The sequence below is a fragment of the Cornus florida genome, unplaced genomic scaffold (genome assembly GCF_030987335.1).
Source record: "Cornus florida cultivar Cherokee Brave unplaced genomic scaffold, ASM3098733v1 CherokeeBrave_3.0.0_Hap2_Chr05, whole genome shotgun sequence".
In the NCBI taxonomy this organism is placed as follows: Eukaryota; Viridiplantae; Streptophyta; class Magnoliopsida; order Cornales; family Cornaceae; genus Cornus; species Cornus florida.
The window spans coordinates 41,462,966-41,535,054 of NW_026775575.1; the positions used below are offsets into that span (position 1 = coordinate 41,462,966).

Consider the following 72,089-nt stretch of genomic DNA (forward strand, 5'->3'; position numbering starts at 1 on the left):
TCAGCCCGGCCCAAGCCGCCCAACCCGAAGCCGGGTTTGGGCCGGTCTGGGTTGGGCAGCCCCAAGTTGCACCCCTAATCTCAACAACACTTTGCTTTCTATGAATTTCAGTTTACATTCCAAGCAATGTATTTCAATTATGTTTAATTTAAGTCCAACGACGCTCAAATGTTTTACTTTCCAACAACTGTGTTTACAATTCAAGTTAAGTACTTTCAATTTCTTTCCTACTAGCTCTAGAACTTTTCCTAAGTCCTTTTTCAAGGCAAAAAGAACCTTTGAAGTGGTCAATTAGGCTTCTTCAACAATCGCCTGATATCACAATTTCCAACTGGAATACTGTTTGGATCCTCTTTGGAATGACAACAGTTCCTGGCAAGCCCGCATGACCGCACCTTCCTGTACCTCTGGAAGGGACCCTTTTTGTAAGGCCAAACAGTTCATAATTGAATAATTTTTATTCCTTGAAGGAAGATGGATCTCTATCAGATTTTTACTTCCATGATACTGTTTATGTGACACTGGGATCGACTCGCAGACATGGAAAATTTAGGTCGCCTTAAAGGCAATATGGTGCACAAGACCTCGAGTAAGCATGGAATATCAATTGATTGGCCATTGGAAATTAATAGAACTGTATAGTATTTAAGTAGAAAGATTCTGTTTGGTGAGAGTGATGATTTGTCTACAATGATGTTCACAGGTGGTGCTTATGCACACATGTTCAGAACTATTCCTGCCATTCATTATTGGAAAACTGAGATAATTCTAGCCTGCCATCAAGACCATTGACATTTTTATTATTTTTGATAAGTAACATTTCATTAAAGGCTCCCAAGAGAATACACAAACTGCCAAAGAGGCCAGCTATATCTTCAGATTATCAGCAAAATCCACAATCCCACATAAGTAAAATTTCACCCATTGACCAAAAGAATAAAGCATGTAAAATATCGTTATAGAGACAAAATTGGAATTTCCTTCCCATCAAAGGATCTCCTATTCCGCTCTTTTCCCCAACAAGGGGGAGTGGCCCCCACTCCCCTCCAAACATCTCTAGCTCTGCTGACCACTATACACCCTCGTGAAGCCTCGACCATATCTGGTATCATCATTCTGCCCATCTTGCCTGTTTGCTACTTAAAACCCTTAACATTCTACTTTGGATTGTGAGGAGATACTGCCAGGCTAGACCCTTGGTATTGATGCTGTGCCCATTTACCTACTTAATTTGTGGTTGAGTTATGTGAAAGTTATTGACACCTTTTATAAGTCACAAGCTGTGAATTTGGTCTATAATTAATGCGCAACACTTGAAAGGAACAAGAGATGGTTGAATTAGCAATTAAGACTGCTGTTGATACTTCTTAAAAAATGCAATTGGATTATTGGTATTGTTGAGTTGTATGAGACAATTGAATAAACAATTAAGAATAATGATATATTTACTTATAAAAAAAAAAAAAGAATAATGATATATTTGGTAATTAAATTAAACTAGTGATTGGTGTGGAATAGGAACTGAATGAGAAATTAAGAGGGTTCTATTGTTACAATTTGGATAACAGACATTGGTTTAATCACGCGAATTGTAAGATTTGGACTAATATACAAGACATTTAATAAATGAAGTATGAAAGATATGTTTAACTTGTAGGACACTTGGTTTTGGCATTGAATGAACCATGTAAGTATTAAGCGGATGGTTGTGAAGAGGAATTATTGAATTCAATCATCATATAGTAAATACTCATCTATTGGAGTTCTTAATTTGCATTAAGCTGTGTGTAATCCCCTTATGTTTCAAATCTATTATGTTTATAAATTTATGTACAAATCAATTATGTTTAATCATGAAGAGTAATGAGTGACGAGGAAATGACTTGTTACTTGTTCTTTTGAGATGTTAATCACGAAAGAATGTTGGTTTAGTACTTATTGATTATTATGGATGGTGTTCAATACCCTTGTATGTTATTGAAGGGTTGTGTTATTTTCAGTTGACAAATGAGCTTTGTGAAGTTGATTAACGTAATCTATGATTATGGAGACAGAATCGAGTTTTAATTTCAGTTTTGAATACTATTTATTGCATTATTATCCTGTCTGGGATACAGTATAATCTGAATTTATAGTATTGGAATATGAATTGTGGTTCCAGTTCATGTCGAATCTGGATAAAGGGCAGACACTAAAGAAATTGATGTGAGAGACAATTAGGCCTGCAAGGGGGGCACTAACCACATTTTGTGTCCCAGTTCAGTTTGCTCTTCATTCATGCAAATCTATCAATATTCAATCTAATTTCTTGGTAAAACTAAATATGATGTGAACATCAAGCTAAAACTCTGTTGTATGCTAAATATGATCATCGATTTGATTTACTGGAACAATGATTTTAATTTGTGCTTATACTTCCATACACAGATTCGGAGCTGATCTGCTATAGCCTGTCGGTTGTCTGGGCAGTGAGAAGGGCAAGGTTTTCTGCATTTCCTCAAAATTTGTTCTCGTTGTTTGTTATACGTAGCTGGTAGTGAAACCCTGTACTTTGGGTACGATCATCCCCCAATATTTTCGAGCTCTGTTCACTAGAAGTTCTTGCTTATTTCTAAGTTTCATTTTTTATTAGTTATTATTTGTTCTATAAATTCAGCTGCCTTGGAAAGCCTTAATTATTTATTGAGAAGCAGATTTGCTTGTTTCCTGAAATGTTGTTAATATTTTAGACATTTTTTCTTTTTTTCTTTTTTTATACTGCATGAATTTTCACTTACTTATCAAAAAAAAAAAAAAAAAAAAAATATTTTCACTTGCATTGCATTTCCAGTTAACAAAGTGGTAAAAACACTGTTCTTTAGGATAAAAAGATGTTGCTATCTTACATTTTTCCTTGTTGAGGCTGCTTGGCTGTCTTCTGGTAATAAAAAAATTCTTATTTTTACATGGCAGTTGTATTTTTATCGAGAGTTTGTACACTCTCAAGAATGCCCTAAGCTTTTAAATTTTTTCCTCTTGAAACTGGAGTGAGTGCCTATTTTAGGAGGTCCCCAAATGTTTTGTTGCTTGCCCTAGTTGTAGGGATCTCCAAAATATGCTTTTCCTTATATCGTTAAATATTATTTGAAAGCCACTGAAGGCGGTGGCCTACTTTCTCTTCTTCCAAAGTAGAAGGTCGAGGGTTTAATAGGGGCAAGGGTAAGTGGGTATGTGGGTGCCTCTCTTGTCAAGGTAAAATAATAATAATATATATATATATATATATATATATATATATATATATATATATATATATATATTGTTTGGAAGCCTATGGTAAACAAATGCTTGAGGTTTCTTTTCTTGTTAGTGATATTTTGGTGTAACTGGCAAATTGTGTGCATTGAGAGTTGTAGCCTGCTGATAAAATGGGGTTCTGGTATGCTGGCTTGCCTTTTACATCTCTCTAGCCTATGACCCTTTTTCTTGTTATAGTGTCAGATAATTTTTATTTTTAATTTTTAATTTTAATTTTATCTTCTGGGATTCCTAGCTCAAGATCTCTCTTACTAACCGGACTGAAAGAATTAGTAGACATGTTCCGTCCGAAATTGGAATGGGTTCGAGTATGAACTTGTAATCCTATAATCTGATGATCGAGTTGATTCCATGGTTATGATGCAGGACTTGGATCTTCATTGTTGGCCTTCTTCAGGGCTAAGTAATTTGTGGCATTCGGTATGGTGATTAACATGGTATTTTGTGCCATCCTGATTCAGTGATATACTAGCGTTTACACTTGTTCAAGGCAAACGGGTTCTAGGTTTTACCAAATTAAGTATTATTTTCTGGTATTTTGTAAGAATTAAAAAAAGAAAAAGTTACTTATTGTAATATATCAACATTTGCATATTTTCGCTAATGATTCTAACCAGAATCATTTTTTTTTGGTTTACAATAAGAAATTGTATTTTCATTAGTGAAAATTTTCAAATGTTTTCTTTCTATCGTCAACATATATTCAGCCGTTTTGTAGTGTTACCAAACACGATTTTCAAGGTTGGACTCTTACCTCTTTAATTCACTGATATATTAGTGAGTTCGAAATGGTCGTGCAGAAAAATCAATAGTTTGTAAGTTATTAACTCAATATAAAAGAGCCGAAAACATATGTAACACATCAAATAGACACCTAATGAAATGCACCAATGCTTCATATCACAGACAAAATGCACTCACTGAATTTCGAGTATAAGATAGTTTACTCCCCAATTTTCATTTTCTTCTTTGATTTCCCATCTTAAATTATCTAACATGCATCCTACTTGTGGTCTCCTTTTGGTCCAAAACGTGTTTTCAAGTTTGAACTTGGGAACCTTTAGCTTTGATACCATGCTAACAATCAACCGTTGCTTATCAGGGATAAAAAAAAAAAACATAGCATTGTTTTCAATCAACAGACATAAAATTTGCTAAGAAGACATGGAGCCAGAAAGAGTTTGAAGAAACCTTCCATGATTAATTGGCCATTGCATGAGCCAAACCTTATATGCAGGGCTGGCCCTGGGCCTAGGCGACCCGTGCGGTCACCTAGGGCCTCCAATTTGAGTCCAAAATTTTGTATTTCTAGGGCCTCTCAAAATTTTGGGCCACATTCATCTAGGGCATTAGAAAATATCGGGCCTATCAGGGATGGCCCTGCTTACATGTTTCATTAGTATCATACTAAACCCGTGCTTACATGTTTCATTAGTATCATACTAAACCCGTCATCCTGTTGAAAAATAAACTTGATTTTAGTATTTTGTATTTCCAAGTATTTGGTATGCATATAAGCATGTAACCATAATTGTGGTAGTTAATTTTCTTAAGTGGAAGTTAGTTTGATTGTTGAAGTTATGTAAACCAAGAGACACGAGAGTTACATAACCATGACGCTAAGTAGATATAGCTTTCGAATCTAAATCACATTCTTTAACTAGTTCTATCTGCTAACCCTTGATGATAGCCTCACGACTAGCTTTCTCCTGTTTTAGCGGGAGAACTTAGTTCAACACTCTTTAGGTCCATGCCGTAGTACACGACACCAGGTTATGAGTTGTGGCGCAAGTGACATTTCAGATTTTGGCATAAGTGACATTTCAGATTACACCTTATCCTTTAGTCTATGTGATTGCTTGGTCAGGTATTCTTCAAAATGTTCTTTTACTGTAACTGCATAATCTTTGTCTCAATGTGTCGTTATAGTTCTGGAATACACCAAGAGTTTCTCTATAAATTTATTTCCTACTTCGAAACAACATATTTAAAGATTCTCAAGATACACTTGTGAGGGAGAGTGCCCCATTTTCTCTTCCCTATAGTATTATATAAATCCCTTTTATATATCTATATATTATATCTAAGTATATTCCTGCAATAGTCCTACGGAACCTGCTTTTAATTTTGTGGATTTCAATATTCGCGGATATATGTAATCCTCATTGTTACGAATAAATCTATCTTTACATACATATACTGGTTGGATTCTTATTTGATAATTCGAATAGTAATGCCTAAAAAGTCAAAGTCTTACCAAACTTCGTTTTTTTCGCCTTTTGCCTCTGATCATGACAAACTTTTAAGTCCTCCTTAAGATCTACATCATACTGCAGTCGATGTATACTGTACTGATAGTGGATGTGAATCAATAATAAAAGAATATTAATAATAAATAAATATATTTTATTTTAATTATTAAATCATAAATGATAATCAAATCACCATCTCTGATTTGATAAGTAAGTATTCACCACACCATATATTTATTTATTATTGGTACACATCAACAGTGAAAATAGTATAGATCCTCTTTAATGAGGACTTAAGTATTATTTTTTTCAAAATGATGACAATGTCCATCTATTCACTTTGCAAATCTATTTGCCTAGTAAGACCGTCCGGTTAGTAATGTCCGTTACAAAAATATTGATACTTTGATCCCTAACAGATGAGCCAAGTGAACATTGGGATCAAGATGGGGACAAGAAGTAACGAATTGTATGTTTGAGAGAGAATTTTCCTGTTGGAGATGGGCACCAAATGAAATAATTAAGTCATCTATTATGCAGGATCGTTGACATAAGGGTGAGCATAGTAGGTGGAAAGGTCCAACAGGTACCAGTGATGAATTGGAAAGGCAAAATTGGCTTATTTGGAAGGGAGTCAATGACAGTGGAACAAGCTAGGGCCGTGCTTGGCACTAATTGTCAAACCAAAAAGTGAGTTTTCCTTCTATTACCCACTTTATGAAGATAGTATCGGTTAAAATATTTTCACTCTGATAGATTATCTTTTCTTTGGTAACTTGATGCTAGGGGAAAAATCACCTCCAGTAAAATAGTACAACAATTTGTTCCATTTTTGTGATTCAACAGTACTTATCATGGTGGGTAAAAAATTATATTTGCTTTATATAGAATTTTTGTATATATATATATATATATATATATATATATATATATAAATTCTATATAAAGTATATATAATTTTTTACCCACCATGATAAGTATTGTTGATTCACAAAAATGGAACAAATTGTTGCAATATTTTCCCCGAGCATCAAGTTACCAAAGAAAAGATAATCTATCAGAGTGAAAATATTTTAACCGATACTATCTTCATAAAGTGGGTAATAGAAGGAAAACTCACTTTTTGGTTTGACAATTGGTGCTAAGCACGGCCCTAGCTTGTTCCAGTCATTGACTATATATATATATATATATATATATATATATGCATGTATGTATGTATACACTGTTCAAATATACTCTTCTTTCCTCCCTTATTTCTTCTTCACTCCCTCCATTTCAACAACCCATTTGAAATAAAATTGAAATCCCGCCACCCAGCTACCCTTCTTCTCTCCCAAAATATCAATTAACCCAGTTTAGAATTTGATTTATTTCCAAATAAATTTTGATTTCTTTCCAAATAGAAGTAGGAAGCAGGCTTTATTTCGAAATAGAATAAACGATTCTATTTCCAAATTGAATGTTAGATCAGACGTCTCCAAATCGAAGCAAGAGGTACGATTTCTTTATTTCTGCCATTCTTATGGAAATAAGAGGATTTCCTTGAAAACAAAATCTGAAAATTATACGATTTCTTTGTTTCTGCCATTCTTATAGAATTAAGAGGATTTCCTTGAAAATAAAATCTGAAAATTATAGTGGTATCTTAAATTATCCAAATCGAAACAAGAGGTACAATTTCTTTGTTTATGCTATTCTTATGGAAATAAGAGGATTTCCTAAAAAATAAAATCTGAAAATTATAGTTATATCCCAAATTATCCTCATTTACTGTGTCAGAACAATTTCCCAACATTTTTGTAACATATATCCCAACATATTTGTAAAGTGGTGCATTACAACATTCCCCTAAGGTACATCCCAACATTTTCGTACAAACATCCCAACTTATTTGTAAAGTGCATTCCAACATTTTCTTAAAGTGAATCCCAACATTTTCTAGAGGTGCATCCCAACATTTTAATTGCTGGTGTACCATTTAAAATGGTATTATTTCCTTCTTCTTCTTCTTCACCTTAGACCGCCGTTCTTCACTTCTTCTTCTTCACCTTACCGCCGTTCTGGTGCATCCCAACATTTTCCTACGGTGAATCCCAACATTTTCCTAAGATGCATCCCAACTTTTCCGAACTTTTCCAACCTAGCCTCAAACCTTCTTCCCTTCTTCTTCATTTTCCCTTCCCTTCTCCTTCATCTTCGTTTATTCGAAATTCAAACCCTAACCCTCAGACCTTCCTTCTTCCCTTCTTCTTTGCCTCAGACCTTCCTTCCTTCTTCTTCTTCGCCTCATAACTTCAATCTTCACTTCTTCTTCTTCGCCTCAGACCACCGTTGGTACTATTTCCTTCGTAGCTTTTAGAGAGAGAAAGGGAGATAGCCATGCGTAGCTTTTAGAGAGAGAAAGATCCAACTCAACCTCTCGCGAACCAGTAATTCGTCCTTAATGGTATTTTAGAAATAATATTTAAAGTTTATATATATATGAAATATAATATTTAAAGGGGTGGTAAAAAATTAGTTACCCAATTTTTTAATTGATATGGTACATTCTCAGCCACTTATTTCAAATGGTGGAAATGGTTGCACTATGCAACTGGAGGTGATCCTGGTCTGCCCTTTGGCAGTGATTGTGATGGGAAATTGACTTGCTAAAGCATGATAATCCTCATTGTCAACTTTAGCTAACGTAGCATCTTATAATATTGTTGAATATGATGGCGATGATATTTTTTGGCTTGCTTTTGATGAATCGCATAATGATTTCGTAAGTTTAAACTTTGACAATTATAAATTGTTAAAGTAATTTAAAATGATGCAACTCATAACAAAAAGTCAAATGTAGGAATGGCTAGTTGAACCATCTTATTGGCTAAACTTAAGAAAGAAAAAGATGTACTTCAAAGCAAAGTAAAAACTTTTTAACTTAAAGCTTCAAAGTCTTAGGAAGACGAACGAAGAGTTAAAAATTAGATTAGAAAAAGTAGAACTGATCCAAAGAACAAGAAAAAATGCAATTTGAAAACTATGTTTGAAGGCTAAGACTAATATTTTAAATTAAATTAGGATAGCCTCAAGAAATGTAGTGAGTTTAAATAGTTAGATACCCTTAAAAATAGTCCAACATGTCAGTGCTAAGAAAAAAATGTCATATTAAGTTAAATACACTATGCATATAAATGACCTAAAGAAGAAGAAATAAAGCTTAAAACATTCTCACCATTCGATAAAAAAAGAGAGCTTAAAACATTATCTTTAAGGAAAATATGTTAAAGTGTCTTTCAATTTCATCATAGTGTTTGCTTTGAGGCGGAGCTATGGAGGAGCGCGTGAAGATCGAATTCGAGCCAAGGTGGAGATTGTTCAATTTTGTGGCTCGAATTTAGTGTGCAAATAGTGTTATGGGAGAAGTGAACTGGTTCTATTTATTTGGAGTGTTCTTGAACCAATTGGATGTGAAAGTCAGAAGACTGCTATTTTAGAGTTAAAAACTGATATGGTAACTCCTTGTAGGCAAGTTAGGGAATACTTCTTCAGTAAGGAATTAGGTTTGAAGACTCTATAAATAGAGATGTGTGAGAAGTTTAACGAGAGAGAGAGAGAGTGTGTGTGTGTAACGACCCTCACCCAACCTAGACACAATATTGTCCATTTTAGCTCCCTTGAACCAGAGACTTCCCAGGAGGTCACTCGTCCTAGTACTACTCCAGGTTAAGCATGCTTAACTCCAAAGTTTTGATAAGTTCACATCCATTACGGCTTTAAAATGCGTTGAGTCATAAAAGTGTGATAAACCCACATATAGGACTTTATTATTATTATTATTATTATTATTTTTGATAATTGAACCTACATATAGGACTTCACTCTTCCACTCCTACACGATGTGGGAATTATGAGCACACGTAGCTCGCACTAAAGCCTTGCCTGTCACCATTTGTAACCATCCTCGCCCTATCTAGACACAATATTGTCCACTTTTGGTTCCCCTGAATCAGAGACTTCCCAGGAGGTCACCCATCCTAGTACTACTCCAGGTTAAGTATGTTTAATTCCAGAGTTCTGATAGGTTCATGACCATCACGGCTTTAAAACGCGTTATGTCATAAAAGGGTGATGAACCTATATATAACACTTCATTCTTCCACACCCAAGCGATGTGGGTATTGTGAGCACACGTAGCTCGTACCAGAGCCTTGCCTCCCATAGGCCTGTTCCCACCCACCGAGCCTCACAGAGAGGAAAAAGAAAAGATGTAAGAGGTTTAAGGGTAAGTGTTATGAGGTAAGGGGAGAGTATATATAATTCACATGTGTATAGATGTAGCCTCATAATAGATGATGAATGAGTCAGTGGGGTTTTCAAATCTGGTTGTATATTCTCTTCCTTAATTCATAATAGTGAAATCTCTCTCTCCAATGACGTAGCCTAAAGTTGGGTGAACCATATAAAATATTGTATTGTGCGTAGATGTGTATAATTGTTATCTCCATATATGCTTGTTGATTTAATTATATGATTATGATGCTTCTGCTATGTGTGATAAGGATTTAACTCTTAACAACAGCCGACCATTGAGTGGATTGGATGGAGTTAATTTTCCCCAACAACCTGTATCAGAGTCGATGGTGGGTCAGAGCATGGGGTTGGTCTTGAAGATCAGTAACAAAAGATTAGTGTGAAGTTTAGTGCACCCTTTAATGCAACGTAAAAACATTATGCAAAAAAAAAAGAAAAAAAAAGAAGAGTTTTAGAGCAGAGGATAATCGCGAGGTGCTATGGAGATTCAATAAGAGTTGATGATGACACAAAGAAGATAGATGGTGTGAAGACATAATCCATGATGAACAAGTTTTGGAACAAACCAAAGAGTGGGTGCTAGTTCTCAAGATGGGGCAAGTATTGTGACGTCTCAGATTTTTTTTTTTTTTTTTCCGATATATTCGGGTATATTTATTTTTATATTGTTTGTGCATGGGGATGCGTGTCACAGTGTTCTGGGAGTTGTTTTGGATGTTTCTTTTGGTTTAGAACCCTTAGAAACACATTTGGGTTTATTTCGGTTATTTTTGATTTTTGTGCCTAGGAGGCGCCGGGTGGGTCCCGCGACAGATTTTCGTGTTCGAGAAATTTCTCGATGTCACTGTTTATTTCATTTATGTTTTGGATGTTCGTTCTACACTGCGTTGCATGATTTACGGGTGCTCGGGACTTGAACAGACTGTTTTAAATGTTCACAGTTTGACTCCTTGGTATAGAAAGGGAACTTATCTCATTTTTTTGCCACAAAACCCATTTCAATCTCTCTCTCTCTCAGCCGTGTCTTACTCTCTCTCCCACCATTTTCTTTTCTTTTCACTTTACTATTCCTTTTACATGCTTCGGCATGTGATTTGATCTAGCTCGGGTAGGATTCGGATGATACCATGAAAGAAAGTTCGACGAGCATGACGAGAGCTACAAGCCTATGGTCTTGGATTTCGATTTGGAATGTTTTGAGGATTTTAGAGGTGCCATAGGAGGATCATTTGCTCTCCTTCATATCCTCTTTCATCATACGGAGTCGGTTTCGCAAAGGAGGCATTTTGGTTTCGGTGGAATTAGTATTTTTATCATAATTTGAGGTAGGGGTGTCTAATTCGGGGAGTCTTTAGTTGTTTATGAGTTCTTATGTCTTAATTAATTGATATATCATGGTATTGATACTATGTCGTAGTAGTTTGATTAATTACGGAAGGCCTTATGTCATTATTTCATCTAAGTGATGTTTAGATGTGTGAGATTACATGCCATTATATGGAGAAAGTGTTAACATGCTTTGTAGAATAAAGATTGTGCCATTAACATGCTTAAGTGATAGTAGGGATGATTTTCTAGCATGCTTTAATCATAGAATTTGAGTTAAGTTTATGTATCTTATGATTAAATGTGTCTTTTGATTATGGGAATGCTTGATGTTTGATTAAGTGACTATGTGAAGTAAAATGTCGAATTTTGAATTGTAGAAGTATGTTTGTGTAAGATGGTTATGATGATATTTGATGGTATATTCGTTTAATGATGCTAGCTAGGAGTTTAGTCATTTTAAGTTGGATGTTGAGCATTCAAGGAAGTGTTCATTGCTCATGCATTGGGTAGGAAATGTGCGGATGAATAAGTGATGTGAGGAGGATGAGATTCAAGTTAAGGAAAATTTGTGATAGATGGAAGACAAACGGTAATCTAGTTTCCAAGATTTCGGTAGCTAGGCCCCAAAATGGTGATGAGTGGTGGTCTTACGCTAGGAATAGATAGCCGGTGTTCCAAATGGTGGACAAGCGGTGGATTTGTGCCATTTGGAGTTTGTGGACTTTGGTACAGATATGTGTAAGAGATTTGGATTGGTTGAGAAGGTGAAAATGTGCTTAGGAGGAGCTCATGGGGTTGGTTAGGGAGGAGTCATGGCATTGTGCATAAATCATGAGAATTGATTGCATTAATGGTATTGTGATGGATTTGCGTGTATGAATGTGGTTAAGTTGTGAAATTATTGCTAATGCCTTGTGATGATGACTTCGTTATTTTTCATGTAAAAACATGATCCCCTGATCACCTTTCTTTATGCATTTACCCACGTGACTTTAGGAGCCATGCCTTAGGCATTATCTACTGAGCGGTGGTGCTCACCGCTTTACTTTAAAACATTTTCAGGTTTTGGAAGTAATGGAGAGGATGATACGTACTTACAAGCAGTGGCGTAGCCAAAAATTTTCTTCTGTGGGGGCAATCTTTAATAGCAATAATATATGTGTATATATATATATATATATATATATATATATATATAAAATTTAAACTAAAACAATATATGTAAAAATTAAAACATTAATTCATAATATTTCTATTCAGTACATTCACAACGATTTTTCAGATTATTCATTGCTGTTCAAAATTGAGTTCGTTCAATTAAATGTACTAAAAAAAATCATATTTAATGAATCAAGAATAAGATATGAAAAAGAAAATAATACAGTTACCTAACTATTCTAATATATCACGTATGTGAAAAAAATAAAAACACAAACTAAAATTTAAAAGAACAAGAAGCCCTAAAATAATTTTGATAGTAATAACTAATAATTTTTCTAATTAAAATTATAATATCAAATAATAATAAATTTAGATGTTAAAAAAATATATCAAATTACCTGTCTGCTGCACTGTAGTATGATTGACTGAGTCTCTGTCTACTGGTAAATGGTTGCTCCGCTTGCTTTGTTTGGATTTTGGAAAATGTTGAAGATGAAGATGTGATGGAAATAATCCATTTGTTTATGGTAAAGTCAAAAAGTGTGGTAGAATATCTTGATGATTTTTTTTTTTTGGAAAGTGGTAAAGAATATAATATTTTGGGACACTGGAAAAAAATATCATATTTTTTGGGAAAGTATAAATTGATAGATATATTATATATATATTTACAATTATGTTACGATTATTTTCCTTCCCTGAATGTGCTTTTGGTTATATATATATATTATATATTATGCGTGCATTGTCAAATTTTAGAGGGGGCAACAATACAAATATAAAAATCTTTCCATATAAAATTTTAAAAAATTAAAAGTTCAGTGGGGCAGTTGCCCCCAATTTGTCCCTCTGTGGCTACGCCACTGCTTACGAGCTTAGACGCAGTTAGGGAGTTATATTGGCATCTTTGTAATTTATATATATATTTTTTGTAAAGCTTTGGCACAACCTTGTAGCATTTTGTAATCGTTTCAAAGGAAATGTAAACGTACTATTTTGATGATGTAACCTATCAACTTGTGAGTAATTTTGAGCACTAACGACTATGGATGTTTCAAATGGTTTTCAAGAATTCATGTGATTGTATCATTATAAAATTTTCATTCAAATTGGGTATTTTTATCAAATTGTTCAACGATTTCATGCATATGTTGATTTGGTCATTTTATACCAGTTTGGGGACCGGTTTAAAGTCATTTACGTGATTAGATTTGAGCCTAGTGGGATGCTAAGGACTTAAAGTACACAAAATGAGTAAAGTGTTAAATTCTGGGGAGTTTCGGTCGACGTGTAAGCTTTTATACGTCAACCGGTATCTCATTATTTTGGGCAGTGTGCAATTCATTGTTGGGGCTAAACCAGTAGACGTATATGTTCCACACGTCGACCGAAAGCTGGGAGCTGGGACTGTATGCCTATTTTCCAAAATTGTCCAATTTCTTAACTATTGTATGTCCCCAGTGGGTATCATGAGCTGTACAATAATGTTTAATCACACTTGATTAAAGGAAATGACCGTACCCGGTTAATGATTCGGACCCCTGGGTTCGAGTCGTTATAAGTTTGGTATCAGAGATTTATGGTAAAAAACCTAAAGACAACGGGTATGGTTGACATAAGTGGGAATCTGAACTTAGATTGATGACATTACATGCTTAAGTGTTTATTGTAGTTTGAGTTTGAAAGCATGATAATTGTTATGTGCTTATGATGACACAACATTAAAGGCTGGACGTAATAATTTTATTTCCTATACGATCTAGGAAAAATAGAATACTCCATTCATCAGACTACTGAGATTCAAGATAGTCTAACCCCCTGATCCAATCTTTTCTTCCTTTTCTCAAACCAATTAAACAAAAAGGAGGGAAGAAAAGAAGTAAAGCCAATACGAGAGGGGCCTCTCAGCGTCATCGAGTATCCATGTGCACAAAACAATTAAGAATTTAAAATAAATAAATAAATGAAGTACATATCTAGATAGTTGGTTTTCCATCGCTTGTAATTTTTTAAATGCCTTTTTGTTGGGTTTGTGGTTCAAAATTTTGTGAATAAATTAATTTCCTTTTCCATTTTGGAATGCTTAAATTTGTGAAGGAAATTGTGTCCCATTAAGTTTATATTTTAGAGTTGAGATTGATATGGTAACTCATTGTATGCAAGTTGAGGAATACTTGTCCAATAAGGAATTGGGTTTTGAAGACTCTATAAATAGAGATGGGTGTGAGGAGTTTAGAGAGAGAGAAGAGAGAAAAGATGTAAGGGGTTTACGGGTGAGTGTTGTGAGGTGAGGAGAGGGAAGAGTATATGTAATTCCCAAGTGTATATATGTAGCCTCATAAGAGATGATGAGTGAATGAGTGGGGTTTTGACATATGGTTGTATATTTCCTATCTTGATTCATAATAGTGAAATCTGTCTCTCTCATGGACATAACCCTAGAGTTGGGTGAACCATGTAAAATATTGTGTTGTGCGTTGATGTGTAGATTGTTATCTTTATATATGCTTGTGTTGATATGATGTGATGATGCTTTCATTGGGTGTGATGAAGGAGGAATTTAATTCTCAACAACAACCGACCGTTGAGTAGGTTGGAGGGAGTTAATTTTTTCCCAACACTTTTTGTCCTCATTGCTCAACGCCTTAAAGAGTGACATAGATGGAATGTTGCATAATGTACTTAGAAATCGCATGAAATAAGACCCAAGATCATTTGTGTCAGGGCCACGTGCCTCCCCATGAGGCCCCTTGCTTTTTTTAGCATGGTGCGGGACATAACAATTTGCTAACAACAATTGGAGCTACTCTATACACATCCTGCAAAGAGCACTTAAGGTGTCATTTCAGTGCCTAGAGATGAAAATTATAGACCCTGAACAACTAAAAACTTCAAAACTTATTTTTGCACCCAAAACTTTGCTTCAGGATGTAGATGCAAATGATTCAAAACACGGTAGAGAATCTAAAACCTAACTTCTCAAAAAATCACAAGTTCCAAGTGTCCCAGCAGAATCCTTATCCACTATTGAACCTATCTCTGAGTTATTATCTGTTGTTTGACTCTGATCAGAAGGTTCCTCTAAAATCTGATCTTCATCCAGAAACATATTCATTAGATTCAGAATAAACAACATGCACCCAGATTCAGTTTTAAATTCTGCCCTCAAATCTTTAACTATTCTTATACGAGTGATGGAATCAAATTTCCCACTGTGCTTTTGCAAGGCCACAATAACGGCTACTCTTCTAACTTTATGATACTTACAGTTTGACAATTCTTTTAGAAAATATTGTGCAACATTGTAGAGCCAAGAGTCATTTGTCAAAAGTAAATCCATCAGACACTGAACAAGTCTGTAAGACAGAATAATCGGGACATAAGATACAAGCAGCCTTGGTAGGAGAAGAAGCAGAACATCAAATGATAAGTGCTTATGATTATGGGACGACAGAAGAAGAACTTATTCAACAATAACTTCACAAAAGGATCGAAGGTTTTGTAAACTCTAATTAATTTGTGTTAGACTTTAATCACAAATAATTATAAATCCCTAGATCTTAGAACTTCAATTAATTTCACATCCTTATAACGCATAAATATATACAGTTAGATATACATACCTCGATTCATGATATCAAACCTTGTTGAGATTAAATTCACCGTCTAGATCCTTTAACCACAAACTAATCTGCAACTCTGATCAACAAGCAAAGGTAGAAACTATTTTATCTCTAGTAGCCTTTTGCACACATAAAACTTTTACGTGTTGTATCATTAATCGTACATAATTGATAGAGCATATGCACTTTTATAAAGGCAGAGAGAGGACCGGTTTTTCTTTTAGTAACATAATTCTACTTTCCATCAAAGTAAGGAATAAGAAAGGAAAACACTTCTCCAATAAGTAATTACCAAAAAGGTAATTATAAGTTGACCAAAAATAAATAATATTAATTGATATCTATTTACTTAGCCACCAAGTAATATGTCACATGTCCAAATCATGTGGGTCACAATTAAATAAATAATCTTACATTCCCCCATTTGGCACATATGATAATTTCTGTAGTAGTTTAGTAAAATAGTCATTAGTGTGCACCATAAATCAGATTAAGGTATTAAGTTGATCATTATAAATACAATGGTAAACAAACTACCAATGTGAGTCATGGCGGTTGTATGTCACTAAATGACATAATCCTTCCATTTACCACAACACTAGTAACCCATTTAACATAGTCTATAAGTGAGAAGCATCAATAAAGGTCTAGCAATAATGTCTATTCTAAGACTATTCATGTTTTCATCATTTAAAGTAATACATGCATGTACATACATAAATTAACAGGAAATATCAGAAACACATTTTTAATGAGCTCAAAATGTCAAATATATATAAGCATTGTTAAGCAATCCACAACAAAAATAATAATTAACTTTGATTACATTCAAGACCCATTCTTTCAACATGCCTTATGAATGTCTTGAGTGGTAATCGTTTTGTTAATGGATCTGCAACCATAAGTTGTGTGCTTATATTTTCAAAAGAAACTCATTGTTTCTGAACTACTTCTTTAACGGTAAAATATTTCAGTTCCATATGCTTAACGCAATTGTAATACTTATCGCTTTTAGTAAAGAAGACAGCTGCGATGTTATCATAATAAATTTTCAGCGGTCTGGAAATTGAATCCATAACACCAAATCCCGAAATAAAGTTTCGCAACCACAAACCATGATTTGTAGCCTCAAAGCATGCTACAAATTTAGCCACCATAGTAGATGAAGCAATACTAGACTGTTTTGCGCTTTTCTATGATATTACCCCTCAAATAACCAAATGGATCTTATACTATCCACACATCCAGCAAAATCTGAGTCTGAGTAACCAATAACCTCTAAATCACCAGTCCTTCTAAATGTGAGAATATAATTCTTTGTTCCTTGCAAGTATCTTATGACTTTCTTTGTAGCTTTCCAGTGATACATTCCTAGATTGCTTTGGTATCTACCTAGCATTCCAACTGCAAAACCAATATTTGGACGAGTGCAAACCTGTGCATATATCAAACTTCCCATTGTAGATGCATAAGGAATATTTTGCATTTCTTTATGTTCTAATTCATTCTTTGGGCATTGCATCAAGCTAAATTTATCCCCTTTCTGTATTGGAACAATACTAGCTGAACAATGTTCCATACCAAATCTCTCTAGAATTCTCTTAATATATGTTTTCTGAGACAATCCTAACAATCCACGTGACCGATCACGGAATATTTCTATTCTTATCACGTAGGATACCTCACCCATATTTTTCATCTCAAAATTCTTAGAGAGATAATTTTTAGTTTCATGCAATAAACCAAGATCACTACTAGGAAGTAAAATATCATCAACATATAGAATCATAAATATAAACTTATTCCCACTAACCTTCTGGTATATACACCGATCAACAGTATTTTCATTAAAACCAAAAGAAGTAATAGTATCATTAAACTTAATATACCATTGTTGGGAAGCTTGTTTAAGTCCATATATTGACTTCTTAAGTTTATAGACCATGCGTTCTTTACCCTCTAATGTGAAGCCTTCAGGTTGATCCATATAGACTTCTTCTTCTAAACTCCCATTTAGGAAAGCTGTTTTCACATCCATTTAATGCAACTCTAAATCATAATGAGCTACAAACGCCATGATAATTCTAAGGGAATCCTTCTTAGATACAGAAGAGAAGGCTTCTTTATAATCAATGCCTCCTATCTGAATGAAGCCCTTGGCTACAAGTCTGGCTTTATATCGTTCAATATTGCCATAAGAGTCGCGTTTGGTCTTAAAGACCCATTTACACCCGACTTGTTTAAATCCTTCAGGCAATTCAACAAGTTCCCAAACTTTATTTTGTTCCATTGACTTCAACTCCTCATTCATGGCATTAATCCAATTAGAATTATTACTATTAATGGCTTGTGATTATGTAACCGGATCCTTACCTATCCCTATATCAAAATTAGATTCATGTAGATATACCACATAATCATTCAGAATAGTAGGTCTCTTTTCTCTTTGAGACCGTCTTAATGTTATTCCTTGTAGTTCTTTTATAACTTCATTGGTGATAATTTCATTATGGAGTTGTTGATCATTTAATTGTTCTTCGTTGTTATGCAGTTCAACAACTGGAGAAACAATTATTTCTTTAGAAGTTGTGGGTAAATGGATTTGTACCCTAACTTCTTGAATGATCACATTCTCATTTCTATCACTCCTACTGATTTCACCATCCTCAATAAATTTGGCATTACCGGTTTCAACAATTCTTGTACTATGTGTAGGACAATAAAACCTGTACCCTTTGGATTTTTCTAGGTAACCAATAAAGTATAATACCCCTAATTTCAATAGGATAGTCCTGGTATTTATTTTATTGGTTAAATTGCATTTGCTTATTTCTTTGGTGTGGTTTAATTGTTTTAAATTATTTTAGTGCATTTAATTATTTACTTGCTTTAATTCAATTATTTAATTAGTTTAATTGTTTTGGTACTTGAATTTAATTGATGGGTTAATTGTTTCTATTTGGTGTAATTACTTATTTGAATTCTTTCACTGAGTTAAATTAAATTAATTGCTTATGATTATGTCATTTGTTTGACTTACCTTAATTGGTTAACTAGGTTATTAAGTTATTCACGGCGTAGTTATTTTATTTATCTGAATTTAGGGTTTTATGTTTCTAGTTTAGCCGACACTGTTATAAACCTAGGTTATTCAATAGGCCAAGTTATTTATGGATTAGGGTTAATGTTTAAGTTTATAAATACATACACGTACTGGGGTTTAGGGTTTTAAACAAACATAAGGTTACATCTGTAACACAAGGGGCTGCTAAGAAATAGAGCGTGAACTTGGGGAATTGGCAGAGCAGTTCAAGGGAGGATACAGAAACTGTGGAATTAGAGTTTCAAAGTCTGAAACTTAAGGCAAGTTCTGTTTTGCTCTATCTCTTTAATCTGTGTTCTGTGCGTGTTTAGGTAGACTCCAGGAATTAAACTAAGGCTTAATTATAACCTTTATACATGTTTAATCAATGTTTTAATTCATGGAATAAACCTGTTCTTGGTTGTTTTAAAAAGATTGTAATAAAAACTGTAACTTTGTAACCTTGCTCCATTGGGTAACAATTTGTTTTTCAATTCAAGTCTTGATTAAATATCATTGTATATCCTTGTTTTATAATCAATCTGGAATTGGAATAGACCTTAAAAACATGTAATAAAAGTACCACAGAGAACTGGTACTCACAGGAATCGGAGAAGACGAAGTTTAAACGGACAGAAGGCTGCTAAGGGAGGAAGAACTGGCTTCCAAAACCTTTAGAGCTGGCTCCCAAAGAGGAGGAGCCGGCTTTTGGTGCACTAGAGCAGGCTTTAGAAAGTCTAGAGCCGGCTCTAGATGGGAAGAGCACGCTCAACTTTTTTCTAGAGCCTGCTTTCTCTTTAATTGCCCAGACTTTTGATTTTAAGGTCCGTTTGGGCTGAAAATTGGTTTTCTAAAGTTAATTAAAAGCTACTGGAGGGTGTAAATCATTGCCAAAGACTTATAAAAATGTTGGGAAGCATGGTTACATGTAGGTATTGAGGATGGAATTAACCTTAGTTTAAACAAAGAACCGTAGGAGGATGATTGAAGAATTAATTTTCTTTTGTCTATTATTTTTGAAATTTTGATTTCTCTGTATAATCTTAAACTGCTAATTATATTTTTATTATGATTTAAGCATATAGTAGTATAACTAGATGTAAATATGGATGGAATTAATTGATGATTTAAACTGGATATAAATTGCATCAGTTATGGCACTGTTTGGAGAAATAAATTGCATACTTTTGTTTTGTAATTTAACGGATTGGAATTGGAATTTTTGTTTAATATTGTTTTAATTATATTTAGACAGTTTTATAAGCATAGTAAATTCTTGGAATTATCTATGTGTGGTTGGACGTAAATTGATATAACAGTTCGGTTAATTTTATCAATTAGTGGATTTGATGCATGATGTAAATGCTGTGTTTAATAATTAGCAAATTTAATGGTTGGAATATAATTTCTAGGTCTGGACTAAATGCCGAAGTTTTATATTTATGGATGAATTTGGTTTGTGCATATTTTGGGAGTTGGGCTGATGACTATCTAGTACTGTTTTATCAACTCTGTTAACCGGAGGATGGTATGTACCGGTATGGGACGGTGATATACTAGGTTTGGACTAGTTCAGACACTAGGCCTACCTAAATTTGGATTAAGGTATGGATTAATCATAAAGGTTAAGTCCATCACCTATATGTGTCATGTCAGTTGTGAATTGAATGACCTACTATGGTTTCATGATGGATTTGTTATACATATATCAGACCACTACACAGATGGATGGTATACTGTATTAGGAGGAGTACGGACTTTATATATATATATTATATGGTGCCGTGGTATGAGCTTGAGTCTCATGACCATGGTTAGGGCGCGTATATCACCTAGGATGGATAACTGGACATAGGTGTTGTTCCCTAGTAGGTCTAGGTACTCATGCCTACCTTAGGGTGCGATTATAGTCCTCCTAGGATGAATCTGCGTATCGGATTACTGTTTGGATTGTAGTAGATCAGGACTTGCATGTGGGCCTGACCCACTTCTTTATTTTTCAGGTGTTCGTTAGTTCCAGGGCTAAAGCTTGGACGTGCAGAGCAGATACATATATTCATTCGTCCGACTATGTAGGAATCTTCTTTATGTTAGCTTTAGACTTTATTTCTATTATTTCAGTTTCGGTTTGAGAATCTTTAATAAGGGGTCCAATGGATGGATTCCCAAGTTGTAAACCTATGGAGTTTGGATTTAACAGATTTCAATAATTATATTATTTTAAGGATTTTCAATTAGCATTCTTTTAGCTTATTATTATTATTATTATTATTATTATTTATTTCATCTTGTATTCTGTGTTCAATTACATATTAATTGTTTGATATCCCTCGGGTTTGGGCCTGGGCCTGATCAACCCATGTCTCGGATCCGAGGGGTATCGCAGTTGGTATCAGAGAACTCCAGGTTCAAGTGTCTCTTGGATTCTATCGTATAAGACTTCTGCGTAGCGTTCTCTATTATTTAGAGCTTAAGTATTAAGATTCATTATATTCTTTACGGTTCGATTTAGTCGTGCTGATGTCTGTCTTTCTGTGTTGACAGAATGGCTAACGCAAGAACCAGACGGAACAATCGGCAATGAAGGGAAGCGGCCCACTAACCTTCTGCTATATACACCGATCAACATATAGACTTCTTCTTCAACATCAACATATAGAATCATAAATATAAACTTATTCCTACTAACCTTCTGGTATATACACCGATCAACAGTATTTTCATTAAAACCAAAAGAAGTAATAATATCATTAAACTTAATATATCATTGTCGGGAAGCTTTTTTAAGTCCATATATTGACTTCTTAAGTTTATAGACCATGCGTTCTTTACCCTCTAATGTGAAGCCTTCAGGTTGATCTATATAGACTTCTTCTTCTAAACTCCCATTTAGGAAAGCTGTTTTCACATCCATTTGATGTAACTCTAAATCATAATGAGCTACAAACGCCATGATAATTCTAAAGGAATCCTTCTTAGATACAGAAGAGAAGGCTTCTTTATAATCAATGCCTCCTATCTGAATGAAGCCCTTGGCTATAAGTCTGGCTTTATATCATTCAATATTGACATAAGAGTCGCGTTTAGTCTTAAAGACCCATTTACACTCGACTTGTTTAAATCCTTCAGGCAATTCAACAAGTTCCCAAACTTTATTTTGTTCCATTGAATTTAACTCCTCATTCATGGCATTAATCCAATTAGAATTATTACTATTAATGGCATGTGATTATGTAACCGGATCCTTACATATCCCTATATCAAAATCAGATTCATGTAGATATACCACATAATCATTTGGAATAGTAGGTCTCTTTTCTCTTTGAGACCGTCTTAATGTTATTCCTTGTGGTTCTTTTATAACTTCATTGGTGATAATTTCATTATGGAGTTGTTGATCATTTAATTGTTCTTCGTTGTTATGCAGTTCAACAACTGGAGAAACAATTATTTCTTTAGAAGTTGTGGGTAAATGGATTTGTACCCTAACTTCTTGAATGATCACATTCTCATTTCTATCACTCCTACTGATTTCACCATCCTCAATGAATTTGGCATTACTTGTTTTAACAATTCTTGTACTATGTGTAGGACAGTAAAACCTGTACCCTTTGGATTTTTCTGGGTAACCAATAAAGTACCCACTAACTGTTCTAAAATCCAATTTCTTTTCATGTGGATTATAAATCCTAGCTTTCGTTGGGTAACCCCAAACATGCAGGTGTCTTAAACTAGGTTTCCTTCCTATCCACAGTTCAAATGGAGTTTTTGAAACTGCCTTACTAGGAACCCTATTTAATACATACATAGTAGTTCTAATAGCATACATCCACAATGATATGAGTAACGAGGAATTACTTAACATACTCTTAACCATTTTCATAAGAGTACGATTATGCCTTTTAACTACACCATTCTGCTGTGGCGTGCCTGGCATAGTGTATTGAGCACAAATGCCACACTTTTTAAGGAGTTTAGCAAACGGTCCAGGGCATTGACTCGTTTCATCATACTTTTCATAATATTCACCACCTCTATCCGCCTTACTATTTTTACTTTTTTTTCTAGTTGCCTTTCAACCTCATTTATGTATACTTCAAGAGTATTCACTGTTTGAGATTTTTCTTGCAACAAAGAGATATATCCATAACGTGAAAAATCATCTATAAAGGTGATAAAGTATTTTTCTCCACCAAAAGATGGAACATCAAAAGGTCCACAAATATCTGTATGAATAATTTCAAGAAGATCTATACTTCTTGTGGCTCCTTTCTTTGTGTGTTTGGTTTGTTTATCTTTAATACAATCCACACACATAATAAAATCAATAAAATCTAGATTTCAAAGAATTCCATCTTTTACTAATCTTTTTAACCTTTCACTGGATATATGACCCATTCTTTTATGCCACAAGAAAGATGAATTTTCATTAATTGAGCTACGTTTGGTTCCAACATTATGATGCAAGGTCAAAAGTGTTTCAGAAAATAAATCATCAAGCTTTATCTTGTATAAACCATTAACAAGAATACCAGAACCAACAAATTGGGATTTTTTGAACAAACTGAAACATCTATTACCAAATTTAAATGAAAAACCATCAACATCAAGTTTGGACATAGAAATCAAATTACGGGAAATTGAAGGAACATAAAGAGTTTTAAACAAATCTAAATGAAATCCACTGTCTAAAACTAAACGAAATATCCCAATGGCTTCAACTAAAATTTTCTCCTTATTCCCTGTGAACAAGAAATCATCATTTGGATTTGTGGTTTGGGTTGAAAGGAATCCCTGCATCGTATTAGAAATATGAACATTAGAGCCTGAATCAACTCACCAAGTATTAGAAGGAATTTCAATTAAGTTTGATTCAAAACATATAAAAGCCAAAGGCTTACCATTCTTTTCGAACCATTCTTTACGTTTCATGCAATCTTTCTGAAAGTGTCCAGATTTGTTACAAAAATGACACTTATCATTCTTGCATTCTTTCTTTTGAGTAGCTTGATCAGAATCATTTATTCGGGGTGTTGCTCGCTTAATGCCTTTTTCAAACATTTTTCCTAAATTTCTTTCTAGCTTTTTGAGTCATGAGATGAACATTATGATTATCCTGTTGCTTAAGCCTTCCTTCCTCCTGAACTAACATACTGGCCAATTCATTCACATTCCACTTGTCCTTAATAGTGTTATAGTGAATTTGAAATGGCCCATATTGAGTTGGTAAGGAATTGAGAATAAATTGAATGAGAAAAGTCTCATCCACATTCATCCCTAAAGTTTTTAATTTCATAACAAGATTAGTCATGTCACGAACATGCTCATGCATACTACGAGTACCATCAAAACGCATAGTAGTGAGTTCAACCATTAATTTCCTTGCAAGAGACTTATCTGTAGTACGGAAATGTTCTTCAATATTTTTCAAATATTCCTTAGCACTATCAGTTTGGGGAAGAGTTGTTTTGATATTGTTTGAAATAGTCATTCGCATAAACATAATACTCAATCTATTCGATTTCTCCCAAACTTTATGGAGAGTCTTTTCTTCCTCACTACTTTCACCAGTAATAGCAGTAGGTTTCTCAATTTAAAATGCTAAATTAAGATCTAACACACCTAAGTTGAACTGAACTTGCTTATTCCATTCTGAGAAGTTAGTCCCATTGAGAATTGGAACAGATGAAACATGTGAATTCACTGAAACAGGAAGAGATACTGCAATAAAATAATCATAATAAGGTAAATGCTCATAACATTAATACTTTGAGATAACAACACATATAAAAATAAATAAATACATTGTACAGCTATGGTACCACTTTGGGTAGTAAGCACAAAATACAAAAAATGATGCTTAGATGTATTTATTTATATATAGCTTCATTGGTGATGCACTACTAATTAAATAGACAAGTTACCTTTGGATGTCCTACATCTATCCAATTAAAAATTACATACAACCCCTTAATGTTTATTTAATCACTTGAAAATTAATTCCCTTTGTGGAATTATTTCTAATAATTGAATAAACCCAATATTCATGAATTTTACAAAAAATTATAAGCATCATTATTCATGAAATATTGCAATTATGTCTACCACTAAAATTAATATCCATTAATCATTATGGTTAGGCCACTTTGGTAGCTACCAACTTTTCTATAATATGAATATTAAATTATCTAGTGATAAATTCAACATTAAATTACCCACCATATTATACACACATAATTTACAAAGTCAATTAATTAAACTGCTAGTGGGTGTCCTAAAATTTCATAAATACACTGTAGTGTATATTAATAAGCATATATTCAATTAAGTACAAAACAAAAAAGACATCATTACCTTTTGAGAACCTCGATTTGCGTAGCGGAATCATAATAAAAAATTCCATTCAATATACTGATGCACCAAATAACAATCTTTTTTTATTTTTACTTGTCTCGTCAATGTATACTGACGCACCAAAATTAACATCTCTTTTAGCTTGTTTTGTCTCATTATGCTTTTATATATATAAGTTATATATATATAAATATATAACTATCAACAAACACCCATATTTGTTTTTCTAACTTTTTAAGTTCATCAAAGTCCAGAAAAAAAAAATCATCAAAGTCATCACAATATATATCAACAGACTTAACTAACGTTATACACACATAAGTTCGGAATTCGAGGCATAAATTTAACATAAGTCAACATAACTGATCAATGCAAACAGATCTGTAAATCCTCATAAGAAAAAAAAAACTATTGTACATGAATTAGAAAAAAATTGATCTGGCATACGGATCTCTATTAAAGCTCTACGAATATAATAAATTAAAATTATATAATTATATAATTTTAATTTAAACTTAAACATATTATTTATGCAATTATAATGGAAAAATAATGAGTTCCAAAACTACAGGCTCTGATGCCACATGTAAAAACTCTAATTAATTTGTGTTAGACTTTAATCACAAAAAATCATAAATCCCTAAATCTTAGAACTTCAATTAATTTCACATCCTTATAACGCATAAATATATATAGTTAGATATACATACTTCGATTCATGATATCAAACTTTGTTGAGATTAAATCCACCGTCTAGATCCTTTAACAACGAACTAATTTGTAACTCTGATCAACAGGAAAAGATGGAAACTAGTTTCTCTCTCTTGGCCTTTTGCACACATAAAACTTTTACGTGTTGTAATATTAATCGTACATAATTGATGGAGTACATGCACTTTTATAATGGCAGAGAGAGGACCAGTTTTCCTTTTAGTAACATAATTCTACTTTCCATCAAAATAAGGAATAAGAAAGAAAAACACTTCTCCAATAAGTAATTATCAAAAAGGAAATTATAAGTTGACCAAAAATAAATAATATTAATTGATATCTATTTATTTAGCCACTGAGTAATATGTCACATGTCCAAATCATGTGGGCCACATTTAAATAAATAATCTTACAGGTTTTTCTCAATATCTTCTTTAGATGAGCTATATTTTCGATTCTTTTTGCGCTTAATGGAATTTAAACTTGTAGCTGATTCAACATCTTGTAAAATAATATTGGGCAAGAGAATATTTACTAAAACAGGCCAGACACTATGAACTTGAGGCTTTCAGAAGGTGGACTCCTGAAAAATTTACCAAAAATACAAGATTAAAATTGTTTCTTTGTCCATAGAAATTTTTGTTACAGAAAGATTAATCTTAAAATCACCTTTAAGCAATTAGCAAGGGAGGACAGACGGCAGCTGCAAAAATTGCGCTACGGCTATATGAATATGGAAGAAGCTTTCCAAATATTTTGCTGTCAATATAAATTTTTTCTTGCATTTTAAGAGCTAGAAGCAATGTATAGGGATTTCTGATGTTAGTGGCTCCGTTAAACCAGTCCTGAAGCCCTGGAGCTTCAAGAACTTGATTCAACAAAGCTTCAGTAGTCAACTTCAGAACAATAAGAACTGTCACTCCTTTACAAGGGCAGAGATGCAAAGGAATCTAACAACATGCATTGCTTACATTCACATCAATTACATACAAGTAAGAATAATAGAAGGAAATGTAACTATAAGAAGAATAAAGTGGCAAAGATTGAAAACCAGTTAGTCAATTTAGTGTGAGATATTAATTTATTTTTGGAAATTATCATAGAAAAAATAAGTCCAAGTCAAGTTGTAATTCGAATTACTTGTTGTGTAAGTTATCAAATTCGACAGGGACTACAGAACTGGGAAGTTGTTTGAAGCTACCATAATTGAAGATCAGAAAAAAGTAAGAACAACACTTTAGGAAGGATTCTAAATAGAGTTGGACATTCTACACTTTCCATTTTATTCAGAACTTACCCTAGAATGAATCTAGGCTGAAGGAACCAAAATTTCAAGTCTGCCAACCTTGAGCCGGTTCAGCCCCTCTGAACCGGTTCAAGATACTCAAGTTTGGCTTCGAAAAGTCTCTGCCAAACTTGAATCAGTTTAGCTTCTTTGAACCGGTTCAAGAAGTCTTGTTTACTGTACAACTTCAGTTTCTTTATTCTGAATTGTTTCCCAGTTGGTCTTGAATTATACCAAATCCTATGCAGGATTTTTTTCTTTATTTTCAGAAGGATTAGGTCATTCTATTCTCTATAAAAACCATGTCATACACATTGGTTTATTTACGGCTTTTACATTATTATTCAGATGCTATTCAAAGCCTTAGGAAGATTATTTTTGAAGAAAATCAGAGTTGGTTTTTCTGACATCATTCTAGAACACATACACATAAACACATAGTGAGTTTAAAGTTGTGGTGTTCATATCCTGATCGTGATCATACAGTCGTATTAACATCGATCAGACGAAACATATCTTCTTCTACATCATTCAGACGATAGAAGAACAGAAGTAAACGTAATCACACTTTGAAAGGGTTGGAGCACTCGTGGAGTGTTGTTTGATCTACTTGCTATTTTTCTACGAATATTGAGTGTAAGCCTGAGGTCAAGTTGTTGTTGGACGGGGAGTCGCAAAGCCAGATGATCGTCAGCAGTTGGTGTTGGGTAGAGCGATAGGGTGTGAGCCAGAGTCAAAGTTTGGTATACTTTATTTTAAGCATAGTGGATTGGTTTACTTTAGACTGCACAGTCCACGAGGTTTTTCCCATAACAGTTGACGTATTTTATTAATTGGGGTTTCCTCGTTAAAATCCTAATGTCATTTGTAACTGTATACTTTGCTTTATTTTATGTGCATGTGATTAAATGTTTAATTGCTAAAATAAGTAAAGTTGGTAACGACACTGATTTGTTTTACAAAATCTAAAACTTTCCTTAATATATTCTGCTGCGTATGACTCACATTTAGTTACTTCAACAACCAAGTAGGAACACTGGAGCACATAAAGCCCCATAGAGAGAGGAAATCCCTAAGCAACGGGCGTCGCCCGGGGGTGGGGGGGGGTCCACCTACAAAATCTGAATAACAGTGTTTAAAAGTAAACAATTTAAATAATTAGGATGGAAGGGTGACTACTGTATGATAATATAATAGATAAAGTGCATGACGCACAAGGAAACAATATGTGTTTAAGAAGGGACCTTCATAACTACGATGCATCAAAAAGGATTACTCTTTTGACTTGCCAACTTAACAAATTAATGTATGTATGGTGTATAACAACAACAACAAAAAATAAGTTTTTTTCCCAACTACTTGGGGGTCGATCGACTACATGAATCCTATGATTCCATTATACTCTATCTAGGGTTAAAGCCTCAATCAAATTTCAAACCACATGGTCATAAAAAATATCCTTCTTTACTAATTCTACCCATGTTAACTTTGGTCATCCTCTTTCCCTATCATTACCCTCAATATGGACCATATCACTTTTCTTAACAAGCACAGTTTAAGGTCTTCTTTGCATATGTTTAAACCATCTTAACCAATTTTCTCTCATCTTATCTCCAATTTGTGCTACTCTAACCATCTCCTGAATATGATCATTTCTAATTCTGTCATTTCTAGTCTTACCGCAGATCCATCTCAAGATTCGCATTTATGCCACAATGTATGTATAATACATTTGAGAATGTTTTTATTTATGCCAAACCCATACAATATTTCCAGTTCTTTGGATGAATGGTGTACCAGGAAGTTAGTGTGCCCAATGATAATCAGCATAACATTTAAAATGCTTAATGAGCAAAGGAAGGGGGATCCTTCGTACAAGACTATTATAAACTATGTTATGTAGACAGATGGAAATGGACACTAACACAAACTTTTTTAATTAATAGACACCAAAGAAGAAAGTCACACAATGCGAACACATTAATTAATGTCATACAAATAAATGCATCAACAAACTTTGGAACCCAAAGCAAACATATTGTCACAGGCTTAGAGATTTGGCGCAATGGCACGGCCCTTGCGGCACCAAGGCGTTGCTTCTACTAGCGCAAGCAACCTGGTCAATCACCATGACCTGCCCTCCCGAGGATACATGTTAACTGTCTTCCTTAGCCTCATCAGGGGAACAACTCTAGCTCCTGACCAGTTAGTGCAGGGATAGCCAACTCCCTTCTTCATAGTTAAGTCCAAGAATAGTGACAAGCTTCACGAACTGAACTGAGTCGACCGGCTTGCACTCTGAAGAGGTACCATCTCGTGGTCCTGCACGCTCTTTGTGATACGCCTCGAATCTGAGACACGGGTTGATCTGGCCCAAGCCTAAACCCGAGGAAAATATCAAACAATTTCAGTATTTTAAAGCGGACACAGAATATTAAATGAAATAAGAAATATAATAAAGCTAACAGAAATATCCGATATTAAATCCTCAAAACGATAATGAATAAATTGAATCCAAATCTCCAAAACCTCTAAGAGTCAACTTGGGAATCCATCTAGTGGACCCTTAAATAAAATCCCAACTGAACTGAAATAACTGAAAGTAAATTAAACTAAAACAACGAGAGAAGTCCTACGTAAGTAGATGAAAAGAGACTGTCCTCGATAAGCACGATCGAGCTCTAAGGCTGGAACCGTCCTGTACCTGAAAAGAATAAAAGAGTGGGTCAGGCCCACGAACAAGTTCTAATATAACTGCAATCCATACAGTGACCCAGTACACAGATACACCCTAGATACCTCATAATATCTATTTAGTCCATACATATATATAGCCACACTAAGGGACATTCATTGGACTATAATAGGGGTCTCAACTTGAATAGAAGGCAACATGCGAAAACGCACCCAAAGGTGAGCATGAGTACCTAGACCTAACAGGGTACACCTCAACCTACTATATCCAGCTACGCATCCACTGCATATACGCATCCTAACCAATAAGCCTGAGACTCAAGCTTATCTCGTGGTACCATAATCATATATCTAAAGTCCGTTCGAAACAAGAGTATGCCATTCAATTATTCGTTGAGGAGACATACAAAACGCAGTCCAGATAGTCACTCAACTTATTCAGCTGATATGACCTAACTACAACCAACTACTCCAGGAAGTCATTCAACTTAGCCAGTTGATCTGACTTAAACATAAATAGGATTCAATATTTTACAATCCATTCCTTTAATCCGGTAGGTTAGGTCTTAGCGTTTTGAGCTAAACCATCCGTAGTATGCCACCGTCCCATACCGGTGCATACAATCCTCCATGTCAATGTAAATTACAACACATAAATAGAAGTTTAGTAATTTACAATCCAAACCATAATCCAAATAATTGCAGGAAGATATTTAATATTCTAGCAATTGTGACGACCCTGGTTTTTAGGCCAGCGTGTCCTGTGATGAACCGTAAGGATGATCCGATAACGGATCCGAATGCGGAAGCAAAAACAGAAAACAAGACTCTAAGAAGTCAAAGTGACCTTCTATGAGGTCGTGGAACTCAACAAGAACTGATGCGAAAACAAAAGATCAAAAATATAACAAATAAGCCCCCAGGGGCAAAATAGTAATTTCTAAAAATTGTAGATTCGGGTGCCACTGAGCACACCGCTGGGAGGACAATGAAAAGCTAATCAAGATGGACTCAAGAATCGCATGATTCGGAGTCCGGACGAAGGAGTAACGGCTTGACGAAGAAAAACGAGCACTTAAGGCAAAAGGGTAAACTGGTAATTATCAAGGAAGAACTAGGTACAACCGAGCACACCGTTGGAAAGACAGCGAAAAATTAGTCAAGTTAAAAAAAAAATTCACTTGAATCGGAGTCCGGACGAAGGAGAAAAGCCCAAAAGAAGTGTTAACGTCGCGGCCGCCCGACGAGGGGCCATGACAGCCCCATGCGCACGCCCATGTGCGCGCCCATGCATGCCGCGCGCGCACTGGGTGCACCATGGCTGGTAACAGCAGCCCATAAAACTGCTGTGGGGTTATTTTTCAAAAAAATCCAGAACAGAGGTTGAATTTGGAGGCCTAGATGAATTTTTTTACAAAAACACAAAGAAGAAACCCCCCTCAAAATTGAGTTTTCTACATGATTTGTGAGAGAATTAAAAAAAAAAAATGCAATGTAAAATGTCCAAAATGCCTTCCCAAGAAATTTGGTCCAGAGGGTCGAAAAAGCTGCTAAATAGAAAACTGAAAGCTGAACTTTGCGATCGATTTCCAGCACCAAGATGACATTTTCTGGAAAAACACGAAAAAGAAACCCCCCCCCCCCCCCCCCCAAAATCACGTTTTCTATTCAACCATGTTGAAAGAAGGAAATAAAACTACCGTGAAAAGTCTATAATGCCCCTAGATCAGAATATGCAAAAAAAGTGCGAAATGAATTCACAAGAGGCTCAAAACACAAACGATAAGGTTTTGCCTGGAAACGACCATGCACGCAAACGTAACTTACCTATTTGGATGTGTTACAATGGTCCATGACTTAAAAATACCACCGATACAAAATCCGACCCCCCAACGGGCAAAAAGGCAAAAATAGAACTTGGAATGAAAACTCGGAATCCAAAAATACAAAACGGGATCAAATGACCGTTTGGCCCTTGGCCACACTTCAAACATGATTTAGAAGACCCTATGAAAGAATGAAAACGGAATTCCCACACCCGATGCAACCATGGTGAAGTAATGACTTGAGATTTTTCATGATTTTCACAATATTTCATGAAGTTAAAAAGTACATAGAATACAATATAATGGTCATTGGCCTCCGGCCTCATCTCATACATATCAAATACATTGAAAGGAGTGTACTTAAGTACACATTACATACATGGGATCAAATATACATATTTTGACATATAAGTCTACAAAATGACATTTCATGCTAACATTTGCATGAAATGGAAACTTGAGAGCTACACGACATCCAAGGAATGCTAGGCGTCACGAACCAAGTATTCGTACCTGAAATATGCCCCAGTATTGTAGGGGTGAGTAACATAAAACTACTCGTAGTAGATGAGTATGCATCGACCTAGCATTTTACAAATTTATCACCTTAAGGTGAAACATGTTAAAGGGGCTCATGCCACCTAACGTCTATATCCAAATGAGACTCGGGGAGCATCCTAAGCTACCTTAGAGTGTAACAAGAATCATGATATACATACGTGTATGAAACGAATCATGGTTGTGATAATCTAAGAACACGACAAGAAGAATGCTTGAGCATAGATTAACATGAATTGCATTTTCAATACAATTGAACTAGGTCTAGAGTAGTCCATATAACATGACAAAAGCATATTTGAATACAAGTTAACAAGAATCACATTATCCATGCACTTCAACAACAAAAGAGCATGTTATACAATGCAATAAGGTATAAGTTCTCAAAGCCATCAACTTAGAATTTAAAGCACAAAATAACAGTGGTGGTTCATGCCACCTAACATCTAAGTTCTAAATGAATCAATAGGATCAATCCTAAGCTATGTTAGAACGTCAAAACATAATTTTCAATATCGATGTAATTTAACCAACATTGGGACTTCCAATACAACGCGTAAAGCACAATTTCGCAAAGTTAACATTATGTAACTTAAAATGGAACGACAAATAAGGAACAACAAGTTACAACATCATCTAGTTATCAACTTGAAAATGAAATCCGAAGTCAAACAAAGTGGATACTCGGACATCACGCCGGATCAGACCGACAACATAGTTACTTTAGGGTTACTAGCCCATGGGTAACCTCCCTATGTGCGCACTAGACTATATAGAGGGACTATCCCCCGTACTAGAATCACGTCCTAGCCATAGTCAAACAACGACATCCCCAAGTTTCCAAAATTAACAAGTTGTGCAACAACACATATATCAACAGGAATATGAAAGATAATCAACTATCTACTAAGCACAACTAAATTTGGAAACCTATACAATACATGCTCTAAATCCACAACTAATATGATATGATGAATGTCGAATCTTCAGTGTGCGATTCGTTACACGCTATGCATGAAAGATGTTAAACACGAAGTGTGCAAATCATTACACAAGGCAACAATATATTAAATAAGAAAAACATATTATCATGAATACAAACATAGCAACTATGTTATCCAATGTTCAAAACATAACCAAATGAATATACAACAAGTCTAAGTCCATGATTTGAATATAGAAACCACTTCTAAAACACAACTAAATCCATGGCTCAATTCAATAGAATTTAATTAAATAAAAATAATTAAATTCCCTAGATTCTAATTCAATTCCAAATAACCTCAAATTAATACATATTAAAGAACATGGCATGGTCATCACCTCTATCCATTCTAAAACCAATTAGGTTATTGGAACAACAAAGTATAACTCTAATTAAATCATGCTAATTTAGTTATCAAGGTTCTAAAGCAATTTCAAATGGTCCACAATTAATATATACCAGTAAACAAGTCATGGCCAATACAAATATCAAGTTAAAATCTTAATTAAGCTAATGGGACCACAAAATAGATTTTAATTAATTCTTTTAATTAAAATCTCTAAATTTTCAAACTGAACCAAATGCTCTCAATTTAACATATCTTAGAGAACATGCCGATGACTAATGTAATATCACATTACAAGCTTATTTGATGCAAGTTACACCTATGTAAATTAAACTTTAACTAAAGTTAAATATAAAATAAAGGTTGCAATTCTCATGTAATTAATCCCAATTTAATATATATGAACAACTACACCAAAGCTTAATTTTCTAGCATGGCACAATTCAATTCCAAGTTGTATATCACCATGAGGATTAAATCTTAAACAAGGAAATTAATTAAATGAAAGGTTTCAAAACCTAACCGAATATTATAAATCAAATATATGTGAAGCTATATGGCATGTAAATCAAGAATATCAAGTCGGAATTCAAATGGAGTGAATAGTGCACTCGGGGCAAATTAATTAATCAAATTAATTAATAATTACTAATTTTCAAAACACCTCCAATTACTTTAAAATTCAACTATGTTGAAGAGCATGCTAAGGCCTAATATAATATGCTAACACATATTAATTTCAAGCTAGTTAAGGCCATGCGAATTAATCTTTCACCTAAGATAAATATTAAATAAAATCTTTAATACTTATTCAAATGTTCCAATTTTAATACACGACAATGAGTATATTAAGGGGCAATATAAAATCATGCTACATGTTTAAACCAAGTCATGAGCAACCAGAAAAATTAGATCCCATACAAGAAAAATAAATAATAAAATCTCTAGATTTTATATTTAATCATGCAAACAAGTAGTATAAGCATCACAAGCATGCTATATAACAAGAATTTAAACCTAGAACATCTCCTACCTCAATTTGAGATGAAAATCCCAAAGGCCCACCAAAATAAAAGTGCTCCGAATTCGATGATTCCGAGAGGTTTTGTCAGGGACAACACCGTGAACAAGAATCCGCAAGAAGCCCCATGAAAATCTCAACTTGACTCCAAACCCGAACTCTAAAAATCGTCGAAAATGGATTCTAATAAGGGCAAAAGGTAGAGCACGTCGAGGGAAGCAATAAATGCTAAGGCCGAAGGATTTCTACCAAGGAAAAGTGGACCAAAGGAGGACAGAGAAAGTGGCAGCCATGGCTGCTAGGAAATCTGGCCCAGAGAGGTGGGGAAGATGACCAAAATCTAATTTTTCACTTTAGGCCATCCTATTTATAGTAAGTCTCAAAAACTGCCCGAAAGGGCCCCGCCGGGTCCGGAATAGTGGATTTTGAGCAGACGAGCTCAATCGGTAAAACTCCATGAACGAAAAAGATTCAAAATGAGAAAATATGAATAACGGAAGAAACAACGTCAAAAACTGAGTCCCAAGCAGAAAGTTATGCCCCGAACAAGTTCAGCGGCAACTGGGTTCAGAAACTTTGAAAGTGGAGAAAAACGACCAGAACGGAATTCTAAGAGTCCACGACTCGACGAAATGTGAAAATGAATCCCGTATGAGAAATCAGGCTCCAGACGAGGTATTTTGCAATAACTTTCGTTAATTGTACAATGACCCCTACAAAAAGGGTTAACTGCGAAACTGTCCCCGAATGAAAATATCTTCCAAAAGATATTTTCTTAGATACCCCTGAAATAAAATATCTTCAAAAGATATTTACGAAAAATACCTGAAGAAATGAAAAAGATTCTGAAGAATTGTGCATCTATGGCCCTGTGGACACCGGGAGCAACCAGAGTACATTCTTGTAAAAGTAAAGATACGTATTTCGAGAAAACCACTCAAGATGAAGGCACGTGAAGTCAAAAACCAACTTTAAGCATGAGAAGTGAGGTTGTGCCAAAAACTGACAAACGGAGATAAGACGAAATAGGGAAAATGACAGAATAGGGAAAAGACAAAATAACGCATAGTGTCCGAAAAACGAAAAATGCGAAAAAGACTCGGTCCTCAAAGGAAGTTGTCAATTCACATGAAAGAGTCTCAGAAACCAATTCCGAGCACTAGAGATGACACTAAGCGACACAAAACAGAGCTCAGAAAAGAAAATTAAACGAAAAAAAATTCATTCCTAAAATTTCAAGAAAAAGGAAAGGAAGGCAAATGTCTAGGTCGTTACAGCAATTAAAATCCAAACAATAAACCATGTAATTGCAGAAAAATATTAGTATTCCGACAATTAGCATCCAGAGTATGCATAGATCAAAACTAATAAATAAATGACCCTTTCATGCATTTAAAATAAGTCTTATAATCATTCTATATCCCATTCAATTGTTAAAGTTAAATTAAGCAATTAAGTTTCTTTCTTCCGTTAATAACATGCACAGTTGTATATTTTTCTACTGTTCCATCCTTTAGCATAGAGACATAAACTATACAATAAGAGGCTTTAATAACACTTGAAATTGGAATTAAGAATCCCAGTATACCCACAACACAGTTCAGACAGAATTAAAATTATCCAAACGTCGCCTACGAAAGTCAAGAAAACATCAGTGAGAGAAAGCCTGCACTTAAACTTGTAGAGCAGGCTCCAAAACTAAAAGAGCAGGCTCCAAGATTTCTTGGAGCCGCCTCTAGATGGGTAGAGCCGGCTCTACCTCTCCTAGAGCCGGCTCTACAATTGGGGGGCGCCGGCTCCCTCTTCCATGGAGCCGGCTCTCTTCCTCTCTGAGAGCCGTCTGCCCGTCTGAAGCTTCTGCGGCCTTCTGCTTCGTCTTTGGCCGCATCCAACTTATCTGATTGTTTTAAAAACTGATCCTAGAAGTCCTAAGTATGTCCAGTAGCGTCCAAGTTCATTATTCAGACCAAATTGCATTACTAAACTCCTTTAACACTTACCGACTATAACATGCTTATGAAAACAAGTACTGTAACGAAACTTTCAGAAACCATCACAGAACTAATTCAAGGCAAAGATATGATTAATTTGACATATAAAAACGTGCGTGATTTGGTTATTGATCCATTAAAACTCTAGAGCATACCTAGGTGCACAGAACACAGGCCAAGGAGAAGGAGAAAGAAAAGAACTTGCCTGTGATTTTAGTTATGAAATCTTGGCGTCTCGTCCACTGTTCCGGCAACACCGAACTACTGTCAAGCCTCCTAGTGCTTTGGGATAATCCACCATAACCCCACCTTGGTCCTCTCTGTTCTTCTCCTTGATAGCCCTTACAGTGCCTCCGTTCTCAACCCTCTGTTTTATTAACTAGCACTCTATTTTTCCAAAACCCTAAACCAACGTGATCACTATATTTATAGGCGTAAAACACTAAACCCTAATCCTTGTTTAATTAGAGCCAGAGCCCTAATATAAAAATTCCAGTTGGCCCATAGAGCAGTCTAAGTTCTAGTATACGTTGACTACATAAATGTGAATTGTAATCTAACACTATATTCATAACATAAATATACTAACCTAACTTTTACATTACAAAAATTATATTAAAACAGTGGCTTACAAATAAAATAAAAATAATACAATTAACAAGTAAAGAAAATAGCACACAATAAATAAGCAATGTCAATAATTCAAATAATCCACATAAAACAAGTAAATCCAATTAATTCAAATATCATTTAATAAAAAGGTAAATAATCAATTAAACAAACAAAATTAACAAATAAACAAATAAAAATGCAATAAAAAAAATTAAAATGCTGAGACTATCCTTTTAAAATTAGGGGTAATACATTCTTCCCCCCTAACAAAAGGAATTCCGTCCTCGGAAGTCGCTCTTACTTTCATCCAATATTTCAGGAAACTGCGAGCGAATGACATCATTCTGTTCCCAAGTAGACTCAGCCTCATTGTGATGACTCCACTAAACACGCACCAAAGGGATAACCTTAATACAAAGGATTTGATCTCGACGGTCGACAATACGACACAGTGGCTCCAAATAAGTTGCATCCGGCTGTAACTCAATCTCCCTAACATCGATATGCTGATTCCGATCCTCATCTCCCAAAAATTTCCGCAACATGGAAACATGAAACACATTGTGTACGCGATCCAAATTATCCGGAAGTGCCAACCGATAAGCGACAGCTCCAACTCGATCCCTAATCATGAATGGACCGACAAACCGCGGTGACAACTTCCCTTTCTTCCCAAAGCGCATTACTCCTTTCATAGGAGACACCTTGAGTAGAACCTGATCCCCAACCTGAAACTCCAAGGCACGCGTGCGACGATCCGCATAACTCTTTGGCCTACTCTGGGCAGTGCGCATGCGATCCCTAATTAGAGCTATCTTTTCAGAAGTATCCTTGATGAACTTAGGACCCAAGAACCTGTTCTCGCCAACCTCCGTCCAACAAACAAGCGATCGACACAGTCGGCCGTACAACGCCTCAAATGGTACCATCCCAATAGTCTTCTAGAAACTACTGTTATAAGCAAACTCCACAAGCGGTAAATAATCCTCCCAGGTCCTTAAAATCAAGAACACACGACCGAAGCATATCCTCCATAATCTGATTAACCCTCTCAGTTTGTCTATCAGTCTGAGGATGATAAACAGTGCTAAGATGCAACTTTGTACCCAAAGCCTGCTGAAAACTCTTCCAGAATCCTGACACAAAGCTTGAATCCCTGTCCGATATAATAGACAATGGAATGCCATGCAACTTTACAATCTCGGTAATGTAAAGTCTCGCCAACTGCTCCGAAGTAAAGTTAGTGCGAATAGGCAAGAAATGAGCTAATTTTGTCAATCTGTCCACGATAACCCAAATGGAATTGTGATCCTTGAAGGAATTTGGAAACCCTTCCACAAAATCCATAGAAATGCTCTCCCATTTCCATTCCGGTATCTGTAGTGACTGTAGAGCTCCTGGCGGCCTCTGATGATCAATCTTGACTTTTGAGTCTCAGTCATCACATCCTTCCTCAACTCATCAACAGAAGGTACCACTAACTGTCCCTTGTACCGCAAACCTCCAACAGTCCCAACATAGTAGAATGAAACCTTTCCGGAGGCTATCTCTACAACCTTGTCAATGCACTGCTGATCCGTGAGTTGTGCCTTCAAAAACTTGTGAATGATAGAAAGTGTAACTACTATGTAAGCCATGAAAGCATCTGACAACTCATCCACTGTCCTTAAAGTATTCCACTCAGTGGTGAATAAAGCAGAAAGACTACTAACAGGTCGGTGATTGAGTGCATCCGCCACCACATTCGTTTTCCCTGGATGGTACTGTATAGAGAAGTGATAGTCTTTCACAAACTCCAACCATCTGTGCTGTCTCATATTCAGCTCTCGCTGAGTGAACAACTACTGCAAACTCTTGTGATCACTAAATAATCTGAAGGACTCACCCAACAGATAATGCCTCCAAATGCGTAAGGCAAAGACCACAGCTGCCAACTCCAAATCATGCGTTAGATAATTAAGCTCATGAGGCTTAAGCTTACGAGATCCATACGAAATCGGTCGCTCCTCCTGCATCAAAACACATCCAAGACCCTACAAAGAAGCATCCGTGTAGATCAGATACTCTATCCTGCTCTGTGGGGTAGATAAAACCGGTGCAGAAGTCAACTTAGTCTTCAGCTCATCAAAAGCTTTCTGACACTGTTCATCCCACATGAACCGTATACCCTTCTTAGTCAAATGAGTGAGTAGTCCCGCTATCTTGGAGAACCCATGGATGAACCTACGATAATATCTTGCCAATCCGAGGAAACTCCAAATCTCGGTAGGTGAAGTAGGCTGTCCCCACTCAACCACTACTGAAACCTTGGCTGGATTCACCGCGATTCCTCTTTTTGACACCACGTGACCCAGGAACTTCACCTCCCACTGCCAAAATTCATATTTCTCGAACTTGGCATATAACTAGTGCTCACGAATCATCTGCCACACAATCCAAAGATGTCTAGCATAATTGTCCTCAGACCTAGAATAGATCAAGATATCATCAATGAAAACAATGACAAACTGATCCAAATAAGCCCTGAAGACTCTGTTCATTAAATCGGTAAAGATTGCTGGTGCATTAGTCAACCCAAACGGCATCACACGAAACTCATAAGATCCATATCTAGTGAGAAACGTTGTCCTCCGAACATTTTTCTCCCAAACCCGAAGTTGATGATATCCAGACCGTAGATCAATCTTAGAGAAGCATGTAGCTCCCTTCAACTGATAAAAAATATCATCAATTCTGGGTAACGGATATTTGTTACGAATAGTAACCTTGTTCAACTCCCTGTAATCTATACACAGGTGAAGTGAACCGTCCTTCTTCTTCACAAACAAAATCGGTTTTCTTTAGGGTGAAGTACTCCTGTGAATAAAACCTTGGCTGAGTAATTGCTAAATCTGATTCCTCAGCTCTCGCATCTCTACTGGTGCCATCCTGTATGGTGCCCTAGCAATAGGTGTAGTGCCTGGAGCTAAGTCTATAACAAAGTCGATCTCGCGACTAGGTGGCAACACTGGAATCTCCTGAAATACATCCGAAAAATCCTGTACAATTGGCATGCTATCTAATGATACAGTAATCCCCTCCTCCATCTCTTACTCTATCTGAAACAAATAGGTGCTAGTGTCCCTGTTAAAATGTGGCATAGAAACGACGTAAATATCCTGACCACAATAGACCCATCTAAAACAAATAACTTGAGCATGACAGTGATAACCAATCCATCCCAAGTATCATGTCATAAGTGTGCATGTCCAGGATAAAAAGATTGGCTAGAAATCTGAGTCTACCAATTTCTAATGTCACAGGCCCATCACTCTCATGAGAAATGGCAGTATTGCCCAACGGGGTAAAAATATCCTGAGGTCTATTGCATATGTGTGTCACCAACCACTCCATGAAAATCCCCTATTTTCGAATACTCCGTAGAGCAAAATACATAAGGTAAAACGAAATGCTCTGCAATCGTCCCATTTTAAGATTATTGTTCTATCTTAGGAATTCCTCCTTCTAAACCAAACCTACCATAATGATTTACACAAGTTCTCTTATAAACTTCTTGGAAATTAACCTGTCTCCACACCATGTATTTACAAGCAACTATTTGTTTGCCTGTTTCACAAACCCCAATCACTCCACTGTGATAATCATCTATTATCGCAACATACACATTTCAATATAGTCTAATAAAATCATATGTGTATATATTACCAAAAGAATGCTATCACAAGACACAATTCAAAAATAGCCAAACCACTAGTTCACTTTATTAAGAACTTTTCCAAACCATAAATTGTTAAACGAATAATCGTAAAATATTCTTTAACATAATCCTAGTGTACGTGATTAAATCCGTACTACACTTTCTAATACCTCCTCCATTACTAGTAATTAAAAGTACTCTTAAAAGAGCAGTCATCCTTGAACTCTGGTGCCCTCCATCTTGGATGCTCCGGTATCTCCTCCATCCTGATCTTTTTCGGGGTCTTCCTCTCCGCTTGGTTCAGCTTTGAGCACCACCGAAGTTCTGTTAGGTCCACAGTATGGTGGCCAATCTCGCACAGCAGAAACCTTCCTTGCCCTATTCACCGAAGCAACACCCATTGGAATCAATTCCTTAGTCTCCAACTCTGCCTTCTTGGTCGGCCTTCGTAGGGCAATCGTTGGAGTAATCTTCCTCTTCCTTAGGTCTTTCTTTGCTTTCATCGCGAACCACATCCTCTTCCTAGTGCCAAACATTCTGAAATTACAGAATATACTTGACATCAGTACTTTCTAAACGAACCGCAAAGGAATACGATGAATCCTAAACTTAAGCTCTAATCAAGAGAAAACGCTACGCGGAAGTCTTAATATGAAACATCCTAGAGACACTTGAACCTGGAGTGCTCTGATACCAACTGTGATACCCTTCGGATCCGAGACACGGGTTGATCAGGCCCAAGCCCAAACCCGAGGGAAATATCAAACAATTTAAGTATTTTAAAGCGAACACAGAATATTAAATGAAATAAGAAATAGAATAAAGCTAACAGAAATATCCAATATAAAATCCTCCAAACGATAATGAATAAATTGAATCCAAATCTCTAAAACCTCTAAGAGTACAACTCGGGAATCTATCTAGTGGACCCCTAAATAAAATCCCAACTGAACTGAAATAACTGAAAGTAAATTAAACTAAAACATCGAGAGAAGTACTACATAAGCAGATGAAAAGAGACTGTCCTCGACAAGCACAATCGAGCTCTAAGGCTGGAACCGTCTTGTACCTGAAAAGAATAAAAGAGTGGGTCAAGCCCACGAACAAGTTTTAATCTAACTGCAATCTATATAGTGACCTGATACGCAGATACACCCTTGATACCTCACAATATCTATTTAGTCTATACATATATATATCTACACTAAGGGACATTCACTGGACTATAATAGGGGTCTCAACCTGAATAGAAGGCAACATGGGAAAACGCACCCAAAGGTGGGCATGAATACCTAGACCTAACAGGGTACACCTCAACCTACTATATCCAGCTACGCATCCACTACATATACGCACCCTAACCAACGAGCCTGAGACTTAAGCTCATCTCGTGGTACCATAATCATATATCTAAAGTCGGTTCAAAACCAGAGTATGCCATTCAATTATTCATTAAGGAGACATACAAAACACAGTCCAGATAGTCACTCAACTTATTCAGCTGATATGACTTAACTACAACCAACTACTCCAGGAAGTCATTCAACTTAGCCAGTTGATCTGACTTAAACACAAATAGGATTCAATATTTTACAATCCATTCCTTTAATCCGGTAGGTTAGGTCTTAGCGTTTTGAGCTAAACCATCCGTAGCATGCCACCGTCCCATACCGGTGCATACAATCCTCCATGTCAATGTAAATTACAACACATAAATAGAAGTTTAGTAATTTACATTCCAAACCATAATCCAAATAATTGTAGGAAGATATTTAATATTCTAGCAATTGAAATCTAAACAATAAACCATGTAATTGCAGAAAAGTATTTGTATTCCGACAATTAGCATCTAGAGCATGCATAGATCAAAACTAATAAATAAATGACCTTATCATGCATTTAAAATAAGTCTTATAATCATACCATATCCCATTCAATTGCTAATATTAAATTAAGCAATTAAGTTTCTTTCTTCCGTTAATAGCATGCATAGTTGTATATTTTTCTACTGTTCCATCCTTTAGCATAGAGACATAGATTATGCAATAAGAGGCTTTAATAACACTTGAAATTGGAATTAAGAATCCCAGTATACCCACAACACAGTCCAGACAGAATTAAAATCATCCAAACGTCGCCTAAGAAAGTCCAGAAAACATCAGTGAGAGAGAACCTGCTCTTAAACTTGTAGAGCAGGCTCTAAAACTAAAAGAACAGGCTTCAAGATTTCTTGGAGTCGCCTCTAGGTGGGTAGAGCCAGCTTTACCTCTCCTAGAGCCAGCTCTACAATTGGGGGGAGCCGGCTCCCTCCTCCATGGAGCAGGCTCTCTCCCTCTCTAAGAGCCGTCTGCCCATCTGAAGCTTCTGCGGCCTTCTGCTTCGTCTTCGGCCGCGTCCAACCAATCTGATTGTTTTAAAAATTGATCCTAGAAGTCCTAAGTATGTCCAGTAGCATCCAAGTTTATTATTCAGACCAAATTGCATTACTAAACTCCTTTAACACTTACCGACTATAATATGCTTATGAAAACAAGTACTGTAATGAAACTTTCAGAAACCATCACAGAACTAATTCAAGGCAAAGATATGATTAATTTGACATATAAAAACATGCACGATTCAGTTATTGATCCATTAAAACCCTAGAGCATACCTAGGTGCACAGAACACAGGCCAACGAGAAGGAGAAAGAAAAGAACTTACCTGTGATTTCAGTTATGAAATCTTGGTGTCCCGTCCACTGTTCCAGCAACACTGAACTACTTTCAAGCCTCCTAGTGCTCTAAGATAATCCACCACAACCCCACCTTGGTCCTCTCTGTTCTTCTCCTTGATAGCCCTTACAATGCCTCCGTTCTCAACCCTCTGTTTTATTAACTAGCACTCTGTTTTTCCAAAACCCTAAACCAATGTGATCACTATATTTATAGGCGTAAAACACTAAACCCTAATCCTTGTTTAATTAGAGCCAGAGCCCTTATATAAAAATTCCAGTCAGCCTATAGTGCAGTCTTAGTTCTAGTATACGTCGACTACATAAATGTGAATTGTAATCTAACACTATATTCGTAACTTAAATATACTAACCTAACTTTTACATTACAAAAATTATATTAAAACAGTGGCTTACAAATAAAAAAAAAATAATACAATTAACAAGTAAAGAAAATAGCACACAATAAATAAACAATGTCAATAATTCAAATAATCCACATAAAATAAGTAAATCCAATTAATTCAAATATCATTTAATAAAAAGGTAAATAATCAATTAAACAAACAAAATAAACAAATAAACAAATAAAAATGCAATAAAGGAAAAAATTTAAATGCTGAGACTATCCTTTTAAAATTAGGGGTATTACACTCTTTCCCCGGAACAATTCTTAGTTAAACTTTGTTCTTTTCTAACCAGCATGCATGTCTTCCATACTCCAAGTGTTGTCAGGAATCTGTCCGTGACACTCTCCCCCACCTGAATCTAGCGACGCCCTCATTGCAGTATGGTGCTGACTCCACTACATCTTAGCTTCCAAAGTCTGCCTTGATCCAAGCGGTATGCTTTCTCGCCCACCATCGCTTCCTTGTGTAGCCCTCTACATTGCACTCGCCCAATGGATATAGTTTTAGGCCAAAGGGATGTCCCCCTTTTTCGGGACACAACTCTGTTATACCGCCTCCGCGACATCCCAAACAATTAAAAGCCCTCTGCTGATTTGATGACCACCCTTTTTCATCGGTTTGCATCACCTATTAACTCACAAGAAATTTGGTGTGCGTTGCCCTCCGGCCCTTCAATGCGCAACTTCAAATGACGCCTCTTTTTTGGGAAATGGAGGCTCCATTCCAACTGCACTAATTCCATCTACGTCGACGCAATAGTGCACCACTTTCATTTTTGACCCCGGATCAATGAGGGGGGTGCTTACCCCAAGTCCCTGCTTTGATATGGCCTAGAGATTTGGCACAGTGGCACGGCTCGTGCAGCACCAAGGCGTTATTTCTACTTACGCAAGCACCCTCGTCAGCCACCATGACCTACCCTCTTGAGGATATATGCTGATTTGTTTTAGCATGTCTTGTCTCATCAGGGGAACGACTTCTGCTCCCGACCAGTTTATGCAAGGATGGTCAACTCCCTTCTTCATAGTCAAGTCCACGACTAGCGACAAGCTCCTCGAAGTAAATCGAGTCGACCTACCTGAACTCTAAAGAGGTACCATCTTGTGGTCCTGCATGCCCCTTCCCAGTCAAACTCTGCTCTTCTCTAACCAGCATGCGTGTCTTCTATACTCCAAGCGTTGTCAGGAATCCGTCCGTGACAATATGCTGACCTAAAAAATACAAGGAACTATAAACACATTTCGCCGTGTCACTTATTAATTGCAATCTAAAAATTACAATGAAGATGAAACACATAGAGAGATTTTATTAGCTTGAGGCAACCCAATAACTCAATTTCCAATCATGCAATGTGATAGAAAAATGAAACACGTGTATTATAAGCGTGCATGTGAAAATTATATGCAAACTGCCAAGTAAACCAACAAAGAGATTAAAAATCAAAAGTAACACTATTGTAATCGGCATAAAGAGTACACCTTATCCAGATGAAAAGAAATCACGGATTACTCATTAATATTATGTAATATTCATTATATCATAGACATGTTAAGCCTTTGACAAGTGATGAGCGCTGAATATTGCATATTAGATCCCCTAAATGTGTATATGTTAAGACCTTAAGTAGTCCTTTTATCCAATTTTAGACTGGTTTAAGTTTACTTTGCTTTTGTAGGTACTTTCCCAAAGAAATGGATAAAACCAGGATTTTATGATGAAAAGACTGATATCGAAGATTATAGAGTCGTTGCCGATCATCTGAAGCAAGCTTGGAGTTAAAATGGTGATTTTGGAGAAGTTCAAGTGTCAAAGCTCGAGCATAAGTTCCTTAGCTCGAGCACAAAGTCAACTGAAGTGAGAAAAATAACTAAGGCCAAAAGGCTCGAGCAGATATCTTTCTGCTCGAGCAGAGACTCAAGGTGCTCAAGCCTTTGCAAAAGGGCTCGAGCATAAATTGCCTCGGAATATTAAAAGATGCTTTGGAAGATCCACATTGTCAGACCTCTAGCAGAGACAAAAAGGCTCGAGCATAATCTAAGAAGCTCGAGCAAAAGTCCTAAGGCTTTAGCACCCAAGTAAGGTGATCGAGCACTATGAAAAAATTATCCGAAAATATTCTAAGTATAGATAAAAACAATGCTTTAGAAATTGTTTGAAGAATATTGGCCAAGTATAGAATTCCGGCTTGAGCACATGCCAAAAAGCTCGAGCAGAAGCTTCTCTGCTATAGTCGTTGCTGTTAAGTCAGATTTCTAAGTTGTGGGATTTATTCTAATTATGTCCTAATTCATCCCAGACGGGCCCAGATGACCCCAGAAGACCTAAAGCCCATCCAATCATTGTTAGAAGTCAGTTAATTCTATAAAATGAGGAATAAGGACACATAAAAGTTCTCTCGTTCTCTCATTTTAGTTTCTTCATTCTTGATCTAGTGGTGGCTTTTAGGGATTTAGAAGTTGTTTTTGAAGCATTGAAAGTGAAGATCCTCCGAATAGAAGTGCAGTCCATGATGATGAAGTCCATAACAACACAGATGATATCTTGCATCGTCATGAGTATCTAAATCTCCTCTTAGGACATTGATGTAACCCAGATCCGAATACTATAGTTTGATTATTCTATACTTTGGGAATTTATCTTTTTATGTATTTTGATTGCATGATTATGTGCAATTGACTTAGATCAATTGAATTTTAATTAAGTACATAGTTTTTGAATGATTAATACATTGTCTTAGATTTAATTGTTCATTAATTATATTAAACTTATTTTTAGTGTACGAGATTGGCGGCTAAGGGTTTCTCGGATAATAAGAATAGAGATCATGCAATGGTGTTCAAACATTTTTCATGAATGAATGTTTTCATAATCTATGCCTAGGGAAGATGAGTTATACTACAACATTAGTTAGAAGTAGGTAGGTAGATAATTCGTGCCAACCGAAGATAGGTTATTATTAATTGAAATTCATGAAACATCTCTCTTTAAATTTGAATTAAATGAATATTATTGAGTTTAATTCCATAGTATGCATAAGTGTTGAAATTCCAAGGTTGAATAGTTGACCATAGTATGAGGTTCGAGGTGAAGTCAATCCCTAAGATTTTCTCTCTCTGATCTCAATCTTTATTTAGTTTAATTTTATTTATGCCAGTGACACACACCAAATCAAATAATCATTTTTTCTTTGAATTAAAATAGTATTAATTGAAGGCTTGATAATCCACCATAGTCTTTGTGGTTCGACACCCTCTAAGTAGCCTTATCTTGCAAATGATTCATTCTATTGCGAGTGGTACATTTTGTAAGATAACAATTTTTAGCGCCATTGCCGGGGACTATGTAATGGTATTATTGAGTTTACAATTAGTTCTATTTTAATTTATAGTCTTCGAACTTTCTGATATCCCATCTTATTTTCTTTTCAAGTGCAGGAATTTAGTAGGGAGGATGAAGACGCCTAAGGAATAGAAGCTTTAGTTTCAGGACCTTCTGTAAGTTCTTGTTGGTTTTTCTTTACTTGAAATTTTTCTTTTTATTACTGGTTTTGCCATTGGATATAGTGCATGTTAGGTCGTCGTTCTTTGTCAGAACCAACACTTGAATACGACCCTGAATTAGAGAAGACTCTTAGGAGAAATAGAAAACCTAAATAGAATTCTAACTTGTTAAAAGAATCCTCTAGGACAGACATGGTTACTAATGGTAAGGATGTACTGAGACCACCTGTACCACTTGCAGCTGCTCCCACACCACTGAGGGATTATTACATTCCCACTTCATATACATCCCTTTCGTGCTTCCAAGTTTCAGACTCTGATGCAGCTTACTTTGAGATCAAGTCTGTTATGATACAAATGCTTCCTTCATTTTATGAGTTTGCAATAGAGGATCCTTATAAGCACTTGGATGTGTTTTTGGAATTGTGTTCAACTACTAAGTTGTCTACTCTTTTGGATGATGCATTTAGGATGCGACTTTTTTAATTCTCTCTCAAGGAAAAAACAAGAACCTGGTTGTACTCCCTACCAACTAATTCCATAACTACATGGGACTAGTTGCAACATGAATTCTTGAAAAAGTATTATACTGTGGGTAAAACCACACTAATGAGAAGAGAGATCTTGACGTTTTCCCAAATCCCAAGTGAAAACTCCTTGATTCATGGGAAATGTATAATGATCTTCTGAGAAAGTGTCCACACCATGATATTGCTAAATGGCATTTGGCGCAGATTTTCTATGATGGATTATTTGATTCACGTAAGAACATGGTTGATGCCTCTAGTAATGAAGCTTTCCTTCATAAGAGTGCAGCTGATGCTTGGGAACTGTTTGAGGCCCTAAGTAAAAACCTCTTCTTTTTTTTTTTTTTTCCTGAATGCTAAGTAAAAACTCTGTACAACATACTTCTTCCTCTAGGACTAGGTCTACTCCTGGTATCCATAAGGTCAAAAATCTATATGACGTCAAGAAATATAGAGAGTTAGCAACTCAAATGGAAGTGTTGAACCGAAAGTTTGACCAAGTTTTATCAGCTGTCAGTGCTCTTAGTTCTTCTCAGCACTCATCTTTGCCAAATGAGGTGTATTCTGTTTGCACTAACCCATCGCATTTTTCAGATAGTTAACCTTTTACGGGGCAGTCTTTTGAAAATCCCGAAGAGCAAGCCAATGCTTCATTCTCCGGTCAGGGTTACAATCCATATTCCAATACCTATAACCCTGGTTGGAGAGATCATCCCAATTTATCGTGGCAGAATCAGTGTCAAGGCACTACTATTCCCCAATCTCAAGGACAATACCAAAATTCATCCAATCATCTGCCCCAAAATACTTCTTCCAATCAATCTTCCATCTATCGTCCACCACAAAGGAATCAAGCGAATCCAACTCCTCTTCCTACTCTTCCTAAGTATTCGTCTGCTTTTGAAGATCAAGTATTAAGTACCATTGCTGATGTTAAAGTAAATAACGAACTTCTTCATACTCATTCTCAAGCCATAGCCAAACTATAGGCTCAAGTTGGGCAAATTAAGAGTACTTTATCTCGTAGAGAGGAAGGAAAGCTGCCTAGTCATCCAGTGGCCAACCTGAAAGGGCAAACTTACATGATTGATGAAACTAGTCGTTCAAGTAGTCATTATGAGAAAGTTCAAGCCATCACCACTTTGAGGAATGAAAAATTCATTAATAATCAAGTTGAGGAATAAGGGGAAGACAGAGAGAGGCGTAGGATTTCCATTAATCCCATTATGCCCATGTCACATCTCAAGGATGTTCCCTCACATCTTGATCCATGGAGCTCCAAAGGAGTTGAAGGTGAAGTCACTTTTTCATTTGCTCCAAACCTTAAGACAAGTTATGAGCCAAAAACACCTTTTCCTTAACGTCTCAAGGAACTTTCCTACTTTGGCAAGCAAGGGGAGAAAATTAAAGACTTGATGGAGGTCTTCTGTGATACCCCTCGACTCCGAGACATGGGTTGATCAGGCCCAAGCCCAAACTCGAAGGAATATCAAATAATTAAAGTATTTAACAAGTATGGAATACAAAATAGTTTAAGAATAAATAATAATGTTGAAAGAAACTAAAATAATTAATCCAATAATAAACCTCCAATAACAAAATCCTCTGATACCAGTAATTAATTAAAATTACAACTTGGAAATCCATTATGTGGACACCTAATCCAAAATCCAACTGAAATAAAATAATATCTGACTAAAACAATAATAAGGAAATCATACGTTAAGACGGAGGAGTGAATAGATCGTCTCTGTTCAGTACGAACAATCCCTAAGCCTGGAACTGACGAACACCTGATAAAATTGTGGGTCAGGCTGACAAACAAGTTCTAATCTACTATATCCCAAACAGAGACTCATAACTCATATACATCCTAATTAATTCAACAATAACTAATAGTCCCTATATATATACACACACACACACACACCACACACTAAAGGAACTTCACTAGACTATAGGGTTGCCTCAACTTGAATAGTAAGCAACATGCAAAATGCATATATAGTGGGCATGAGTACCTAGACCTACCAGGGCATACAACTACACTATATCTAGCTACACATCCATGGCAATATACGCACCCGAACCATAATCCTGAGACTCAAGCTTATATCATAATATATAACTATATATACATATAATCTGTCCTATCCAAACATAAAATAAAAATCTGGTATGTCATCCAACTGATTTAGTTGATTTGACATGAAAATATGTAGAATTTAACATTTTAGTTAATCCATTCCGTTATACATGAATAGGTAGGACTTAACGTTTTTAGTTAATCAATCCTTAATATACCACTATTCCATACTGGTGCATGTAATGCATATAATCCATAAATGATGTTACAGTTATGATATCACATCAAATAAATCCATACATAGCATGATATAAATCATACAAATATTACTTTGCATTTAATTCAGCAAAATATAACAATTCTAAGTAGCATGCATCGAATTTATCTCATAAAAATTAACATGCATCTCAAATAATTGTACTCCTCCACAATCTGATCAAATTTATTTAAAAGGATAGTCTCGATATTATTTTTAATGTTTTAATTGTATTTTATTTATTTACTTGATTATTTAGCTATTTGATTATGCGTATAATTGAGTTTGTTAATTAAATGTTTTATTTGTTTAAATGTTTTGACTTAACTGATTAATTGAAGGTATGTGCTTGAATGTTATTTGGATTAGTTGATTTAATTGATGTGTTTTGTTTATTTGTAATTAATTGTTGATAAAAAATAAAATATTTATTTTATTTTATTTTATTTTATGGATATGGTTAATATTAATGGACCAACCAATTGGGTCACATGGACTACTTGGATAGGAGGTTTAATAGGTAAGGATAATTACCCAAGGATAGTTATATATATATATATATATATATATATATATATATATATATATATATATAAAAGGAAATTAATTTTTTAATTAATATAATTGTAACTTACTATTAATAATCGAATGTATATATTTTTATATTTGTATAATAAGGATATATATAGATTATATACGTAACATATTTTTAGTTATCCATGGATAGTTTTATATATATAGATATACATATAAAAGGAAAATAATATATTAATTAATATTATTGTAACTTAGTATTAATAATCTGATGTATATATTTTTATATTTGTATAATAAGGATATACATAGATTAAATACGTAACATATATATATATTTTTCATAAATTTTAATGTATAAAAAAAGGAAAAAATAATTACAGGCGCACAGAGGGCATACCCCTAGAAAAGAATAAAATGATCAAATAAGATCATAAAAAAAACACAATGAAATTGATCAAACAATGATCTGCAAATTAAGTAAGATCGGAAATTGAAACACTATAGAGATCTAAAACATCAAATAAAATTTGTCTAGCAATATTTTGAAAAGTCTTAGATAGATGACCATGAAGCCTTTTATTTCTTTCCTGCCAAATGCTCCATAGCCCAGCCACCATTATAGTATGTATCATTTTGCTTGATTGCTGAAAGAACCAATTCCAAAGTTCTTCAAAAGTAAAAATTTCAGAAAAATCAACATTCCATCCAATGATATCTGCTATCCACTTCAAAAAATTCCTAGCATAGGAGCATTCAACAAATAAATGATTCCTTGTATCACTCTCCTGTAAACAAATAGAGCACCTTGGAGCAAGCTGCACTTTCCGCCTTTGGAGATTAACCATTGTTGGCAACTTATTATGGAAGAGAAAAACACAATGAACAGACCACCTAGGCCGAGCTTTACCCCAACACATCTTGTACCATAACACCTCTGGATGCATTACCCTACAGCCCTTCCAAGCATTTTTAAAAGAAAATGAACCTCTATCCCAAGTATATTTATCTTCTCTGTCATGAATAGCCAGTGTTTGAATATAATCTCTGATAGGATGAAAAATGGTGTCCTGCAAAATATGTAAATTCCAGCCTCCATTATCCATAAGGCTGGACAAAGAGGAATCCCAAGCAAATATTAAGATGCATAAGATCCCTTACATTTATCAAATATTACGTAATATATTTTTAGTTACCCATAGATAGTTATATATATATATATATATATATATATATATATATATAAGGAAAGTAATTAATTAATTAATATTATTGTAACTTAGTATTGATAATCTGATGTATATATTTTTATATTTGTATAATAAGGATATATATGGATTATACACGTAACATATTTTTAGAGTTACCCATGGATAGTTATATATATATATATATATATATATATATATAGATCTATATATATAAAAGGAAAATAAATAAATAATTAATATTATTGTAACTTAGTATTAATAATCTGATGTATATATTTTATATATTTTTGTAATAAGGATATACATAGATTATGTACGTAATATATTTGAAGTTACCTTTTTAATATTTTAATTTTATTATTTTCTTTTATTAAGTTGACTTGGATTGGGAAAAGGATTAGGTTATTTTATTTAACCTATAAATATATAACTATATGTTAGTAAAGGGGGCTAGAAATTAATTCACGTAGTATATTTTGGAGGAAAAAGACAGAGAGTTTAGAGAGAGAAAGAGGAAGAAAAAGAAGGAAAAGAGGAAGAAAGAGGCTAGAGTTTTTATCAAAATTCTTAAGGCAAGTTCTTTTCTTCTCTTCTCCTTTGATTCAGATTATATACATTCTAGATTATATCCAGGATTATTTAATTAAATTAATTGAACCTAATTGCATGATTAAAACTGAAATTACAATGTATGTATATACGTAATGGGTTTGTGTATATGCTTGGTAATTTGAACAAATTGATGCATGATGTATGTTCTACAATGTTTAAATAATGTTTATAAACTGAGGTGGAATTATAGGGATGTTCTGGGAGGTTGAACTGTTATTAAATCTGTTTTAATGATTTAAGTACACTTGTTAAGTATGAAATTTAATTAATTTAAAATGTTAAATTAATTAAACATGGCTAGATTAAATTATTTTAATCAATTATTTAAAACCAAATAATTGATTAAAATAGTTGATTAATTATTTTAATTAGTACACATTTGCAAAGCATGGAACTTGTGGGAATCAATTCCCATCATCAAAGTGGATAAGTTTTATTTTCGGTTGACTTTTTTTTGTCCTAGATACAGAGCCTATCCACGATCCCAATAAATGTATTCCCATGATTTTCGGTCGTCCATTCTTGCCTACAGCAAATGCCAACATTAACTGTAGGACTAGGCCTATGGATATTTCTTTTGGGAACATGAAGGTCAAATTTAATATCTTTTATACCATTCCATATGCCTCAGAGAAAGATGAGTGTTTCCTTATTGAAGTTATTAATGATGATTCAATCACTGTCTTTCCAGCTAGAAAACTTCCTTTGCTTCCTCCTTCGCTACCGAGTTCTCCTCGTTGTCCTTTTCGTGAGTCTTCTCACAAAATTGAGCCTAATATACCATCGGATAAGCTTGGGTACTCTTTTTTGGGTCCTAATGGAACTGCATCGGTTTCCAGTGCTTCAAATTCAATAAGAGCCGATATGACTGGTTTTGGGATGAGGGAGGGAATTGAGTTGTTGGATACAGGATAAGGAGTTGTGACGACCCTGGATTTTTTAACCCAGCGTGTCCTGTGATGACCCGAACCGGATCCAAGATGCAGAAGCAAAAGAATTGGAATGGCCTCGAGAGATGTACGTCATTCCTAAGGCACTGAAGTAACTCCCCATAAAGCCACTAAACTCACATGAGCCAAACAAATGAAGCAAGAATGCCTAATCCGAAAAGAAATGAACCAAGGGCAAAATGAACATTTCTAAATGGAAATGGGTACTACTGAGCACACCATTGGAAAGACAACGAAAAATGAACAAGGCTATACTTAAGAATTGCCTGATTCTGAGTTCGAACGGACAAGATATGAATTTAAAACAAGGTGGCCTTCGCCGTTTAAGAATTACCATAAACCTATCTTACTAAAACTAGAATAACTCTCATCATAGATGGAGTTATGATGTGTGGTTAGTACCATTGGATAGCTAACTCCGAGCTCTTGAATTTAGAGTCAAGAATGACCCAAATCGGATTCGAAACGAAAGAAATATGATCTCCCAAAGTTAAAACAACAAAACTGTCCAATAGATGCTGAGAGGGAGAGGTTCCAGGGAGGATCGGTCGACTGAAATGCAATGGTCAGCCGGCCGAAACTCAACCGTCGGTCGGCCGAACCCCAATCGTCAGCCGGCCGACACAAGGTTTTTCCTAAAAAGCCTACTGGAATGGTCTCGAGGGAATCGTCAGCCGACCGATGGAGCTTCATTAGCCGACCGAAACTTCTACTGCTGTTATGAAAAGTTGCTGTAATGGTGTATGTGATGCTAGGTTTGATTCTAAGGCTTTCTATACTTTTTATATGATCAGGACATGTTTCAAAACATTCCCTAGCGTCATGCATGCCTCCAAAACATGCCAAAACCAAGAGGAACCTAAGATGACACCCCATGGATGAATTTTCCATGAAAATTCATAAAATCACCCAAAAATAGGTCAAAAGTTGAAACTTAAGAGTTTTGTGGAATGTGGACATGCGCGCGGATGTAAAAAGACATTTAAGACGTGTCCCAATGGTCCGTGGCTTCAAAATGTTATCAATGCAAATTTGACCTCTCAATGGCCAAAAACGCCTAAAAATGCTATAAATGAAATCACAATGCAAAACTTAGAATGAAATGGTGTTTAGCCCTTGACCACACCTCATGCATGATCATAGAAACCATATGAAAAGAAAGAATGGAATTCTCACACTCAATGCAAAAGTTATGCTACAATGACTTATGAATTTTCAATATTTTCATAATTAGCCTTGAAAACAAAAGTGCATAGAATACATGTTACATGTCATTGGCCTCCGGCCTTATTTGATGCATGTTGAATACAATGAAAAGGAGTATACTTATATACACTTTACATATTTAGAATCAAAGAATACAAGTTTTATACATTAGGCTATGAAATGATATTTCATGCTAACATTTGCATGAAATGGAAACTGAAAAGCTAGAAGCCATCCTACTGAACATCAAGCATCATGAACCAAGTCTTCATACCTGATCAAATCCCCCAGTAACTTCGGAGTGAGTAAACAAGTTTACTCGTAGAAAATGAGCATGCTTCAACTTGATTTATTTAGAGATTTTTAGGACTAACATGACATAGTTCAAAAGGGACCATGCCACCTAACGTCTATGTCAAAGATTAGACTCAGGGATCATCCTAAGCTACCATGGAGTATAAGCAACAAGAATCATAATATATATACATATATGAAACAAGTCAAAATTGGGATAATCCAAGAACATGACAAGAAGGATACTAGAACAAAGATTAACATGAATTGCATTATCAATACAATTAACATGATTGAAGAATTCCAATTAACACGATAGGATTAATACACGAAGTCAAGAACATAGCATAATATCTACGCATTTTAGCAAGATTGGAACATTTCAATTAACAAGACAAGAAAAGTACATGGAATCAAGGATAATACATAATGTCTATGAAATGAAATAAGATTGGGACATTCCAATTAACAAGGTAAGAGTTATACATGAAACCAAGAACAAGGTATAACATCTATGCAAGTAAACAAGGATGGAATCTTCCATACAATATGAAAAGAATCTTAAATCTTCAAGGAATACAACACTTGAAATTTAAGGAGTTAAATCACGAATGAAGCATAAAATCTATGCAATGAGACAAGATTGGAGCATTTCACATACACGACAAATTTAAATCTTCAAGAATAGCAACTTGAAATTTAAAGAGTGAAATTAACCAATGTGGAAACTCGGATATCGCCCGGATTAAAACCGTACTCTTGAGATCACTTTAGGGCTACTAACCCATGGGTACCTTTCCCCTAGTGCGCACTATAGTTGTAGGATGACAATCCCCCGTACTAGAACCAAGTCCTAGCCATGTCAATTCTTGATTGATATCCCAAGTCCCAAAATCAACAATTTGTGCAAGTCAAGATTGTATCAAAATACAAGAGAACGCATTAACAACATTTCATGCACAACCAAGATTTTGGAACACACAAGTTATGCCTAAGTTCATCAACTATCATGGCATGTGAAATGTTAAGAAATCATTGTGTGCAACTATATAGACAACAACCCAGATATATAGCACATAGAGTTCATTGAAGTAAATATGCCACAAGTATAAGATACATGATTCAATCACTTTCTAAGCAACACATGTATAATTATATCATTCCAAGACAAATGTACATGTTCATTAAGTACATTAATGAAACCTACATACAAAGGCTCACGATGCTTGATAAAAAGGTACAAGTTCATGAAGTACAAGTATAATTCACAAGTTTAACAAGAATTCATATCAAGGTATGATTAACTCGATGGAAGCATACAAAGGATTTTAAATTACTTAAGGATTAAATTATCAAGATTTCATGGTGAGTCAAAATGTTCTACGAACAAGTTATTTTTAGGATCATGTCAAGGCTAAGTTCAATGTCAAGTCACAAGTCCATTACATACAAGATGCAACCATATGAATTAAATTCCATACAAAGGAATTAATTAAATATAAGTTTCAAAACTTATCCTATTATTCTTGATTTGATACACGTGAAGGAACTTGTCAAGGAAAGCATGAATACAAGGTTAGAAACTTAATCTAACTCATGGAACCATTAAATGGAATTTAATTAATTTATTTAATTAAAATCTCTAGATTTTAAAAGTCATCTAAATGACCTCAAATTAATGTATGTTATACAACATGTCAAGACTTGTTTTAAAACCATGATACAAATGAATTCTAAGCAAGATACTACCATGAGTATTACACTTTAATACTAGAAAAATAATAATTGAAAGGTTTCAAAACCTAATCAAATATTCTACATTTAATATATATGAAACTACATGGCCTGTAAATCATAAATGTCAAGTCGGAATTCCAATGGGATGAATAGTACACCCGGAATAAATTAATTAATCAAATAATTGATTATTCTCTAGATTTTAAAATATCACCGTTTACTCTCAAATTTACATATGTTGAAGAGTGTATTTAGGCCTAATATAATATGCTAAAACATATTGATTTTAAGCTAGTTAAGCCCACATGATTTAATTATTTACTCAAGATAAATATTAAATAAAATCTTCGTTACTTGTCCAAATGCTAATCTTCGTTACTTGTCCAAATGCTCTAGATTTAATATATGTCAATGAATATATCAAGGGGTAATATTCTATCATGCCACATGTTTAAACAAAGCTATGGACAACCGGGAAAATTAAATCCTTCGCAAGAAAAATAAATAATAAAATCTCTAGATTTTACATCCAAGCATGTAATCAAGTTGTATAAGCATCACAAACATACAATATAACAATAAAGTAAATTATAACACCCCCTACCTCAATTTGAGATGAAAACCTCAAAGCACCACCGAAAAAAAAAAAAGTGTTCCGAATCCGCCGAAACTCCTAGGTTTTGTCGGGGACAACATGATCTACATGAATCCGAAGGAAGTCCCATGAAAATCACAACTTGACCTCAAACCCAAACTCAAGAAATGGTCAAAAATGAATTCTAATAAGGGGGAATGGTAGAACACGTCGAGGGGAACAAAAAACGTGAAGGCCGAAGACTTTTCACTTAGGAAAAGTAAATCGAAGGAGGAGAGAGAAGGTGGCAGCTCCATGGACATCCATGGCTGGCTCAGGTCGTGCAAGAGGAGTGGGGAAGATGAAAAATAAAATATCTCATCCCCCTTTAATAGAAATCTCAAAAAGTGCCCCGAAAGGGCCCCGCTAGGTCTGGAAAAGTAGAATTTGAGCAAACACGCTCAAATGGCAAAACTCTGTGAACAAAAAAGATTCAAAATAAGAAAATATGAATAACGGAAGAAACGACATTAAAAACTGAGTCCCGAGCAGAGAGTTATGCCCCGAACAAGTTCGACGGCAACCGGATCCAGAAACTCTGAAACTGGAGAAAAACGACCAGAACGGAATTCTAAGAGTCCATGACTCGACAAAATGTGAAAATGAATCCCATATGAGCATCCAGACTCCAGACAAGGTATTTTGCAATAACTATCGTTAATTACATATTGACCCTTACAAAAAGGGTTAACTGCGAAACTGCCTCGGAATGAAAATATCTTCCAAAAGATATTTTCTTAGATGCCCTTAAAAGAAAATATCTTCAAAAGATATTTACAAAAAACATCCCAAGAAAAGAAAAAGATTCTGAAGAATTATGCATCCATACCTCTATGGACACCGGGAGCAACCAGAGTACTTTCTTGCAAAAGTAAAGATACGTATTTAGAGGAAACCACTGAAGATGAAGACAGGTGAAGTCAGAAACTAACTCCGAGCATGAAAAGTGAGGTTGTGCCAAAAACTGACAAACGAAAAAAAGACAGAATAGGGAAAAAGACGAAATAGTGCATAGTGTCCGAAAGTGAAAATGCAGAAATGACTCGGTCCTCAAAGGAAGTTGTCAATTCACGAAAAAAAGTCTTAGAAACCATTCCGAGCACTTGAGACGACACTAAGCGATAAGAAACAGAGCTCAGAAAAGAAATTTAAAAGGAAAAAAATTTATCTGTAAAATTTCAGGAAAAAAAGGAAAGGGAGGTAAATGACCGGGTCGTTACAGGAGTAGTGTACCGTCGAGCTAGTGACACTAAACTTAGTATTTGCGTTGAGCTAGCGACACTAAACTTAGCACTTGTAGGTTTGTACTGTAGTTTGATTTATTTTATTTTCTTTTTCTTCTTATTATTTTTATTTTTGTTTTCTAGGTTTTTAGTTTATTTTTGTATTTTTGTTTTATTTTTAGAATATGTTAGTTTAAGTTAGTTTGATTAAAAAAAAAAAAAAGAAGTTTTACTTGTGCATGATGATATATATTTGTTTCACTCTATCTACTTAATACTATGATATGTGCTGTGGAGTTTGATTCTTTTGCCAGGTGCTGTGGACCAAGTTTGGGGGTGATGTCCTATTTTGCCTTTTTGAGTTGTAATTGGTTAATCTTTGCTGGTTCTGCGTATTATGGTAATATCTTTCTAACTCTGCATTTGTTTTCACAAATTGAGGATAATGTGCATCATAAGTTTGGGGGTAAGGCGGTGTCTTTTAAAATTTTTGCAGTTGATATGTTATGTATAAGAGAATGAATTTTAACCATTTCAGCATGAGTTTGAGTCTGTTATTGTGTTATGATGTCCATAAGTAATCTGATATTGGTTAAAGATGGCTTGTATGCCAAATTCATGTTAAATGGGAATTTTTGAAAATGTTTGAAATTAGTTGGTGGCCTGTGATCCACTTTGTCAGGATAATTACAGTTTGATGATTTTGATTCTTAGAATATTTCACTTTGCATATGTTCACACTTACATGCATTCTATGGGCTATAAACTTGAAATCTTATTCTATTTTGTGTTAAATCGAGATGAGCAGGTGAATTTGATAATTTTGAGAACCAAGGTATAAAAAAATGGTATGTATGCAATAAAAATGAAAAGAACTTTTTCACCAAGTAATTGAGACTCTTACCTCCTTAAGTATTGAAGACTCACAAAGAAAAGTGAAAGAGACAAAATAAAAAGAAACAAAGGGTTAAGCTTAGGTCTGTAGCCTAGATTGCTTGAGCAAATAATTTCTTAGGGGTGTTTTGACACCTAATGCCCTAAAACCTTCTGGTTTAGGAGTCATTGACTGAAAACTCATTATATAAGTGATTTAGAGAGCTTAAGAGACCCGAGCATTGCACAGTACCCTGTTTGAAATAATTGAAAAAATGAGTGATGAATGAAATAAATGCATACCTGTGAAAGTAAGAAAAATACCTTGGGGATCGAGATTTGAAAGGTTTACTTATGAATTGAGGAATAATATGGAACAGATATGAGTATGAATAGTAAGCCACATGTTTTAAATGGTAGGTTGGGATCGGGATTGTTAGATATGTGATTAAACTGACATGTGGGGACCATGGTTGCTGATATGATATTGAGAATTTAAAATTTTTTCCCGAGTAATATAGTTCCTTATACTTGTTGTTTTTGATTAATTGATGCATTGCTGGGATATTATGATATAAAAACAAGTTTGAATGAGATTATTGTGTAATTAAGACACTGATTTGAGATGTTTATAAGTACTATCACTAGAACCCTTACGAGACTACAACTCGTCCACTAGGGGTAACCTAAAGGTTTAATGGCTTGTTGCATAAGCTAAATGCAACCGTGATTTTCACAAAAGCGGCTTTTTAGTTTTCTATTGCTAAAAGACTAGCAATATGTAAGTTTGGGGGTGTGATGAGTGCTGAATATTGCATATTCGAGCCCCTAAACGTGCGTATGTTAAGACCTTAAGTTGTCCTTCTATCCAGTTTTAGACTGATTTGAGTTTACTTTGCTTTTATAGGTACTTTTCTAACTTAATCGATAAAACTAGGATTTTATGATGAAAAGACTGATATCGAAGATTACAGAGTCGTTGCTAATCATCTGAAGCGAGCTTGGAGCCAAAATGGTGATTTTGGAGAAGTTCAAGTGCCAAAACTCGAGCACAAGTTCCTTAGCTCGAGGACAAAGTGAATTGAAGCAAGAAAAATAACCTAGGCCAAAAGGCTCGAGCAGAGATCTTTCTACTCGAGCAGAAACTTAAGGTGCTCCAGCCTTTGCAAAAGGGCTCGAGCATAAATTGCCTCAGAATATTAAAAGACGCTTTGGAAGATCCATATTGCCAGACCTCGAGCAGAGACCAAAAGGCTTGAGCATAATCCAAAAAGCTAAGCTCGAGCGAAAGTCCCAAGGCTCGAGCACCCAAGTAAGGTGATCAAGCATCATGAAAAAATTATCCCAAAATATTCCTAGTGTTAATGAAAAAGATGCTTCAAAAACTGTTTGAAGAATATTGGCCAAGTATAGAATTCCTACTCGGCACAATCCAAAAGGCTCGATCACATGCCAAAAAACTCAAGCAGAAGCTTTGTATCAACCCACTCCACCACATGGTATGATATTGTCCGCTTTAGGCCTGAGCCCACACGGTTTTGCTCTTGGGCTTCACCCCAAAAGGCCTCATACCAATTGGAGATGACACACTTACATATAAGCACTTCACCTTTCCTCTACCAAGGTGATGTGGGACTGTGCACCCGTAACTCGCCAGTGTGGTAGCCTGACAATGTCTCTCGCACCCGCCCACGGCACACCCGCCCACAGGGTCATCACAATCCACCCCCCTCGGAGGCCCGACGTCCCCGTCGGCACACTTCCGGCTGGGTCAGACTCTGATACCATTTGTAACGACCCGCTCCACCACATGGTATGATATTGTCCGCTTTGGGCCTGAGCCCGCACGGTTTTGCTCTTGGGCTTCACCCCAAAAGGCCTCATACCAATTGGAGGTGACACACTTACATATAAGCACTTCACCTTTCCTCTACCCAGGCGATGTGAGACTGTGCACCCGTAACTCGCCAGTGTGGTAGCTTGAGAGTGTCTATCGCACCCGCCCACGGCACACCCGCTCACAAGGTCATCATAATCCACCCCCCTTGGAGGCCCAACGTCCCCGTCGGCACACTTCCGGCTGGGTCAGGCTCTGATACCATTTGTAACGACCCACTCCACTACATGGTATGATATTGTCCGCTTTGGGCCTGAGCCCACATGGTTTTGCCCTTGGGCTTCACCCCAAAAGGCCTCATACTAATTAGAGATGACACACTTACATATAAGCACTTCACCTTTCCTCTACCCAGACGATGTTGGACTGTGCACCCGTAGCTCGCCAGTGTGGTAGCCTGACATTGCCTCTCGCACCCGCCCACGGCACACCCGCCCACAGGGTCATCACAATCCACCCCCCTTGGAGGCCCGACATCCTCGTCGGCACACTTCCGGCTAGGTCAGACTCTGATACCATTTGTAACGACCTACTTCACCACATGGTATGATATTGTCCGTTTTGGGTTTGAGCCCGCACGGTTTTGCTCTTGGGTTTCATCCCAAAAGGCATCATACCATGTGATGACCTTGTGGGCGGGTGTGCCGTGGGCGGGTGCGAGAGACACTGTCAGGCTACCACACTGGCGAGTTACGGGTGTACAGTCCCACATCGCCTGGGTAGAGGAAAGGTGAAGTGCTTATATGTAAGTGTGTCACCTCCAATTGGTATGAGGCCTTTTGGGGTAAAGCCCAAAAGCAAATCCATGCGGGCTCAGGCCCAAAGCGGATAATATCATACCATGTGGTGGAATGGGTCGTTACAAGTTTATCTACTCAAGCCGTTGCTAATAAGTCAGATTTCTAAGTTGCGGGATTTATTCTAACTAAGTCCTAATTCGACCCAGACGGGCCTAGATGACCCCAGAAGACCTAAAGCCCATCCAATCCTTATTAGAAGTCAGTTGCTTCTATAAAAGGAGGCACAAGGCCACAGAAAAGCTCTTTTGTTCTCTCGTTTTAGTTTTCTTCATTCTTGATCTAGTAGTGGCTTTTAGGGTTTTTGGAGTTGTTCTAAAGCATTGAAGATGAAAATCCTCAGAAGAGAAGTGCAGTTCATGATAACGAAGTCCATAACAATATAGATGATATCTTGCATCATCATGAGTAGCTAAATCTCCTCTTAGGGCATTGATGTAACCTGAATCCGAATACTATGATTTGATTGTTCTATACTTTGAGAATTTAACTCTTTATGTATTTTGATTGCATGATTATTGGCAATTGACTTAGATCAATTGGATTTTAATGAAGTACATAATTTTTGAATGATAAATACCTTATCTTAGATTTAATTGTTCATTAATTATATTCAACCTATTCTTACTGTACGAGATTGGCAGCTAAAGGCTTCTCGGACAATAAGAATAGAGATCATGCAATGGTATTCAAACGTTTGTTTGTGGATGAATGTTTTCATAATCTATGCCTAGGGAAGACGAGTTACACTACAATATTAGTTAGAAGTAGGTAGGTAGATAATTCGTACCAATCGAAGATAGGTTATTATTAATTAAAATTTATGAAACAATTCTCTTTAAATCTAAAGTAAACGAATGTTATTGAGTTTAATTCCATAGTATGCATAAGTGTTGAAATTCCAAGGTTGAACAGTTGACCATAATATGAGGTTTGTGGTGAAGTCAATCCCTAAGATCTTCTCTCTCCAATCTTAATCTTTATTTAATTTAATTTTATTTATGCTAGTGACACACCCCAAATAAAACAATCTTTCTTTCTTTGAATTAAAATAGTATTAATGGAAGGCTTGATAATCCACCAAAGTCCCTGTGGTTCGATACCCTCTAAGTAGCCCTATCTTGTAAAGGATTCGTTTTATTGCGAGTGGTATATTTTGTAAGACAACAACAAGGTACCATTAGTCCAGGATAAGAGAGTAAAAAACTTACGATAATTCATGTTTAAAAAAGAATAAAAGGAAAGGAAAAACATAAAGAACTAGCGAATACAATAATAACAAGTTATATGCTACAGGTTAGGTGCACTACAAAGGGATAAAGAAGTGAAAAAAAGAAGTCAGCTGAGGGAGGTAGGTATAAATGTTCATGAAAATTACATAAGGTCCTGCACATAAGTAAGTGATTTATCCCTAGCAACATCATAAGGAGTGCATGAAATCCGATTTTGGTAATAATGAAATAGCCAACCACAACAATTTGAAATAAACATTCTTGATATGAAAAAAATTGTACAGAAAGTGTATAAAGGGATAACCTAAACAATGATTCCATATTTTACCGATAGGATATATGTAGTATTTTTTAAATAATTTATGGAATTGAAATGTTAAAAACTTCTCATTTCACATTGAATACTTTGTATTGCATATTTTAATTTGTTTCTAGTACGTTATATCTAATATGAATTTCCATTATAATTCATAGACATCCCTTAATTTGCCCAAGCGCTTGACTTTATTTTATTTATAGATGACTCGATTATTGGATTTTGGTTTTTAGGGGTCCTTAAATTACGGGATTCCTGAGTTGTAATTTTTGGAGGATTATTAATAATGGAATTATTATTTAATAGATTTTTCATTAGCGTATTATATATATATATATATATATATATATATATATATATATATATATTCATTTTGTAATCTGTGTTTGTTTAAATACTTATTGTTTTGATATCCCCTGGTTTCTGAGTGTGGACTTGATTAACCCATGTCTCTGAAATTAGAGATATCACACCTAGAATCTATAAGGGTATAATGGTCATTTACCATGGTCAAATAATGATTTAGAACCCAAAATGGGTAAAACTGTCATTTACTAGGATCATTCAATGAATGGTATGAAGTCTAGGGGTAATTAGGTAATTATACTGAAGTCTAGGTCAAATGCAAATACTAACTCATCTAACCGTTGCTTGAATATGCAATATTCGGCGCCAAATATTTCATATTCAAGCACCCTTAATTGCATGTTTTAGTCTATTTAGCATGTTAATAAAGTATGTTTTACAGGCTTTGTTGTATTTTGTCTATTTTCAGGGCTTGTTTCCAAAATGGAATAAAAGCGGGCTTTTGTGGGGTTTTAATGAACAAGGTTCATGGTGAGCTATGAAAGTAAGCAAAGTGGTCCTAGGTCCAAGAGTGAGCTCAACCTGAGGAAGGACATTGACCCAGGAAGTTAGGCAAAAAGATGAAAGGCACCTTGGAAGAATAAGAATGGCTTCCAGACGCACCTTCCAATACCATTTTGGGCATTCGAACGCCATGTGTATTTGTGGCCAGCAACTTTAATTGCAAAAAAAGTAAAATTTAGTAGCCAAGGAATTTTGCGTTCGGTAGCTCAGCTTTATGTCCGGACGCTAGGTGTTAGAGGTCCTGTGCACAAGCACCCCAGCGCGCACGTGACATGCAAGCTTGACAAGCTGCGTCTGGACGCCCATCTGGGAGTCCGGACGCCAACTTGCGAATTAATGTGGATTTTGAATTTTTGGTTATTTTTCTTTCTTCTCCAACTTCAATGCACAAGTTTTAGGGGGAATTTTTACCGATTCTGGCAGCAAAGGCTATATACACCTCTCTGTATTGTATTACATATCATCTATCATATCATATTCAAATTATAGATACTTTTTGGAGAGAGAAAGTGAGGATAACTAGGGTTCTTGAGTGTTCTTAAGAGGGGCTGCTATACAGCTGAAGATGAAGACTTCATCTTCGATCCTTGGAGCTTCCACCACCACTAGGATGAGCTAAATCCCCTCTTAGGGGATTGAGGTAGCCTTGACCAATTAAGTATGTAATTCTTGTATTTTAATTTGGGGAAATATCTTTGTATGTAATAGATTTCATGAATAAGATGAAGGTATATTGAAATTATTGTTTTTGCATTAAATTGATGTATGATCTATACTGAATTTATATATATATGAGTCTGTTTGCTATGAAATTCTTGTCTTAGAACTATGTTTACATGCTTGTACTCTTGATATTCTTAAAGTGACATTAAGGATTGAATTCATGAAATGGTTTTATGGGCATGTTATGTAGGATTTTAGATAAATTATGCCAAGGGAAGATGGACCATGCTACACCTTTAGATTAAAGTAGTCAGGTAGATGGTTTATGCCAACTAAAGATAGTTTATGCTAGATGATCTCCTTTCATGTGCTAAACTTACAAATTTAAAACCTTGATAGGAAGATAGCTCATACCCAGGGCTGGCTCCACCCTTAAGCGACTTAGGCAGTCGCCTAAAGCCCAGCTAATGGGAAGGCCTAAAATTTTTATTTTATTTCTTTCTATTATAAGCTTTCTAAAATTTTTATTTCCTTCATATTATCAAACTCTAATCAATAGAAAGGCCCCAAATTTTTTATTTCCTTATATTATAACTATTAAAGTTTTTTATTTGTTTATATTATAATCTTCCTAAAATTGTTATTTTCTTCCTATTATTAAACTCTACCCAATAGAAAGGCCCCAATTTTTTTTATTTTCTTATATGGACGATACTTAGGCTGAGGATATACATTGTCCTCACTGCTGATGTGGATCAATAAAAAATAAATACATATCTTTAATTACCAAATCAGATATGGTGGGTACATCTTCATTTACCAAATCAAATATGGTAGATAAATATACCATCACTGATTTGGTAATGAACGAAGACATGTTTATTTTTTATTGGTCCACATCAATAATGAAGATGGTGACTAAAAGAGATTTAATATTGGGCCAAAAATATTTCTATCTTTATCTCACCTCTTTTATTTTTTTTTTTAATTTTTTTTTTCTCTTTCTCTTCCTTATTCACATTTTTTTCCTCTGGAATTCGTAAAACTTTCCATATCTTCTTTTAACTTTTGTTTTCTTGGTTTTTACATATTTTTCCTTCTTATTTCTTACATATTTTTTCTTCTTTTTCATTAAATTTAAGTATAAGTTATATAACTCTAAGATCAATTATGTGGCAAGAAAGATTAATTAGATTGACTATATATTAAATATTAAAATGCCACTTTTATATTCTTTGCCTAATGCCTCAAATTATATTAAACCGCCCCTATTCATACCACAACCTAGTTTAGGTGGATGAGCTATGCTAACCGCAGATGGGTTATGCTTAGTCTTGATTTGTATGATTTTCTAAAAAATTATTGTAGCCATTGTACCCACACAAGTATTGTTACATATAGTTGTTTTCCCCAAGTTAATTACATAGTAGTATGTTTATGAGGTCTCGGTGAACTCAATTCCCTAGCCTCCTCTACTTGTTATTTCAACATTTGAATTTGATTTAATTCTGTTTTATTTTATGCTAAGTGACAAACAAACAACTCAATCTTCAAACCATATTATGACATTTTACAAACTAGAAATTAATCTTTTAAATTTGATTGCCACAAGCTAGCAATCTTCGTGGATCGATACCCTTGCTTAGCAATTTTCTACGTGAATTTATGTTTTAGTTAAGGATTATAATTGAGCACGCATCAATGGCTTGGTCTAGAGAGCATCTAAAACTGAGCACCCATCTAACCGGGTAGATGGGTGCATCTAATCTAACCGTTTAGATGACCCTATCTAATTGGTTAGATGGAAAAATCCATCTAACCCCTGCCCAACTAACCGAGTAGATGTGAGTATTTAATCGGTTAGATGATACCCAAAAGTTAAGTGATCGATTACATCACTTTTCAAGCATGTTCAAATACAACCCAAAGTAACCAAACATGAAAAATAAAGTTCCATGGTGTGACAGCCTAAATCCGGGGATCCGGATTGCTAATTAGGTCTTTACCCAAACTCGAGGACACACAAGGATATAATGATCATTTCGTATCAATGTAGTAGTTCACAAGTCGATAAGGGTATAATTGTCATTTTTTATGGCTATTATAGGCTTTGGGTGAAGTTTGGGGGTAATCAGGTAATTAAACAAAAAGTTGGGGTCAAACAGTGAATATTGGATCCAGTGAGGGTGTCAGACTAAGGGATCATCTGTACACACAGATGAGGGCATCTGTTCGCATAGAAGACCATCTGTACGCACAGATGGTTCCCATATCTAATCTAAACTTTAAGATGGCCCCATCTTATCGTTTAGATCTTGCATGGAACCCATGTGATCGAATAGATCACTTCCCAAACCCATCCATTTGCATCCTAGAGTGAATAATCATCAAATATAAGTCCATAAACATCATCTAATTCATCAAAACACATATAATCATAAAAAATAATTCATTGATTCATCATTTAAAGATTGAAAACTTCTAGAATCCATTACATACATATCCCAAAAGAATACTCATTGTCTAAAAGAAAATATTTACAAAAAGGGATCATACAATGGGGGAAAGAAACAATTATACAACATAAGTTTAAACTTCATGTTTTGCAAATGATGAAATGAGATGTAATGAGATACACTCTCTCCATTTGCGAAACCATTTCCGACATAACACAACCGACACCGAAAATGTTAACACAACCTGACCCTAGGAAACTCCTAGGCATCACGAAGGGAATTGGCTAACTATCTCTGACCTGGGAGCTTCTCCCTAGCATCATTTGGGGCCTAGGTAGCTCAATTATACAAGTCCAAATTTTGTCTCGTGTCCCTTTCTAGGTTGGCTAACCCCCGGATCACATGGCAACTCCAAGGCGCTTGATTTTCATAAAACCTTTTCTAAATTTTTTTCAAGTTTTCAAATCAAATTCTCAAAACCTTTAAAAACCATTTCATCAACCATTCCAACCCATAAACCCAACCAATATTCATGATATGTATGCTCTATATATATATATATATATATATATATATTATGCTATATATATGTATGCTATAAATTTTTGACACTTAAAAATTTTAACTGTTCTTAATTTATTTTATTTATTTTTTCATATCACTATAAACACATGCTCTTAATGTTAAAAATGAACTAAAAAAACATTACAAGTATATTATTTTATTTTTTAAATTTAATTTTATATTAATTAATTTGACACCCCAAATATTTATTCCTGGCTGCGCCCCCTGGCTACGGTGTACATGATACTTCATTCCCAATCTATATTGTTTTATATGTCTGCCATTTATGAATCTATTTTGTTTTATACGTCTGCCATTTACGAATCAAAAGTTTTTAATTATACTTCTTTTTGATTGGACAGGATGCGCAGATGTCACGGATGATGAATCTATTTTGTTTTATATGTATGCCATTTATGAATCAAAAGTTTTTAATGGTACTAATTGTACTTCTTCTTCAATTGGTCTTTTTGATTATCCTCTTATCTTGAAAAAAATGGACACTTATGCAAATTGCTAGTTATTTCGATTTTGAGTGTGAAAAGGGGTCATAGTGTGTCATATACCATGCGGTGCGGTGACAGTGACACCTGGCACCTATTTTCTAACTTCTGAAAGCAGTGCTATGCAATCGTTATAAAACAGAGGTTGATTGACAAAAGACGGAAAGAAAGTGGAACCCCACTTTCTTGTCTCTTGCACATCTGACCCAAGCATTACAAAAATTGTGGACTAGTTTTCTAACAATATCTTTGTCCACTTGATCCAATAGCATTAAATACTGATATTTCTCCTGCACATCTGACCCAAGCATTAAAAAAATTGTGGACTGGTTCTCAACAGTATCTTAGACATGTGATCCAATCGCATTAGATAAGAACAGATTTGATAAATACTGATATTTCGCCTATGAGAAGGTGCTAAAAAAAAAAAAAAAAAAAAAAAGAAAAAAAAATTGTTCCTTGCTGCGTTGGTTGTTGCAGTAGTAAGATTGGGGTCATACCACGTGGTGCCGTGATAGTGACCCCATTCACCTATTTCTAACTTTTTTTTTTGTTAAACACCTATTTCTAACTTGTGAAAGCGTGCAATGCAATTATTGTAGGGCAGATAAAGAAAGTGGAACCCACTTCCTTATCTCTTGCACATTTGACCCAAGCATTACGAAAATTTTGGTCTAGTATGCCCACGAGAAGCTGCTAAATGCAAAAAATGGAAATTGGGATAATTGTTCCTTGCTGCGTTTTTGTTGTTGTTGTAGTAGTAGTAATATTGACATGGAGGGTATTGAATTGGGTGTGGTTGAGGCCAAGGAAGCTAGAGAAGCAGCTGAGACAGCAAGGTCTGAGTGGCAACTCCTACAGACTATTGTTTGGAGACCTGAAAGAGATGTCGGAGATGATCAAAGAAGCTAGGTCCAAGCCTATCAATCTCTCCGATGATATCGTCCACCGTATCACGCCCTTCATCCACAAATCCATCCACAACTATGGTATTATATATTTCTCAAATTATTTATCTGATTAATTTCTACAATCATATATATAGAGAGAGATTTGTGTTTTTCTTTCATTTTATCATATATATATATTTTTTTTAAATGTGTGGATTTCTCTGTCTTTTCTTTCCATATTCTTTTTCCTTTCCTTTCCCCTCTTCATTTCTATAGCTAAACTGAGGTTTTACAACGCTGGAATGGAAAAGGGGACAAATCCCATCTCATTTTGTGTACTATAATAGCTACACATTGTTAACTAATTTTATATGCTCTGTGTTTTGCTAGTTTTACTATATATGATTGACAGATTAGATTTTCTCACCCTTTGTTTCAATGTAAAATATTTTTTGAAATTTTATTTTTTATTTTTTTGGTGTTTGGCTGTCCTAAAAAAATATATATTTTTTACTATAGATGTTGGAATAGAACTGGTTAGACTAATTGATAGATAAGAGAGAGATGTAATATTCAATGATTCAAATAAGAGCTTCAATTTTCATTTATAAATATTTTTAGGAACTTTCCGGAATACTAAAAAATAAAAAAATTGTTTATATCACGGCTCGATTTGTTTTGACACTTAAAATATTTTTTTTTTTTGAAAAAAATATATACTTCTCCAGGTTAAATTTTTTGTTTTTAAATTTTTTTTAACAGAGGTCTACGTTAAGATTGAGGTTCTTATAGGTGAGGTTTGTAAATAATAAGTTATTTTTGTTATATTTTAATATTTATTTTTTTCGTGAATATTTTACAAAAACTAATCACCAAAAAACACAATATATATATATATATATTCTAAAAAATATTTTACACTAAGACTTTATTTGTTTTGACGTAAAATATTTTTTTTTTAAAAAATATATATATTTTTAAAGTAAAATATTATTTTATTTTTATTTTGTCGGTGTTCGGCAAAAGTTTATGTCGAGATTAAGGTCGAATTCATCGGACTGAGCATTATAAAATAACTTATCAAAAATTGATGGATAAATTTTTTTTTTTTTTAAATTTTAATATTTTTTTTCTTTGTAAATATTTCAAGACACTCAAACATCAGAAAATAAAAAAATATTTTCTGAAAAATATTTTAAGTCCAAACAAAGGCAGCCTAAGAATCGGAGCCTTAAGTATTACTTGAAAGATATTTTACGAGGAAAATATTTTTAGCCCAAAGTATTTCTACAATTTGGTTGCATTTCAGGTAAGAATTTGTTTATATGGCTTGGAACGAAACCAATGGTGATGATCAGGGATCCTGAACTCGTGAGGGAAATACTTTCTAAGAATTTTCGATTTCCAAAGCCCGATGGAAATCCACTGGTTAGGTTGCTAGCAACTGGAGTGGCGGTCTATGAGGGTGAGAAATGGACCAAACACAGAAAAATCATCAATCCTGCTTTCAATCTAGAGAAGCTCAAGGTAATCAATCTCTTGCCTTATTTCTTTTTTATACTTGATTTAATAGATGCAAGAGTCACATAATTTCTAAAGTTACAATTGTGTTTAATTGGAGCTTAGACTAACATATAGTTCACAAAAAAAATTAATTTGGGGCCAAAGCAATACTCTTCTTCCCAATAATATAATAATCTAATAGTAAGGTTAAGAATGGATTGAATCAAAATGACTTTGCCCGCAGAATCTTCTATGCAACCAACCAAACCAATCTCACCACATGAAAAGCATTGGGATTTTTCTCTCTCTCTTTTTTATTTTTATTTTTATTTTTTATTTATTTTTTATTTTTAAGAATGGTATTTTTTGACCTTAAACTCCAAACAGACATGCTTAATAATAAAAGAATCTGAACCATTAATTTCGAAATGTAAAATACTAACTGTCATCGGTTTTTTTTTTCTTTCTTTTCACTCTTTCATATAGCATATGCTACCGGCCTTTGATTT

The 72,089-nt window shown here is 35.1% G+C and overlaps 2 protein-coding genes and 1 pseudogene across 3 annotated transcripts in view; 2 read left to right on the forward strand and 1 right to left on the reverse strand.

The window, feature by feature from the left end:
- LOC132306354 (protein AIR2-like) overlaps window positions 1-2,712 on the forward strand; it is a 13,375-nt gene extending 10,663 nt beyond the window's left edge. For both annotated transcript variants that reach the window (XM_059803715.1, XM_059803716.1), the window contains one exon: window positions 2,428-2,712. The gene's annotated coding sequence lies outside the window, so the exon portion shown is untranslated. The remainder of the gene's footprint in view (window positions 1-2,427) is intronic.
- Window positions 2,713-14,898: 12,186 nt separating this feature from the next.
- On the reverse strand, window positions 14,899-41,626 carry LOC132309195 (uncharacterized; annotated as a pseudogene).
- A 28,159-nt stretch (window positions 41,627-69,785) lies between these two features.
- The window catches only part of LOC132306355 (cytochrome P450 CYP72A219-like), a 4,723-nt gene continuing 2,419 nt past the window's right edge, over window positions 69,786-72,089 (forward strand). The window contains exons 1-3 of the mRNA XM_059803717.1: window positions 69,786-70,176; window positions 71,387-71,604; window positions 72,067-72,089. The exon at window positions 72,067-72,089 is cut by the window's right edge and continues 225 nt beyond it. Coding sequence (XP_059659700.1) covers window positions 69,888-70,176; window positions 71,387-71,604; window positions 72,067-72,089 — 530 coding nt within the window. The 5' untranslated portion in view covers window positions 69,786-69,887. The remainder of the gene's footprint in view (window positions 70,177-71,386; window positions 71,605-72,066) is intronic.